Below are 62,091 nucleotides of genomic sequence, written 5' to 3' on the forward strand. Positions count from 1 at the left end.
TTCCCCTAGCTTAGGTTAACCCGATAACCTAACTTGGGTTCTCCAATAATTCTCCAATGAACGCTCTCCCCTTTTTGACACACATCAAAAAGAAAAGGAGGGTATCAAGGTCAAGAGTTTCTTCCTAATGAAAGTCCCATACCTTTCATTGAAACTCTTAATTTCCCCTTGATACTAAACTCAACAACCAACTTAGTGATAATCCCATATCACTAATCCTCAAGGAGTAAAAACTCCCCCTAAAAGTCAACTCCCCCTCGACCATTGCACCAACAATGTCTTGGAGAGTTTCAAACCTTTAGAAATCCACAAAACCCAACTTCCAGCTGAAATTTCAGACCAACAGCTGAAAAATCAGAAATTCGGCACGCCCTGATCGGTCCCCAGACCGATCAGAAGCCCCCTGGATCGGTCCCCAGACCGATCCACGCTTCACCGATCGCACTGGATCGTCACTGATCGGTCACCAGACCGATCAGGATGCCTTTCCCAGAGCGCACCAAGCTCTCTGGAACTCACTGGATCGGTCCGCAGACCGATCCACAATACTCTGGATCGGTCCGCAGACCGATCAGAACTTACCTGGATCGGTCCCCAGACCGATCCAGACTCTGATAGTCAGTTTTCTGAAATTTCCTTCCCGAAATTCAGAAACTCCTAGAAAATTCCAGAAAATTTGAAAAATTGTAAAATTTTGAGGATACATTCCTCATAACATATACTATCATGGAAAAATAATTTTCTATGAAAATAGTTTCCATTTTTCAATCTTGATACAAAGTTCAAAAACTTTGAAATAGTTCAAGTTTAAGTCATCTTTGTATCATCTTGCTCAATGAAGAATGCTATCACTAGGAAAGCTTCATCAAGGTTTTTCAAGTCAATTTTAAAATGTTTTTAAAACCATTTGAATTTAGGACCATAATCTTAGGGCTAGATGTACATGACTTGTACACAAGCTTTCCCTATGATCCTTAATTTCTTGAATTAGGGTCATCTAGGTACAATGACTATGCACCTTGATCCTAACTCATGATCCTAATATCTCACACACATCTAAGGTGCATCAAACCACATTCAAGTCAATTTGATGTGAGATATGGGTTAAGGTCAACTTAGGCTAAGGTCTCATGCATTTTCTAAACACAAATTTGATCTCAATATCAAGATGTGTTCTTCATCCTTAAATCAATTCAATTGATTATTAATGCAAGAGATGATGACATGGCATAAATGATATCATAAATGGAAAACATGTGCCAATGTCATGATGTCATGGCATAAAGTATGAAAACTTAAATAGAGCATGACATATAAACTAGCCTAAGCACTATCATGACATTTCAAATGATGATAAAACTAAACATGATGTCATGACATGTCATATGGCAAACAACCATGGTAAGTTAACACAAATAAAATACCTAGATTACCTATCTAAGTATCCTTAATCACTTAGTTAACTTAAATTCTAATCCTAGATTGCCCAAAGTGCTCCAAGAAAATGTCAAAACCCAAATTGGCATTTCTTGATCTCTTGTTTGATTTATACCATTTTAAAAATTTTACAAGAGTAGCACTTCTAAATTTAGGCCCTGATTGCCTTGATTACCTAAGAGAATATCAAAAATCCCAATTTGATATTTCTCTAGGTTTTTCCACATTGTGTCAATTTAAAGTAAGATTAATATATTCTCACTTTGGCACACTTTACTCTTCCAAGGAGTGAATGATAAAGATTATTCCATTTCATTTTCAAAGGTTCCCAAAAACCTTGAAAATGCTCCTTGAGTGTCAATTTCCTCAAAGTTGGGTTAACTACCCTTCTTATTGGAGTTGACACTCTCTAACCCATCTATGGGGTAGAGAAAATGCTCCTAGGAACCCAATACCTACTTGAGCTCATTGGGTTCACTAAAAATTCACTAGGGATAACTTCCCTAGCAACCTCCTAATGACCCTCTTAGGCTTTAAAGCCTTGGTCATTTGGGTCTCATCAAGGTCAACTATAGGGTGACTCCTTGTGACCTTGGTAATGGTCTTCCTAGCCTTAGGTTTTGTTCCATAATCGAATGGAACATTATGATAGGTGGGCTTGACCATTTGGGACTTAGGTTTGTGACCCAAACCCTTTTTGTCCTTGGACATTGGTTTTTGACCCTTAAACCCTAGAGATGACTTCTCCAAGTTTTTAAGAGCCTTTTCCAAAGTATCAAGTCTTGACCTCAAGACTTGATTCTCCTTCTCTAATACCTCAATTTTTGATTTGTCATTCTTCTTTGAGGCATTCCTAGGCATGTGTCTAGTTGATTTGGGGTTTCTACCTAGGTTTTCCTTAACCTTAGAAGTGTTAATCCTAGGGTTAGCATTCCTAGTAGTATCCCTATCTAGGTTGACATGTTTAGCACCTAAGCACATGTATTGATTTCTAGTGTTAACATGCTTATCATTATTGACTAACGCAATAAAATTACTAGCATGTATCCTACTAGACTTGCACGAATGAGCCTTAAAAGATACCTTAGGGTTTGCCTTAGCTCCCCCTATCGATGTGCCCGGTCTCTTGCCCTTGTGAGGTTGCCTCCCCCTCGGACAATGGCTCCTATAGTGTCCCCGTTGCTTGCATTGAAAGCACACCACGTGCTTCTTGCCTTTGCGTGTTGGGACTCCGGCTACCTTGACCTTTGGCGCCGGTGGAGTCTTCCTAACTCTCTTTGGACATTTGCTCTTGTAATGTCCATACTCCCTACACTCAAAGCATAATATATGTAATTTATTTGAAACTAAAATGCTTGAGTTACCTAGGGTTTGGGATGGATGACTCTCTCCTTCATCCCTTCCGGAGGTAGAATCTTCTTCTTGCTCCGATCTTGAACAAGAGGAACTCTCCTCCTCTTCTTCCTTGGATGTTGAGTAGCCCTCAACTCCTAATTCGCTCCCTCCATGATGTGAGCTACTTGGCTCACTAGGCTCCTCTTCATGGCTTGAAGTGGAGCTCTCCTCATGGTACTTGGCCAAGTTATCCCATAATTCCTTGGCATTGTTGTAACCTATCTTACACAAGATGTTAGTAGGCAATGAAAATTCAATTATTCTCGTTACCTCTTCGTTGATTTCGGATTTGTGAATTTGTTCTCTTGTCCACTCCTCCTTCTCAAGTGGTTTTCCTTCCTTATCCACTGGAGGAGTAAAACCTTCTTGTACACAAAACCAATTCATTATGTTAGTCATAAGAAAGTACTTCATCCTTACCTTCCAATACGCGAAGTCGCCGCATTCGTAGAAGGGTGGAATGGTGATGTCTTCTCCATAGAGATCCATCTCTAGCCCGTGCTCCCCCGGGTGTTGATCCGTCGAAGAGCGGCCTCGCTCTGATACCACTTGTTGGGATCTCTTCGTACTCGGCTAGAGAGGGGGGGTGTGAATAGCCGCCCCAAATCGCTCGTTTCTTCCTACAATTCGTTAGCGCAGCGGAAAAATAAACTAGAAACGAAAGGAAGAATACAAACCTCAAACAAACCGATGTAACGAGGTTCGGAGATTAGGGCTCCTACTCCTCGGCGTGTCCGTAAGGTGGACGAGTCCAGTCAATCCGTCGGTGGATGAGTCCCCGGAGAACCGGCTAATACAAACTCCTTATGGGTGGAGAAACCTCGCCACAACACACTCTTGCAGCAGCAAGTAAGGAGAGTACAGAAATACAAAGAAAGACAGCAAGAAATACAACAGTAAGAAAACTCTTGCTTGCCTTCTCTTCGACTGGAAGAAGCAGCAGCTCCAAGCGCCTACAACAGCAGGTGACCCAGCCAAAAGGAAGCTCACGCAAAGCTTCAACGCTTCAAGAACTCAGCAGAGCTCAGCAGCAGAAAGAAGAGGAAGAAGGAGAGTGACGCACAGCAGATGCCCTCGATCCTTTATACCTGCGAAGAAGAAATGACCCCATGAGACCGAACAGGCATCCTCCCGATCGGTCCACGACCGATCGAAGAATAGCGAGACCCATCCATCTCTTTTTGACTCTCCTACTCAAGCATCGTATGGTTATTTGCTTTTTTTTCGCCTCTGTTTTCTTTCGAGTTTGCTCTTTTGGGGATCTTTTTTTGACCGATCAGAGAAAACAAGGTATCACTGGATCGGTCTGGTGACCGATCCAGAGCTTGGTTTTTGCCCAAACCAAGTCCCAAGACTTCCAAACCAATATCCGGTCAACCTTGACCTATTGGTACTTCATCCCTAGCATCTGGTCACTCCCTTGACCTGCTAGAACTCCCTGCCAAGTGTCCGGTCAATCCCTTTGACCTACTTGGACTTTCCTCAACACCAGATGTCCGATCATCCCTGATCCATCTGGATTTTCCCTTGCCTGGATTCACTCACCAGGACTTTCCATACTGCTTAACATACCAGTTAGGACTTTCTCATTGCCTAACATCCCAGTTAGGACTTTTCCACTGCCTGGCTTCACTCACCAGGACTTTCCAACTGCCTAACATCCCAGTTAGGACTTTCCCACTGCCTGGCTTCACTCACCAGGACTTTCCAACTGCCTAACATCCCAGTTAGGACTTTCTCACTGCCCGGCTTCACTCACCAGGACTTTTCCCGTGCCAAGTCTCCATACTTGGACTTTTCGCGTGCCAAGCTCCCTGCTTGGACTTTTCCAGTGCCAAGTCTCCATACTTGGACTTTTCCAATGTCAAGCTCCCTGCTTGGACTTTTCGCGTGCCAAGCTCCCTGCTTGGACTTTTCCAGTGCCAAGTCTCCATACTTGGACTTTTCCAATGCCAAGCTCCCTGCTTGGACTTTTCGCGTGCCAAGCTCCCTGCTTGGACTTTTCCCGAATCAGGTCAACCAGGTCAACCTTGACCTAAGGTTGCACCTACAATCTCCCGAACACCTATTCTTGTCAAACATCAAGAATACAACTCTCTTCTCGTCAAACATCGTCAAACATCAAAACACAACTCGAGTCAGGTCAACTCGAGTCAGGTCAACCAAGTCAACCTTGACCTAATGTTGCACCAACAACCCTTGCCAAGCACCTTGGCTCTTGCACCATTTGCCATAATCACTTCATGTCCTTCAAGCACTTCATATGTCTTGAATTGATCTTTGTCATTGCACACATGTATAGTTGCACCCGAGTCATACCATCAATTCTTTGATGAGGAAGGTGTTGCCATATGGAGTTCAGTTGACACACCAAGTGTAACCATTGCTATAATTATTTCTGCACTTTCAATAGCATTATTAGCAGTAGGAGCATTACTGATTTTGTTTCTTTTTGGCCCTACATTTAGCTTTATAATGCCCCTTTTTGCCACAATTGTAATAAAATCTACTCTTCTTCTTGTCACAAGAAAAGACATTTTCAGGTTTCTTTCTTTTATTAAATTTATTCTCCTCAACCAAATTCACTCTAGGATCACTTTCCTTTTCTTTCTTATGCAAGATCCTAGCACCTTCTTCAATTCTAAGATGTTTCAAGACACTAGATGTGGTCAAAATTTCAGAAGTATGAAGTACTTTCTTTTGATAATCATTTCATGAAGATGACAACTTAGCAATTATAGCACCTACTTGCATAGATTCTGAAATTTCTACTCTATAGTCTTTAAGTTTTGAAACTATCACTTACAGGTTATGAATTTGATCTATTAGAGGAGAATTATCATCTAGCTTAAACTCCAAATATTTTTTAACAAGAAACTTATCTAATCCTTATTCTTGAGTACCATATTTATGCTCCAAAATTGTCCAAATCTCTCTTGGATTCTTTACCGCCATGAACAGATCATAGAGCGTGTCCAAAAGTGTGTTGAGAATGTGACCGCTACACAGCACTTCATCCTCCTCCTGCTTGGCTCGTTGTTTCCTTAATTCTTCCGAATCATCCTTAGTGGGTGGTGGAATCACAGGAAGATCAAGGTTGAGCATGTAAGCGACCTTCAATGCGGTGAGAAAGAATATTAACTTATCTTTCCACTAGTTGAAATTTGTTCCTGTCCCATCAAGCCTGTCTAGTTTGACAAAGTCTTGATTCATAACCTTGATGGCAGATTCTTGAGTGGACTCCATGGTTATGAAGCAATAAACTCTTTAAGATTGTAGTAAAGAAGTCCTTCCGAGAAGCTTTGGCAAAGATCGAGGCCGAGACCCGAAGTCGAGATGTTGAACCCGAGACAATGTAAGGTGTGTAATTAATTTCCTTAAAGAGTTTATTGCCCCCACTATCTTACTAGACCGGGTTATAATGGCCAATCTCTTCTAGGATACAATAAATTCTCAAACTAACAAATAACACGTTCTTTAGTTATTTGCACAAGAATAAAGAATGATTGTAGTTAGTTTAACATGGCCAAGAACATTTATTTATAGAGTTTTTTTAATTAATCATAAAAAGACACCATCATTCATTAGTCATATTGGTTCATAAAAAGACACAACTATTCACAAATAAAACTATTGATCACAAAAAGATGTAATTATTCACATGTTAAACGTTATTTACAATAAAAAACGAATGTAACTTTTCAAAATGTAAACGAAACCTTAACATCGTTGTCATCTGTGGATGTATGATTCGGCTGTAGATAACTCTTCCATATCATCCTAGCTCCGTTTACGTCTTTGCCACTGCATTACTCTTTGACCAAACTAACTACTCTATTATCCCTTTGACCAAACTAACTTGTTAGCAATTGCCGTGCATCTTCTGCAGTCCCAATTGCTAGATCCGAGGAGAGTGCATATTATTCTGTGTGCGTAAGAGATTCTTTATCCGAGGAGAGTCTGCATAAGCCAGATCAAGCTTAGCCACTGACATGGCTCCAATTAGGAATAAGCATTCGATTAAAATTGCGGTAAAAGAGAATAATTTTCACTCCGGATCAGACCTTCTCATATGATCTGAAAAGAAAGTAAATTATAAAAAAATTTATCCAACATAATGATCTTTTGGATGAGATCAGATCACCCACGTTGCATTTTACACATGTTGATTGATAATTGATCTTATAATATCAACTGTACCAATACCTAGGAATGACATTCAATTAAAATTGAATCAATAGAAGTTTACCATCAAAATCGAATAAAGCTAACTGTTATTTAAATCGACTGTTATAAAATATATTAATTCAATAACTGATCCAATTAATATTTTAAAAAAAATAATAAAAAAACACTCATAATTTATGAAAGCCAAGTTTCTTGAATATCCAATTTACTTATTTATCAAAATACATATTTATTTCTCAACATATCCTTCCTTTATTAATAGTAGTGTGTTCCTACCTCAATAATTTGCTTTCACCAACCGATTGTTATGTAGCTAATTGACTATTGTTGAATTTATTATGCTCGATTTGTGTACAATTGCACTATTTGACTATATGTTCTTTTGACTCGTCACAGTTCTGTCTAATGGGGTAAGTAGAGAGGGGAGGATCAATTTTACCATTTTACTATAGCACACTTTTTTATGACATTATTTATGCGTGGAAAAGGAGAGACGATTTTCTTGCTTCTTTTGTATGGGGGCGGCGTTGTGTTTTTGGGTCGTCGTCATCTTTTCCCCGCTCCACGCTATCGTGACCAGGGTCAGTCATAGATTTTGAAGAGTCCGGTGCAAAAAAAAAAAAAAAATGAACCCTTTAAATTCAAATAAAAAATAATAAAATCAATACTATATAATAATTCATCAACAGAACACCTAAACTAAAATCTATAATAATGAAAATATTATATTCAATGTTGCTAATACTCAGTATTAGAAAATCAAAAAGAATTATTACAATTAACTATGAAAAATTGATCTTCTTATAGTTTTATTTATAAAGTCATCGACCAATTTTTCATAATTGAGTTTTTCTAAAAATCATTCTCAATCGAAATCATAGCTAATGCATTCAATCTTGTTTGGGTCATGGTTGATCTCAAACAAGATTTCAACAACTTCAATTTAGAAAAACTTCTTTCTGCAGATGCGACAATCACCAGAATAGTTAATAATATCCTGTGTGCAATGAATGAATTTGGGAAACAATTCATTCTTTACAAAAAATTAGTATTTCACTTGCTGTTTTTGTTTCCTTTGGTAGAATATATTGTATGATTTTCAGTTCTTGATATAAGTCATCTCTATCCAAATCTGAAACATCTTGTCCTGTACCATTTTTTCTTTGTAGTTTCCTTTCAAGATTCTTGCAACGAGCTTTCAAGTCTTCATCAATCAATGAACTCAACTTTTTAGCTGTGAAAAGAAATCCAAAAAGATCTTCATATTCCTCATATTGCTCAAAGCTTTTCTTCAATGACCCAATTGTTTGATCTACTATGAACAAGAAATAATGAACTCTAAAAGTTTCCTCGGTAAATTCTTCAGGTAGTTTCGAAGACTCACATGTAAGCTCATCAAAATGTCTTTTTCCATATATTTATCTTTTTTTTTTCAGGAAAAACAAGATCAATCTCCATTGTTAAAGCAAGTTCTTTTGCTGTATTGATAGCTTGTCCAAATCAAGATTCTCTATACTCTTCAAAAGAAGCAATTAACCCCTTAATCTTGGTCATAGCAATGTCAATAAGCATATTTTCATATTGTAAGCTTTTGCTAACAATATTAACTTTACCCAATATGTCATACTAAATAATTATACCCACTAAAAACTCAAAATTTCCAAGTTCAAATGTTGCTAAAGACTTAGCTTCACTTCTTATTTTAGAGTTAGTGTATTTTTCTTCTGCAACTTGAATTAAAGCTTCTTTGATTTGTTGAGCTTGAAGTACCACTACTTTTACACTTTCAGTATGACTTTCCCATCGAGTGATTGACAATGGCCTGAGAGTTAAACCTTTTACCGTTATATGATCTATCAAAATCTTCCACCTCTTTGTAGAATGAGAAAATATTGTATTAATCCGTTGTACTACTCCAAAAAAAAAAGTCTTCCGCTTTTCCATAGGAATTTGTAATATCACAAAGTGTTAAATTCAAACAATGACAATCACATGAAGTATATAATGCTCTAAGATTTATATCCAACAATTTTTTTTGTACGCCTTGGTGCCTCCCTTTCATATTTGCCCCATTATCATATCCCTGCCCTCTCACATTATCAATATCAAGATCAAAACTTTTCAATACATTTTGCAGTTCTTCAAACAAGCCTTGTCCTGTTGTATCATACACTTTTAAAAAATCCAAAAAGTATTCTTCTACTTTCATTGGGCTTGTAGAAACATCAACACATCTTATAACCAAAGTCATTTGCTCTTGATTACTAACATCAGTAGTGCAATCAAGTATTACAGAAAAGAACTTAGCTTTTTTTAATGTTTTCAAGAATAGAACTCTTTATTTGAGAAGCTAACAAGCATATCAATTCATTTTGAATTTTGTGGCTAAGATAATGATGATGTGTATTTCTTTCAATATGTTCCCTGATCACTGAGTCCCACTCAGCAATCATCTCAACAACAGCCCCATTATTATCATCATAAAGTTTCTCATTACTACCACGAAATACTATATTTTGTTTAGCCAAAAATTTCACTCGGGAGATCGTGTGCACGCATCAAGGGTATAATCCTATCATGTAATTTAGTATAGATTTTTTTTAGCAATGTTTCTTCCCTTCGCATGGATCTACTGGATAGAGGATCTAGTTAATTTTCGTTGTGCTTTTCGCGTGTTTAGCGCGCTAGATCCCAACAGTGGTATCAGAACCACTTGCGAAGGGATATGCTAAGTTTTAGAATTTTTTATATGTGATATAGAAATGACATGATAGGTTTACTGTGATTTACAAAATTTATGAGTCTCGGCCAGACTATGAGTCTCGGCCATATTGTGAATCTCGGCCAGACTATGAGTCTTGGCCAGATTTTGTGTCTCGGCCAAATCCTAAGCCTTGACTAAAATGAGTGTTTTGTTGAGAACAAAACATAGTTAGTATGTGACCAACAAGGTCTCGACCAAAGGAGTTTTGTTCAGAATGAAACATAGTCAGTTTTGAGGGTAGGAGGGTCTTGGGTATAGCAACAACTCATAAAATGAGTATGCAAAATAAATTTTTCTTCGAGGGCGTTGCCCCCTCACCCCCTCAAGGGGCGCTGCCCCTTAACCCCACCCTCTAACCGGCTAGCGGGATCGCCGTGGCATTGCGGCTCATAATTTATTGTTGAAATCATAGTAAATTTATGTCATAAGTGTTGGTCCCTTTGGAGGTCGGCAAGAGGAGAGGGGTGAATTGCCCTACAAAAAAAAATCGCAAACCTTTCTCGGATATTTAACTAATTTAAAAGAACTTGTAATAAAAAATAGAGAGACTAATAAAATGCAAATTAGACATAGAGGTTTACTTGGTTTGCAATCAGGGGATTGCTAATCCAAGGAAAGTAAGCGCACTATCTGATAATCTCCTTAGGGCGGAGTAGCCTCTTTACAGCGTTGATAGCACAAATAAAAAGAACATAAATGAAAGCACAGAGAAAACTGATTACAAGTGAGTTGCTTAAGCTGTGCAGATCAGTGCTATATTTATAGCACTGGTCGGGGCGCCCCGAAGGGGTTCCGGGCGCCCTGGTGGGGATAAAACTTTATCCCCCAACGTTCAGTCAACGTCCACATCATCGTGGATGAGTTTTGGGTTCCGAGCACCCGGACCCTCAAAAGGTGCCCAGGGCGCCCGGAATGATTTCGGGCGCCCGGACCACTTAAGTCAACCTTGTTGACTTTTTGTGGTCCGGTTCCACTGCTCCGGTTCAGCTCGTCTCGGTCCAGATCTTGTGTTCCGGCTTCGCTAGCTTGGGTGATCTCGGCCATCCGGAATAGGGCTCACCCGAACCCAGGTTCCGGCCTTCTCCTCGAGCAGCCTTCCTTCCCGATTTCTCATCCCTCGACCGCCGCGCACGTTCTTCTCGTCCACCGGTATACTCTTCCGCGGTCACCTCGTCCCTCGGACGCACCGAGCCCGTCGGCTCTCTCCCAGTGTCATCCTTCTCGTTAGCCACGTCTTCCGCTCGACTTCCTGTGTTCCTAAGCTCCTACACACTTAGACACAAGGGTTAGACAAAACATGACCTGACTTAACTTGTTTGATCACATCAAAACACCTTGGGGTTCCAACAATCTCCCCCTTTTTGATGTGAGCAACCCAAGTTAAGTTTGTTGGAGTGTATACTGAAAGCCTAAGTATTTGTAAACATTTGTTTTGAATAAAGAATCACATTTGGTCAAATTATCTACATTTGTTTGTAGTTGTTCAATTAATTTATATTGTAGATAACATAGCATGTGGTGTCACATGCAGAAGATGATGTTATCAGTATCTTATAAATTATAAACAGAAGCTCACGACCAAAATGGAAAGGAACAAATCATTAAAAGGTCGTAGTGTAATTAGGTATCAGTTTATCTTGACTGTATAATTACACTAGTACACTTAGAGTGTATTGAGTAGGACCATTTGAGGTCGTTTCTTTTATATTGACTTTATAAAAGAACAAAGACCTCAGTTATTATGGAAGTGTGTGCTCCTAATCCTAATATAATAACAAGCACATATATTTGATATTTATTTCTTTAATTTATCAATGGGTGAGATTTAGTTCGATGAATCAATAAGCCCGATAAATTGGGAAATGGTATCACTTATAGTGTGTGTTGTTGATTATAGAAGGAAGCTGTGTCCTAGAGATACTAGGTTGATAATGTCCTCAAGAGGAGCTCATAAGGATTGTCATGTTAAACCCTGCAGGTGGACTTAGTCTGACATGATGATAAGGTTGAGTGGTACTACTCTTGGACTAAGATATTAATTAAATGCGTTGTCAGTAACTCACTTAATTAGTGGACATTCGATATCTTAAACACAGGGAGACTAACACACTCATAATAAGAAGAAGCCCAAAAATGTAATTTGGGATTGGTGCGGTAGTTCAATAATAGTTCTCTAGTGAAATGAATTATTATTGATAAAATTAAGTTGTGTGTTCGGGGCGAACACGGGATGTTTAATTTTATCGGGAGACCAAAACCAATTCCTCCTCTCGGTCCCTATCGTAGTCTCTTATTTATAGAGTACTATACCCACCTATACCCGCCTTCTATACCCACCTAAAGGGGGCCGGCCAAGCTAGGGTCGGCCTAAGCATGGGTTTAGGGTTGTCGGCCTTAGCTTGAACCCAAGCTAGAGGGGCCGGCCATATTAAATTAAAAAGAATTTTAATTTTAATTTTTATTATGTGGAAGATATAATTTATTAAAGAGAATTAAAATTAAAATATCTCTCTTGTAAAATATCTACAAAAGATTAAAGAAAGAGATTAGATCTCTTTCCTTATTTTTAGATTGGTGAGATATTTTATTTTCTCTTTAAAAATTATTCACATATTGTAAAATTAAAATTATGGAAATTTCTTTTTATCAACCGTGAAGAGATTTTTTTTGAAGAGAAATTTTATTTTTTAAAAATTTCCGGAAACAAATTAGGAAGTTTTAATTTGTTGATTAAAACTTGTCTAATTTATTTCTCTTAATGTGGCCGGCCAATATTGATCTAATTGGGAAATTTTATTTTATTTTTCTCAATTAAATCATGTCAAAGAAATTAAGGAAATTTTATTGTAATTAAATTTCCTAATTTGTCAAGGCCAAGGAATATAAAAGAAGGGGTGGGGGTGCCTTCATGAGAACAACCTCTATTATTTCTCTCCCTCTTTTGTTCCTTGGTGTGGTCGGCCATCATCATCCTCTCCCTCTCTTCCTCTTGTGGTGGCCGAACCTCTCTCTCCCCTTGAAGCTCTTGTGGTGGACGGATACTACTTGGAGAAGAAGAAGAAGGAGGAGAGAAAGCTAGCATCTCTTGGAGCTTGGTTGGTATTTTGATTTTCTTCCTTGGTGAAGCTTCCTTATTGTGGCCGAACCTAGCTTGGAGGAGAAGAAGGTGGTTGGTGGTTTCTCATCTCGGAAGATCGTTGTCCACACAACGTCCGAGGTTAGAAGAGGAATACGGTAGAAGATCAAGAGGTCTTTCTAGAAGGTATAACTAGTAGTTTTTCCTTTTCCGCATCATACTAGTTATTTATGGAAATAATACCAAATACAAGAGGCTTACGTTCTAGTATTTCGAATATGTTTTTCGAAGTTGTGTTTTTTTTTGTTTTATTTTTCCTTGTGATTTGATTGTTCTTTTCGGTTAACCTAAAGTTATTTTAGGAAATTAAATATTAGATTTCTATAAAAGGTTTTGTCTAGTCGGTGGTGGTTGCTCCCATATCTAAGAAGGCCCAGGCCCGGCCCTGGAGGAGGGCCATCCTGGGCGATGGCCCTGGGCCTAGATTTTTGAGGGGCCCAAATTTTTTTTTAAAATATTATGTTTAAGTTTAATAGGTGAAGTCCAGGAAATCAGTAATTAAAATCAGATTTAGGGCTTTCCGTTTTGCTTCTGCCGCCGCCTGAGCGAAGAAAAGCTTGCTGCGGCCGTGCGGCGCCGCCTGCTGCCTGAGAAAGCCAAGGTCTTCCGCCTCTTCGGCAGGGAGAAGTCCGTTCACCACGTCCTCGGCGGTGGCCAAGGTACCTTACTACTTTTCGATCCAACTCATTTTGGTATCCTCAAGAAGATCTTAGCCGGAATACTCGTTGGTGCCACTGCTATTTGGATTCTGTTCGAGTTCGTCTGCTACCATCTACTTCCTTTAATTTCCCATGGCCTCATCATCTCTTTGCTCACGCTCTTCCTATGGTCGAAGGCCTTGACGTTTATTAACAAGTAGAAGAACTCTTTTGCTGCACTTGGAGCTCTCCTCTGGTCTCAGTTCACCAGCGAACTGTTTGCTTATTTTTTTTTTTTTTTTATTTTCAGATCTCCACCGCACATTCCAGAGGTGGGAACTCTCTAAAATATTACAGAATTTTCTTAGCGACCTGTTTTTTTTTATTTTCAGATCTTAGCGAACTGTGTTTTTTTTTTCTTTAATTTTTTTTTCAAGGTGTAGATTGTTATTCAAATATAGTAATTGTTTATAGAATTTTGTTAATTATGCCTGTTACAGTAGCATCGGTTGAAAGAAATTTCGCCCAGGGTCTCCTGAGTCGAAGGACCGGGGCTGAGAAGGCCATGTGCCTTGCCACGTCAGTACTGGGAACCGATTATGGAAATTAATATTTAATGGAATTAATAACTTAAGGTGACTTGGGTCGAACGTGTTAAGTTCCGCAGGAGATCCAAGTCAAAACCTAAAAGAACAAATAGATTAAGTTTTGGATCAAACGTGTTAAGTTCCGCAGGTGATCCAAAATTTAATTTAAAAGAACACATGGTAGCTAGGAAAAGGTTCAGACCTTTGTACAAATTTTTGTACAATGGAACCTCTAGGCTTTCCGAGTAGCAACCAACAAAGTTAGGGTAAACATATGCAATAAAAATAGTTAATTTATAGATAAGTCCAAAGATTTTTCAATATTTGAAAAATATATACCTCCCCCTAGACTTAACATTCTTCTCCCCCTTTGATCACAAAAAAAAGTGGGGTTCCTTTTAACAAGTCTAAGGTTAATTCTAACTTATAAAAAATTGAAGTTAGAAAAAAAATTTTAAGTTTTGTAAAACTTCTAAGTAATTAAATTAAACACTTTCTTAACATAAATCGAAGTTTTCAAACAAATTTTAAGGGGAAAAAAATTCTTTAGTAAGAAAATTTTCTAACACAAATTTGAATAACTCTTTTTAAAGCATTATTTGCAACAGAAACATTTTCTAAGTTAAACAAAAATTTTCAAAATAAATATTTAAAAAACTTTTAAGTATTATTAAATTCTAGCTTTAATACTTTTTCCAGAAAGTTAATTAAACATTTGATTTCAGTATTTTGGTTTCCAAGTCGTGGCGAGGCACTAGGCCTTCTTGGTTATTGGAGCAACAACCACTTCCTTAGACAAAACCTCATAAAGAAACTATCTGTTTAACTTTCTTACTGAAAAAATGCTAAATTTAATTTAATTTCAAGTTAAACATGTTTTCGGAACCCAATAGAGGTTCCTACCTATAGGGTTAACCAAGTATCTTCTAGGCACATAGGTGTTTGATATTTTCCTGATTTTATTTTGGTGAAACCTATAGTACCAATTTAATTTTCTATAATTTCTAAAAGTAGAAATATTTGAGTAGGTAGAATTTTTCAATTTCTTCTTTTAATTTATCATTTTCAAATTTTAATTTATCAAAATCCTCTATTAAACATGATTTTGCCAAAATTCTTTTTGTTTCTAAAATTTTATTTTTAATTTGGTATTTTTATTTTCTAATTTATACATGGATTTTTCCATAGCCTTGATACCAAAGTAAAGCTGATCAGGGGGTAAAAGGCATACCTCACTTACCATATCAGACTTGAAGCCTGAATCTCCCCCTGCTTCGCTACTTTCATCTGAGGTCGCTCCCCCTTCATCTATGCTGAGTTCTGATGTGTTTTGCTCTTCGTAGCTTGCCATCAGCGCTAGCCCGACATATTCTTGAATCTCGGACTCAGATGATGAAGTGTCGTCCCAAGTAGATTTTAGATTCTTGTGCTTCTTGGGTATCTTGCCTTTGCCCTTCTTTACTTCTGGGCAATCCTCGTTTAGGTGTCCTTCCTTTTGACACTGATAGCAACGCATCCTTCTTCTATTTGTAGGATTTTTTTTATTCTGTATTTCTTTGAATTTATTAGATCTAAAAAACTTTTTAAAGTTTCTTACCATGTATGCTTCCTGATCCTCTTTTGAGGCTGACTCGGGTTCATCCCTTTTGGTTGCATTTAGTGCGATCATCTGGCTTGATTCCTTTGTTATCCCTACACACCTGGTTTCATGCAATTCAAGAGTAGAGAACAATTCTTCTAAAGTACTTACCTCCAGATCTTTTGAAATATAGTAGGCGTCGACGATTGATGCCCATTCTGGAGTTCTGGGAAACGCGTTGAGCGCATAACATATAGTGTCTCGGTTGGTTACCGTTTCACCGAGGTTCTTGAGACTAGTAATTAATTCCTTTACCTTCGCGTGTAAATTGGCTACCTTCTCACCTTTTTCCAGACGGATGTTCATTAGCTTGTTCCGGAGGTTGTCTCTTCTAGCGAGTTTCGCTTCGGACGTGCCTTCGTGGAATTCCAGGAACTTCTCCCAGAGTTCTTTAGCAGATGAATAGCTTCCGATGCGGTTGACCTCTTGAGGCGGTAACACGCTCAACAGGTGATATTTCGTACGACTGTTTGCTACAGACTCATTCTGCTCCTTCTTTGTCCAAAGGCTCTCTTCTTTTTGTTCTCCATCTTGATTCGTCGGAGCTAGAAAACCATACTTAATAATAGACTGAATTTCGAAATCAGTTTTTAGGAATACCTCCATACGACGCTTCCAGTCTGCGAAGTTCCCCTCGAATTTTGGTGGAACGATGCTTGGTCCGCCCATCTCATTGCTTCGATCGGCGGTTAGTCCTCCTGAAGCGCCTTGGTACAAAAATAGAGAGACTAATAAAATGTAAATCAGACACAGAGGTTTACTTGGTTTGCAATCAGGGGATTGTTAATCCAAGGAAAGTAAGCGCACTATCTGATGATCTCCTTAGGGTGGAGTAGCCTCTTTACAGCGTTGACAGCACAAATAAAAAGAACATAAATGAAAGCACAGAGAAAACTGATTACAAGTGAGTTGCTTAAGCTGTGCAGATCAGTGCTATATTTATAGCACTGGTCGAAGTGCCCCGAAGGGGTTCCGGGCGCCCTGGGGGGATAAAACTTTATCCCCCAATATTCAGTCAACGTCCACATCATCGTGGATGAGTTTTGGGTTGCGGACGCCCGGACCCTCAAAAGGTGCCTAGGGCGCCCGGAATGATTTCGGGCGCCCGGACCACTTAAGTCAACCTTGTTGACTTTTTGTAGTCCGGTTCCACTGCTCCGGTTGAGCTCGTCTCGGTCCGGGTCTTGTGTTCCGGCTCCGCTAGCCTGGGTGATCTCGGCCATCTGGAATAGGGCTCACCCGAACCTAGGTTCCGGCCTTCTCCTTGAGCAGCCTTCCTTCCTGGTTTCTCGTCCCTCGAACGTCGTGCACGTTCTTCTCGTCCACCGGTGTACTCTTCCGCGGTCACCTCATCCCTCGGACGCACCGAGCCCGTCGGCTCTCTCCCCGTGTCGTCCTTCTCGTTAGCCACATCTTCCGCTCGACTTCTTGTGTTCCTAAGCTCCTGCACACTTAGACACAAGGGTTAGACAAAACAGGACCTAACGTAACTTGTTTGATCACATCAAAACACCTTGGGGTTCTAACAATAAAGATATTGTGAATATATATGACATGGTACATGGTTATGGCCCTTTAAACCCCAATGTGATTGGATGTGTGTGTATGTTGTAATTCATAATACGGCTTGCGTGTCGTGCCTTCATCCTTTTATTCTTGTTGTAATTTATACTACACTCAAATGTAACTCGAGTTTCTTTAGATTTTGTAATGTACAAATTAGAAAGAAGTTAGTCTACTTGACGACGGGTGAAAAGGAAGGAAGGACAACAACACACGACAACCAAGGAAGCGCTTGGAGAAGCTACTTAGACCTAGGTTGACTTATCGCTCTTCTCATTGGCTTGAGAAGATCGTAGTTTATGGGGGCCATAACCATGTCACATTTTCATTTATGCATATATGTGATGTGTGCCTTGATTGTATGTGATACATGCTTAATTTAAACATAATTAGGTCTTTTAGTATATGCCTACCAAAGTTTAGTACCCACATCTAGCTCGATCAATTGTAATGAGGTTTTGCCAAAGCAAAGTGACTCAATTTATCTTCCGAGAGTGCAACAGGACAATTGTGATATCCGACTATTAAACTTGGGTGCAACTTAACTTAGTTGTCTCATTAGAATGAGAACTTAAAGGCATATCCCATAAGATGAAATTCAAATTGTACTAATCTTAGGCAATTAGCCAAAACTAAATCAAGATGAGCTATAATATGAATTTCATGAGATGGTCAAATGAACAAATAGTCTTGTTCACCAAAAGATACAAGAGTTACATAGAATGTAATTGGTAAACATTGTCTACCTAAGTTGTACTAAGTCTTGGGTGATTAGCCAAAGCTAACTCAAGATAAGGTATAATATGGATCTTGTCTAATTGATATATGTTGCATACCTAATTTATACAAGTCTTGGGTGATTAGCCAAAGCTAACTCAAGATGAGGTATAATGTGGATCTTGTCCCACTTGAATATCTTTGCTTTTTAGACTTTAGAATTCAGTGGGAGAATCATTTAATTAAAAGCCTAATTAAATGATCGATATATGATACTAAGTTCTGTATTATTCTGTTGTAGATTACCATGTCATCAAGTACGTCGAACACACTCTCTCTGCGATCTGTCCTTGATAAGGACAAGCTCAATGGAGCTAATTTCCTGGACTGGTACAGAAACTTGAGAATAGTTCTCAAGCAAGAATGGAAATTGTATGTCCTAGAGTAGCCTATTCCTGAAGCACCCCCCGCTACTGCCACTAGAGCTGATAGGGATGCTTACAAAAAAAATCAAAATGATGCATTAGATGTGTCATGCTTTATGCTCGCCACCATGAACTCTGAGCTTCAAAAGTAACATGAGAACATGAATGCTTATGATATGGTTGAACACCTTAGACAACTATATCAAGGACAAGAAAGACATGAGAAATTTGAGATCTCTAAAGCACTGTTTCAATGCAGAATGTAAGAAGGAAGTCCCGTAGGGCCTTATATGCTCAAAATGATCGGGTATGTGGAGAATCTACAAAGGTTAGGATTTCCACTAGGCCAAGAATTGGCCATTGACCTTATTCTGCAGTCGTTGCCTAATAGTTATAGTCAATTCATCATGAACTATAACATGAATGAAATTGACAAACCACTGCCTGAAATGTTGAGCATGTTGAGAATTGTTGAACTCAACCTTAAGAAGGCAAAGCCTGGTTCCATTTTGATAGTGTCTAAGGGCAAATGCAAGTGGAAGCCTAAAGGTAAGGGTAAGACCCAAGCCAAAGGAAAGGGCAAGACTCATGCACTGAAACCCAAAGGTGGGGTTGCTAAGGAAGGAACCTGCTTCCACTGCGGTGAGACCGGACACTGGAAGAGGAACTGCAAGGTATACCTAGAGGAACTGAAATGGAAGAGAAGTGGGACTTCTGCCTCAGGTATATATATTATAGAAGTCAATCTATCTATTTCTTCTTCATGGGTATTAGATACCGGATGTGCGTCTCACATTTATACTAATGTGCAGGGGCTGAGAAATAGTAGAGCATTGGCAAAGGGTGAAGTGGACCTATGAGTAGGTAATGATGCAAGAGTTGTTGTCGTCTCTGTAGGAACCTATTCCTTATCTTTGCCCACTGGGCTTGTTTTAGAACTAGAAGAGTGCTGTTATGTGCCCACTTTGACAAAGAACATTATCTCTGTTTCTTCTTTGGACAAGAAAGGTTTTTTATTTGTAATAAAGGACAAATGTTGTTCCGTTTATTTCAATGATATGTTATATTGTAGTGCACTTCTTATGAATGACCTCTATGTTCTAGACTTTGAAAACCCAATCTATAACATAAATACCAAACGGTTCAAGTCTAATGATTTGAACCAAACATATCTCTGAATTGTCGCTTGGGTCACATAAATGAGAGTCGCATATCCCAACTCCATAAGGATGGACTTTGAGACTCATTTGATTTTGAATCATATGAGGCATGCGAATCTTGTCTTCAAGGTAATATGACAAAGACTCCATTTAGTGGACAAGGCGAAAGGGCTAATGATCTGCTAGGACTCATACATATTGATGTATGTGGCCCTTTCAGAATAGTAGCTAGAGGAGGCTATTATTACTTCATTACCTTCACTAATGATTTCAGTAGATACGGTTATGTGTATCTGATGAAACACAAGTCAGAATCCTTTGAAAATTTCAAAGAATTCAAGAATGAAGTACAAAACTAACTTGGAAAGAGTATTAAGATGCTTTGATCAGATCGAGGTGGGGAATATCTTAGCCAAGAGTTTCATGACCATCTCGTTGAGTGTGGGATAATATCTCAACTCATTCCACCTGGAACACCACAATGGAATGGTTTATCAGAAAGAAGAAATCGTACTTTATTAGATATGGTATGATCGATGATGAGTCATACAGATCTTCCTACTTCCTCTGAGGACATGTTCTAGAGACAGCCGCTTTCACACTTAACCGAGTTCCATCTAAGGTTGTCATAAAGACACCATATACGATATGGACTGAGAAGAGTCCCAAGATGTCTTTTATGAAGATTTAGGGTTGTGAGACTTATGTTCAACGATAATTCTCAGATAATTTAGGACTCAAATCAGACAAGTATTATTTTGTTGGGTATCCCAAGGAGACAAAGGGATATTACTTCTATAATCCCACACAAGGTAATGTGTTTGTTACTAGAACTAGTGTCTTTCTAGAAAGGGAATTTGTTTCTAGAAAAGCTAGTGGTAGCGAAGTCGATCTTGAAGAAATTCAAGATACACAAACTAGCACCGACGCCTTGATGGAAATTGAATAGGTACCACAAGATATTATGGATCAGGATTTTGTTACACCACAAGAAGTTGTGGAACAACAATCTGTTCAAGTAGCACAAGCTCTACGCAGATCTGATAGGACTCGCCGTCGACCTAAGAGATATTCATTTCTCTTGTTTGACCACGGTGATGTATTACTTATTGGTCTTGATGAGCCTACATCTTATCAGGAAGTTGTACAGAGCCTAGATTCTGAAAAATAGCTAGAGGTCATGAGATCCGAAATGGAATCCATGTACACTAACCAAGTATGGATTTTGGTTGATCCACCTGAAGGGATCAAACCCATTGAGTGTAAGTGGGTCTTCAAAGTGAAGACTGACATAGATGGCCATATGCATACCTATAAAGGTAGATTGGTAGCTAAAGGTTTCAAGCAAATTCATGGTATAGACTATGATAAAACTTTTTCACCAGTTGCGATGCTTAAGTCCATTCGGATCATGCTTACTATTGCTGCTTACTATGATTATGAGATCTGGCAGATGGATGTCAAAACCGTATTTCTTAATGGAAATCTACTTGAGGATGTGTACATGACACAACCTGAGGATTTTGTTGATCCAGAGCATGCTGGAAAGGTATGTAAGTTGTAACGATCCATTTATGGATTAAAGCAAGCTTCTAAAAGCTGGAATTTTCGATTCGATGATGCAATCAAAATGTTTGGTTTCATTAAGAATGAAGATGCACCTTGTGTCTACAAGAAAGTTAGTGGGAGCACAATCATCTTTCTCATATTATATGTAGATGACATACTTCTCATTGGAAATGATATCCCTACTCTTCAGGCAATGAAGACTTGGCTTGGGAATTATTTTTCAATGAAAGACTTAGGTGAAGCAACCTATATTTTAGGCCTTAAGATCTATAGAGATAGATCTAAAAGATTGCTTGGCCTAAGCCAGAGTACGTACATTAACAAGGTGCGTAAACATTTTGCTATGGAAAATTCAAGAAGGGGTTCCTGCCTATGTCACTTGGTGTGAGTCTTTCGAAGACTCAATGTCCTTCTTCTAAGAAAGAAAGGGACCACATGGATCAGATTCCTTATGCATCTGCTATAGGGTCTATCATGTACGTCATGCTTTGTACTCACCCAGATTTCTTGTATGCGTTGAGCATGACGAGCAGATACCAGTTAGATCCAAGTGAAGGTCACTGGACAACAGTCAAGAATATTCTTAAGTACTTGAGAAGGACTCAAGATTATTTCTTGATCTTTAAAGGCGATGAAGAGCTTGTTGTAAAGGGTTACATCGATGCTAGCTTCCAAACTGACAAGGAAGATTACAGATCATAGTCAGGGTATGTGTTTTGCTTAAATGGTGGTGATGTGAGCTGGAAGAGTTCAAAGTAGGACACAGTCGCTGACTCTACAACAAAAGCCGAGTACATTGCTGCTTCAGCTGTAGCAAAGGAGGCTGTTTGGATAAGGAAGTTCATTATAGAACTTGGTGTTGTTCCTAGTGTAGAGAACCCAATAGACCTCTATTATGACAACAATGGGGCTATTGCATAGGCTAAGGAACCTCACTCTCATCAGAGATATAAACACATACTCCGGTGATTCCATCTCATTCGAGAGATCATCAATAGAGGAGATGTGAGGATATGAAGAGTCTTGACCGATGCTAACATTGCGGATCCCTTGACCAAGGCTTTGACACAGGGAAAGCATGATGGTCATACTAGGTCAATGGGTATCCGATACCTCAGTGATTGACACTAGTGTTAATGGGAGATTGTTAGTATTAGCCCTAATACCAATTATGAGATGATTGTAAAGAGTTTATTTTTGTATCATATATTTTACTATTAATAAAAGGCAAAGTTGTTTATTATATTTATTTCAGTTCAGTACTGATTGAATAAGTATAATAATGTTCTTGTGTAGTAGGTTCTTATCTTCATCATATTAATTGGTTGAATTAATAGTGAGATATTGTAGATATACATAGAACACTACTCTTAACTATTCCTAGTCAAGCATTAATATACTAGGACAATATTAATGCGTTGAGACTAGCATGTAGGTCAGCGGATGACTTAATCTCACAAGTCATGGATATGAGATATCAGGTTGACACATGGGTATATATTAGAGAATATATACTGAATAACCCGCCATGAAAATATTTCATGGATCGTTATATGAGTGTCATAAACATTCTCATGTGACTATTGGTATAAATAGTCCTTAGACCTGAAGTCACTACGGTTCCCTACATAAGGAGTTGTATACTTTGGTATCGTCAAACGTCATCTGTAACAAGGTGGACAATAAAGTCGATCGCTGGGTATGCAATGAATTATACGGAGGGATGTGAGTGATGTAGATAGGATATATCCCTTCCATATGACAGAAGTGATATCTGTGGGCCCCTTGATTAGTAGGACACAAGAAAGCATGGTCATACGCAAATGAGTCAATATGAGATATTGAGCTTATTTGATTGAGTGTGTCTACTTAGAGATTAAGAAACACAAAGGTTGATAAGAGGATAACACGGTCTATGCCTCATTGATCAATCTAGATATCAAGGATAGAGGGATCAAGTCATACAAAATAATAACCACGGAAAGGTTAGGTCGAATCTCGACTTTCTCGTCACTTGGGTAGCAATGATGCCTTGCTAGATGTCGCTCATTGCTTATGTATCTAAATGTTGATTTTGGTGCATTGCCAATGTTACGAGAATCTATTAGGTCACACACAAAGAACAAGTAGATATGGAGATGAGTTCATTGGATTAAGTCTAATCTGAATTGGACTTATTGAGTAAGACTCAAATGGATCCAATTGTTGGATTGAGTCCAATTCAAACTAGACTCATTGAGTCAATTCGAATAAATGAAATAATGATTCATTGAATTCGAAATTGCATGAGAATAATGAGTTAGACTTATTGGGTAAACTCAAGTTCACCAAGGATTTAAATGGTCAAAATTGAATCATTGGATTGAATGGTTACTTTTGAGCCATTGGATTGGAAGATGAAAGGACAAAACCCTTGGTATTCATGAGATGGATATATATATCATTTTGGATGATATGTTTCATTAGATGAGAAGGTGAAAGCCTTTGGTCTTCTTCTTCCTCCTCCTTCCTTCTCTTGGCCGAAATCACCATTGCGGTTGCTAGCACAACCTTGACTGATTTCCATCTCCATCTTATGAGTTTATGAGACAAACAAAGGCAAGGCTTGTTCATGTGGATATCGTAGAGGCGCGGACGTGTGATTGTGCTAAGATCCGAGCTGTTGGGAGATCGTGTGCACGCATCAAGGGCATAATCCTATCATGTAACTATTAGTTGGTCCTAGGAAGATCGTACTGATTCCACTGTATAAAAATTTTGTACAAGTGTCGAACCTTTCCTAAACAACCTATTGTGTTCTTTAGAAGTTAAATTAGGAATCGCAAACGGAACTTAACATTATTGATTCCAAATTTAACTTATCTGTTCTTAATGGTTTAGACTTGGATCGCAAGCGGAACTTAGCACTATTGATCCAAATCCACCTATGTTATAAATTCAATTAAATATTAATTTCCAAAATTAGCTTCTAGGTTAAACATGGCGAGACACTAGGCCTTCTTGGATATGGGAGCAACCACCACTTCCTAAACAAAGCCTTTTAAGAAAAGCTAATATTTAATTTCCTTATATAACTCTAGGTTTAACCAAAAAGAATAATCGAATCACAAATTTGAAAAATAAAACAAAAGAAACACAAATTTGAAGCAAATCCAAAAACTCTAGAATCATATGCCTCTTGTATTTGGTATTTCCAAATATAACTATACAAAAAAAACTAGTATGATGCGGAAAATAATTACTAGTTATAACTTTCTTTGTAAGCAAATAACCTCTTGATCTTCTACCGTATTCCTCTTCTAATCTTGGACGTTGTGTCAACAATGATCTTTTGAGATGAGAACCACCTAAGCTCCTTCTTCTCCTTGCAAGGTTTGGCCACCACAAGTACTCCAAGAATAGATGAGGTTCGACCACCACCACCAAGCTCCAAGGGATGCTTCCTTTCTCTCCTTCTTCTCCAAGCTAGAATCTGGCCACCTTCAAGCTCCATGAGATGATAAGGTTCAGCCAATGAAGAAGAAATAAAAGGAAGAGAGAAAAATAATAGGGTCGGCCACCACCAAGGAAGAAAAGAGAGGAAGAAATAGAATAGAGTCGTTTTCCATGAAGGCACCTCTACCCCCTCTTTTATAATCCTTGGTCTTGGCAAATAAGGAAATTTAAATAAAAACTTCCTTAATTCCTTTGCCATGAAAAGGAAATTTTATTTTAATTAAAAACAATTTCCTCTTCTTAATTATAATGGTCGGCCACCTATAAGCTCCAAAAACAAGGAGAGTTTTAATTAACATAAGAATTAAAACTTCCTAATTTGTTTCCGGAAATTTATAAAAATTTCTCCAATAATTTTTTCCTTCATGGTGGATTTATAAAAGGAAATTTTATAAATTAAAATCTTTTTTTTTAAACATGTGGATGATTTCCAAAAAGGAAAGTTATCTCTAAAAATTAAAATCTCCTTTCAATCTACAAATAAGGAAAGATATCAAATCTTTTCTTAATCTTTTGTAGAAACTTATAAAAGGGAATATTTAATTTTTAAACTCTCTTTTAAATCATGAACATGGTTACTAAAAAGGAAAGTTTTCTTAAAATTAAAATCTAACTTTCAATCTATAAATAAGGAAAGATTTCAAATCTTTTCTTAATCTTTTGTAGAAAGCTATAAAAGGAAAGATTATAAATTTTAAACTCTCTTTTAAAACCATGGAATCTACATAAGAAAAATTTTAAATAAAATCCTTTTTATAATATATGTGGCCGGCCACACCTAGCTTGGATTCCAAGCTAGGGTCGGCCACTAATCTTAGCTCAATCCTTGGGTCTTGGTCGGCCCTAGCTTGGGTTCCAAGCTAGTTTGGCCGGCCACCAAAGAGTGGGTAAGAAGGTGGGAATAGGTGGGTATAATTCTCTATATACAAGAGACTACGATAGGGACCGAGAGGAGGAATTAGTTTTGGTCTCCCGATGAAATTAAGCTTCCCGTGTTCGCCCCGAACAGACAACTTAATTTCATCAATAATAATTCATACCACTAAAGAATTATTATTGAACTACCGCACCAATCCCAAATTACATTTTGGGCTCCTTCTTATTATGAGTGTGTTAGTCTCCCTGTATTTAAGATGTCGGATGTCCACTAATTAATTGAGTTACTGACAACTCATTTTAATTAATATCTCAGTCCAAGAGTAGTACCACTCAACCTTATTGTCATATCGGACTAAGTTCACCCGCAGGGTTTAACATGACAATCTTTATGAGCTCCTCTTGGGGGTATTATCAACCTAGATTACTAGGACACAGTTTCCTTTTATAATCAACAAGACACACTATAAGTAACATCATTTCCCAACTTATCAGGCATTTTGATTTATCAAGCTAAATCTCACCCTTTGATAAGTCAAAGAATAAATATTAAATATATGTGTGTGTTATTATATTAGGATTAAGAGCACACACTTCCATAATAACTAAGGACTTGTTATTTTATTAAGTCAGTATAAAAAGAACTTTCCTTAAATGGTTCTGCTCAATACACTTAGAGTGTATTAGTGTAATTTATTAGTTAAGATAAACTAATATCTAATTACACTACGACTATTCCAATGGTTTGTTCCTTTCCATCTTAGTCGTGAGCTACTGTTTATAATTTATAAAGAACCGATAACATGATCTCTTGTGTGTGACAACACACACCGTGTTATCTACAATATAAATTAATTGAACGACTACACTCAGTATATATAAATGTAGATACTTGACCAATGTGATTCTTATCTCTAAATAAATGTTTATACAAAAGCTAGGCTTTTAGTATATATACTCTAACAATCTCCCACTTATACTAAAAGACTATGTTACCATAAATGCTGCCATACATCTTATTCCCAACCCTTCAACATACCCATCAAAAGCTCTTGCCTTAAGGACCTTAGTGAAAGGATCTACAGGTTATCACCTGATGCAATCTAGGCAGCAACAACTTCTCCTCATTATACGATGTCTCGTATTGGGTGGTACTTGCGCTCTATTGTGTTTACTTGCCTTATGGACTCATGATTTCTTCGAGTTTGCTACTGCACTACTATTATTACAATAAATTGTAATAATCTTCGGACAAACTAAAAATCATATCTAAGTCCATCTTAAGGTTACTGAGTTATTAAGCTTCTATGACTGCCTTTGAGGCTGCCACATACTCAACTTCCATAGTGGAGTCTGAAAAGCGCCTATGCTTAACACTCCTCCATAGTTATGGCTTTACCTCCTAAAGTAAACACAAAACCCCGAGGTTGACTTACTATTGTCCCTTATCTGATTGGAAGTCAAAATTCGTGTAACCCACAGAGACCAAATTATCTGCCTTGTAAACTAGCATATGCTTTACGGCAGTCTAGTGTCCCGGTCCTGGGTTACTTTGATATCTGCTAACCATACCTACGGCAAAGCAGAAATCCGGTCTCGTGCACAACATAGCATACATTAGGCTTCCGATAATCGAAGCATAAGGAACTGCCTACATGTCCTCTATCTTCTTTGATGTCTTCGGAGACATCTCTTTAGATAAAGCTACTCCATGCCTGAAAGGTAGAAAGCCTTTCTTGGAGTCTTGCATGCTAAAACGAGCTAGGATAGTATGAAGCTCGGAATAAGTACAACATTCTTTTCTTGTGATCCCTTTGATCCCAAGAATATGTGCGCATTCTCCCAAGTCCTTCATATCGAATTTCTTGGACAACCATACCCTTACTTCCGACAACACTTTGATATTATTTCCAACTATCAAAAATATTATCTACGTATACCACCACGTTCCATCACACTACTTGTATACACAAGACTCATCTGGACACTGAATAAATCCATAGGTCTGGATTACTTCATTAAATCGGATGAACCAAGACCTTGAAGCTTTTCTTCAGTTCATAGACTGATTGAGCTTGCATACAAGTTGCTCTTTGCCCTTTGCGATGAACCCTTCTGGTTGCTTTATATGGATATTTTCTTCAAGACTTCTATTAAGGAAAACTGTCTTGACATCCACTTACCAAATCTCATAGTCCATATAGATAAAAGAATCCGGATAGACTTAAGCATGACTACCAGTGAAAAAGTTTCCTTTTTCAACAAGCATTGCTTTGAAAGTTTCCACCTTCCTGTCTATGCCTCTTTTCCTATTGTAGACCTATTTACACCCAATGGCTTTTACACCATTTGGTGGTTCTACAAGCTTCCAGACTTTATTATAATACATATATTCTAATTCTGTATTCATTGCTCTTTACCAAGATGCTGCATCTTTATCTTGGAGTGCTTCGTCATATGTCCGGGGATTAGGTTCATGTTCACTAGGGATCAAGTCCAATAATTCTCCCAAAACAAGAAGCTTTAGGGTTGCTTAACAATTCTCCCACTACGACGAGGCACTGCATGTAATTGTATATCAGTTGTGATACGTGTTGTAATTTCTTGTGATATTTCATCTTGTACAGTTGGTACTAAATTAGACGTGTCCTTTATTATTTCCTTAAGAACAAATTTACTTATGGGCTTGTGGTTCATTACATATTCCTCTTCTAAAAATTGGGCATTGGTGCTAACCATGACCTTTTGATTTTAAGGACTATAAACCTTCTTTCGTTTCTCTAGGATAACCCACAAACAAGTGAACTCCTGTCCAACTTATGAGTGTCTCCCTTCAGCACATGTGTTGGACTACTCCGAATCCGAATATGCTTCAAATTAGGCTTACGCTTATTCTATAATTCTATGTGAGTAGAGAGTTCTGACTTAGAAGGTACTATGTTCACTTCCGTTTCCAGAGTATATCCTCAAAATGAATTTGGTAATTTTCTGAATAATTCATCATCAATCTAATCATTTCCATAAGAGTCCTATACCTTCTTTCTACTACACCATTCTATTGGGGTGTACCAGGTACAGTTAATTGGGATTGAATCCCGACTTCTGATAAGTGACTCCTAAACTCTCCCAAGATATTCGCCACTACGATCTCATCGTAGTGTCTTGATACTTTTACCTTGACATTACTCCACACCAGCCTAGTACTCTTTGAACTTATCAAACACTTAGACTTGCGGTGCATCAAGTAAATGTACCTGTATCTTGAATAGTTGTCTATAAAATAGACGAAATATTCGAAAACTCCTCTTGCCTGGATAGTCATAGGTCCACACAAATCAGAATGAACCAATTCCAACACGTCTTTGGCTTTATACCCCTTAGACTTAAAAAGTCTCTTGGTCATTTTTTTCTTCTAAGCAAGACTTGCAGGTTGGAAAGTTTCCACCACCAATGAACCCAAAAGTTCATCGGCTATTATCCTTTGAATCCTACTTAAGTTAATATGACCTAGCCTTAGATGTCAAAGATATGATTGGTTCTTTTCTGAAGGTTGCTTTCTCTTATTAGAGTTAGAAAATGTATTATTAATTTTTATTTGTTGCATCGTGGAATTTATTGTCAACCAACGTACCAGAACAGATATCTTACCTCTTTTCCTTGATAACAACTTTGTTATCAAAAGAGACAGAATATCAAGTTCTTTGAATAGTTTAGAAACTGAAAACTAGTTCTTTCTAAACTTAGTACATAAAGACAATTTCTCAAAATCCATGTTTTATTCCTATCGGAGGATAAACATCTCCCACTGCAACAACTGCTACTTTTGCAGCAGTGCCCATATAGGCGATATTTTCCCTTTTAATATAGTTGTCAGGTTTCCTGGAACCCCTGCAATGAATTGTAGACATGATCAGTGGCTCCTGTATCTACACACCAGGTACCGGTAGATAACACCACATGTTTCAACAACTAATGAATAAAATACATTTCTATTGTTCTTATTTCTAAGAGGACAGTCCATCTTTATGTCCAAGTTTTGTTTTCAATCATAACTGGGACTACTAAGTCTATTCTATAGTATAACAGCTAGGGGATTGACAACCTAAGAATCACTAAACATTTGGTCAAGACTTTAGAATTTAAAATAGTATTGATTCCTCAAACAATATCATTTAAATTCACCAACACCTCAAACACCGTGAATTTTGCATGTCACGATAGTGTGAACGTATACAAAATTTAACATTTGTAAGAGGAGGGTTTTACCCATTAATAACTTTGTCAACCTATCTTTATGACAAATAAAATTACCTCAAACACCGTGAATATTGTATGTCACGATAGTGTGGACGTATACAAATCCAAACATTTGTAAGAGTGGTTTTACCCATTAATTTTATTATCTTGTCAACTTGACAAATAAAATTACCTCAAACACCGTGAATTTTGTATGTCACGATAGTGTGAACGTATACAAAATCTCAACATTTGTAAGAGGGGGTTTTAATTTTATTATCTCGTCAATTTATCTTTATGACAAATTAATTAATAGTTGGTTTTCTTCGGTCACACAAATAATAGCAGTGACTTTAGAAGTTAAATTAGAAATCGCAAATGGAACTTAACATTATTTATTTTAAATTTAACTTATCTGTTCTTAATGGTTTAGACTTGGATCATAAGCAGAACTTAACACTATTGATCCAAATCCACCTATGTTATAAATTCAATTAAATATTAATTTCCAAAATTGACTTCCAGGTTAAACATGGCGAGGCACTAGGCCTTCTTGGATATGGGAGCAACCACCACTTCTTAGACAAAGCCTTTTAAGGAAAGCTAATATTTAATTTCCTTATATAACTCTAGGTTTAACCAAAAAGAATAATCGAATCATAAATTCAAAAAAAAAAAAACACAAATTCGAAACAAATTTGAAAACTCTAAAATCATATGCCTCTTGTGTTGGTATTTCCAAAAATAACTATACAAAGAAAATTAGTATGATGCGGAAAATAATTACTAGTTATACCTTTCTTTGTAAGAAAATAACCTCTTGATCTTCTACTGTATTCCTCTTCTAATCTCGGACGTTGTGTGGGCAACGATCTTCCGAGATGAGAACCACCTAAGCTCCTTCTTCTCCTTGCAAGGTTCGGCCACCACCACCAAACTCCAAGGGATGCTTCCTTTCTCTCCTTCTTCTCCAAGCTAGAATCCGGCCACCTTCAAGCTCCATGAGATGATAAGGTTCGGCCAATGAAGAAGAAAGAAAAGGAAGAGATAAAAACAATAGGGTCGGCCACCACCAAGGAAGAAAAGAGAGGAAGAAATAGAATAGAGTCGTTTTCCATGAAGGCACCTCTACTCCCTCTTTTATAATCCTTGGTCTTGGCAAATAAAGAAATTTAAATAAAAACTTCCTTAATTCCTTTGCCATGAAAAGGAAAAATTATTTTAATTAAAAACAATTTCCTCTTCTTAATTATAATGGTCGGCCACCTATAAGCTCCAAAACAAGGAGAGTTTTAATTAACACAAGAATTAAAACTTCCTAATTTGTTTCCGAAAATTTATAAAATTTGCTCCAATAACTTTTCCCTTTATGGTGGATTTATAAAAAGAAATTTTATAAATTAAAATCTTTCTTTTAAACATGTGGATGATTTCCAAAAAGGAAAGTTATCTCTAAAAATTAAAATCTCCTTTCAATATACAAATAAGGAAAGATATCAAATCTTTTCTTAATCTTTTGTAGAAACTTATAAAAGGGAATATTTAATTTTTAAACTCTCTTTTAAATCATGAACATGGTTACAAAAAAGGAAAGTTTTCTTAAAATTAAAATCTACCTTTCAATCTACAAATAAGGAAAGATTTCAAATCTTTTCTTAATCTTTTGTAAAAAGCTATAAAAGGAAAGATTATAAATTTTAAACTCTCTTTTAAAACCATGGAATCCACATAAGAAAAAATTTAAATAAAATCTTTTTTATAATATATATGGCCGGCCACACCTAGCTTCGATTCCAAGCTAGGGCCGGCCACTAATCTTGGCTCAATCCTTGGGTCTTGGCCGGCCCTAGCTTGGGTTTCAAGCTAGCTTGGCCGGCCACCAAAGAGTGGGTAAGAAGGTGGGAATAGGTGGGTATAATTCTCTATATACAAGAGACTACGATAGGGACCGAGAGGAGGAATTGGTTTTGGTCTCCCGATGAAATTAAGCTTCCCGTGTTCGCCCCGAACAGACAACTTAATTTCATCAATAATAATTCATACCATTAAAGAATTATTATTGAACTACCGCACCAATCCCAAATTACATTTTGGGCTCCTTATTATGAGTGTGTTAATCTCCCTGTGGTTAAGATGTCGGATGTCCACTAATTAATTGAGTTACTGATAACTCATTTTAATTAATATCTCAGTCCAAGAGTAGTACCACTCAACCTTATCGTCATATCGGACTAAGTCTACCTGCAAGGTTTAACATTACAATCTTTATGAGCTCCTCTTGGGGACATTATCAACTTAGATTACTATGACACAGTTTCCTTTTATAATCAACAAGACACACTATAAGTAACATCATTTCCCAACTTATCGGGCATTTTGATTTATCAAGCTAAATCTCACCATTTGATAAGTCAAAGACATAAATATTAAATATATGTGCTTGTTATTATATTAGGATTAAGAGTACACACTTCCATAATAACTAAGGACTTGTTCTTTTATTAAGTCAGTATAAAAAGAACTTTTCTTAAATGGTCCTGCTCAATACACTTAGAGTGTACTAGTGTAATTTATTAGTCAAGATAAACTAATACCTAATTACACTACGACTATTCCAATGGTTTGTTCCTTTCCATCTTAGTCGTGAGCTACTGTTTATAATTTATAAAGAATCGATAACACGATCTCCTGTGTGTGACACCACACACCGTGTTATCTACAATATAAATTAATTGAACGACTACACTCAGTATATATAAATGTAGATACTTGACCAATGTGATTCTTATCTCTAAATAAATGTTTATACAAAAGCTAGGCTTTTAGTATATACTCTAACAGTAACTTAGTATAGATTGTTTTTAGCAATGTTTCTTCCCTTCGCATGAATCTACTGGATAGAGGATCTAGTTAATTTTCTCTGCGCTTTTCGCATGTTTAGCGCGCTAGATCCCAACACATGGAATATTTTTAGGTGAATCGACTGGTCATCACCTTATAAACCATTATACTACCAAAGGATGTGGAGAAGTACTCTCTCAAACCACCTCAAGATAATCACCAAGAGATATTTGTTTACAAAATTCATCTTCGCCATCTTCCTTCACGTGGTGTCTGGTCATGTAAAGGATACGCAGCTAACATCATCTTTCCCTCACTAGTACAAATCATATATCCGCACTACAACAAAAACCCTCATAGACATCGGTGGAACAACAACGATTTTAAGCAAAAACCGATGTCTTTGAGTATTTTACACCGGTTTTTTCAAAAACCGGTGTCTATGAGCGCAGATTTTCGCTCATAGACCTCGGTTTTTTAGGCGATGTCTATGAGCGGCTTTTTTTTCGTTAATAGACATCGATTTTAACATCGATTTTTAAAATCCGATGTTAATAAACTAAAATAAAATATTTTAATTTTCCCACTTGTCAAAATTTGCAACACTATGAAGTTTCCTCCAAACCTAAACCTATATCCCGCCCCTTCATCCGACCATCTCTCTCAGTCTAAACCTAAACCTAAACCTCCGACCATCTCTCTCAACCTTATCTCCCTCTTCCCCTTACGCCCCTTCCTCTTCCGATCAGGATCATGCCCTTGCTTCTCCGTCCAATCACACTGCATCTCCTCCAACTCCTCCTTTAGGTGAGAATAGGAAGCCTTCTTCGCATTTTGGTATGTTTTTTTTCCACAACACTTGTTTTTTGTCCCAAATCCGTCGGGTTTCCCTGAAAACAAACCATTTTTGTTCTTGCCTTCCCAAATCCGTCGGGTTTCTCCTTCCCGATCGCCATGTCCTCCTCCCTCCTCCTCCTCCTTTCTCTCTTCTTCCCTTCCTCCCTCTCCGCGGCGGTGACTGCCAAATCGTCGGCCTTGCCGTCCAACAGCTCCACTGTCTACGACATCCTCCAGGAGTACAACCTCCCTCCCGGCATCCTCCCCGACACCGTCAAGTCTTTCTCCGTCGCTTCCAACGGCTACTTCGTCATCGATCTCTACGGAGAGTGCTACGTCGACTTCGAGTACGTCGTCTACTACGCCCCGCGCGTGTCTGGCTTCCTTGGCTCCAGCTCCGGCTCCGTCTCTAACCTCGAGGGTGTCCAGATCCGGAGCTATCTCATCTGGTACGACGTCAGCTACATCAAGGTCGACCTCCCCTACTCCGATTTCGTCTACATCCAGTTCGGCTAGGTCACTCGCAAGTTCGACATTGACTAGTTCCAGCACATACACTCTTGCAGAGGGAATCTCTCTCTGTTTCAGCGCGCCAAGAAGGTTGTCCGTTCAGCGTTCGAGGTAATGCCACTGTGTAGTTTCTGCATTTACAATCGATTTACTTTAGTCCATGAGTCAGAGAGACTTTCCAAGTAGCAAAGGTTGCAGGGAGAATTTAAAAGGGCTTATTTTATCCTTGCTTGATAGAGAAACTAAAAAGAATCCAGCTGGACTTCATTGATTCAATGTTCTTGTGAACAAGTGGAACGATGTCTTTAGTAGTATGAGAATTACAAACTCCGTCGGTCTAACTTTGAACTAAATCTTGCTAACAAAACAAAAAAAAAAGAAGAAGAGAGAAATAGATAACCCTAGTAGTTTTTTCAATGTTCTTTTTGTCATTTATTATAATTCAGGGAAATATTGAAGTATAGTCCTGAAATTGGTCAAAGAGAATCTCTTCCATAGATCTTGTTTCTTACGAAGTGTTTTTCTTTTCATTAGTGTTATTATAGATCTATCAAAACTTTTATAGGGATTTTTATAGGGATTTTCCGAGCTGCTCCACTGAGTCAAGGAATCAACAAGTTTTAGTTCAGAAAGCAACAACAATAGAGCCATAGATACATGAATCACCATATGAATCTAATTCATTCTTGTAATAGACTAATTTCCAAAGCCTCTTATTCTTTGATATTGTACGGGGAAGCAAGCCCCAATGAAGCAAAAGTAGGACCTTGGCAACAACTTCCACCATACAAAGCCATTTGGACAATGAGGAACTAAACTATAGATGTTTGCCCTTTTTGCATTGTTAGTGTAAAATTTCTCATATCTTCATTCTTTTTGGCAGTTCTGAGGAGCTAACCTTCATGTGTGACACAGAGTGAAGGTGAATTTTCCCTTCCTATTGCTTATAAGAAAGGGCTTATATATGTTTCAGCATTGTCAAGGTAAGAGAATATAGATATACTGAACACTATAGCATAATTAGTTGATTTCCAGAAAATTCAGTGATAACCAGTACATCTATCTTTCCTTGCCTTGAAAACTGGTTTCTGAACTATAGATATATAGAGAGAATATTTGCAGAGTCAATATAGGCATGGGTCATGTTCATTTTAGTTAGCATCATGCAGTGACTTTGCAATCCTGGTTAGGATGTTATGGACAAAGGAATCATAATTAAGAGGAATCATATGAAGTTGTTGGGTTGTTGATGCCATCTTTTCCCTGGGTAGTATCGATGTTATTTTCCTCTCACTTATAAGCATTCAAACTTTGGATCATTATTATTGCTTGTACTTTGTAGTCTAGGTTTGGTTTGCAGTCATTGTGTTATTCTTTAAGAGGATTAACAAGGTTATCAAAATTCACATGAAAGATACAAACCAAAAGACGGGATTTGCATGAAGCAAATAGGTGGTGAACTGGCAATTCACTTAGTCTAGATTCTAGAAGAACGTCTTAGCTGCTTACTTAGTTCTGATTGGTTATGAGATAATTCATGATGACGGTGCTTGATGGCGAACACCACTTGCATTGTCAGTCATTAATTGCATTGCAGAGACAGGCTAGTTATATCGTTTACCTCTGTGATATCGAATATGATTCGTGCATGTTAACTAATAGATAAAATAGGAAAAAGTGATGGCAGTCTGCTGTTTGAATTTTCATAGTCATTTAGGTGCATGGGATAAATATTGATTATAAAAGAAATATCATAAAAGATTTTAGAAAGAAAACCTAAAAATTATCTGATGATATGTTTTTATTTATTGTTTTAAGTACTAGGTTTTTGCCCTGACATTAAACCATCACAAATAATCATGTTAGTTATTTCTCATCGTGTTTTGTTCTAAGGCTCAAATTTCTGTTAATTAATATTATAACTTTATCAAATGAGTTTAATATCTTGTTTTACATGGTTATTCCTACTTAGTATGCATGTAGATTTATATGTACATGTCTATATATGTGATTTCTCTGTGGTTGAGTCCTCTCTCGACTTTGTCATTTTGTTTCATTTGACTTTATAGTAGTGTGGACTGTGATAAATAGTTATCTTTTAAATCCTATGATTGTATTTATTGTTCTAACCTTAACATATTTTCTATGATAGAACAAGAAAGAAAGGAAGAAGGTCCATGAGGTTGACATCTTGAAAAAGGATCCTGAGACTATTCGAGAGCAAATTGAGAAGCTGGAAAGAATGAGTAAGTAATTTGGCTAAGATCCCCTTAAAATTTTTTTTTCACTGAATGTGGTCTTTTGATCTCATTGGTCTTCAACGTAATAGTTTTTTTTTTTACTTTTTTTCTAGGCATTCTTATAGTCCTCTTCTTTCTAGATTGAAATTTGATGCTTCTAGAATGATACATCAATAGAGGATCATTATGTTGTTTTCCTTGTTGCCATCTAGTACAATATATATAAATCCAATCAGTACAATATATATAAATCCAATCAAATTTAATAAAAAAACCCAAAATTTGAGCCAAGCTGAACTACACAATAAGAAATATTTGTCCAACTCAAACTTAATAAAAAACATCCAAATCATCAAAAGATAAAAAACCATTCAATCATTCTATAATAATTATAATCAGTGACACCTAGGAGAAACCCTCCATGGGAAAATCATTTGCAAGTAACTACAACCTCTAGTCAGCATAGAAAGAGACAGACTTACCTAAACAGGTCTTGCTATCAGGAGTTAAAAAAAATTGGCATTTGAAGAAACCTCAAAGAAATTCCTCTAGTGTACCAAAAAGGTACATTTAATTAGACAACTAATAAATTACTTTGTTATGTGATTATTCATTTATTTGCAAATTTCCAATCTAGCATCATCCAACAGAAAAAAAAAATTTAAAAACATCAAGAAGCAATAACAAGACATACTAGCAAGAACGAGAGGTTTCAAAGAGAAGGAAGCCTTGGAACATGAGTTACTTTTGTATGTTGGTCATCAACTATATTTTGTGGGACATTTGATTATTTACATCACTGCTAGTATGTCTTCTGAGGTAATGAGATGGTTTTGGAATGGTGATCATCCTTTTGTTATGTTGGTTTGTTACTTTATAAGTATCTTCTGAGTCCAATCTGGTCTGATTTGTGGGAAATTTGATCTTTTACATCACTTCTAGTGGGGCTTCTGAGATAATGGAGTGATTTTTGATTGATCTGCTCATCCTTTTATTGTGTTTAGTATGGTTTTGATCTAGGTTGACTTTGTTGCATCTTTTGTTGCATCTTTTAGTGCCAAGTTGTTCAGTATTCAACTTGTGAAGAACTGGTGTTTAATACTAAGGTTATAAATTGCATATATTTCAACAAATAACCTTTTTTTTATAGTGTTTTAGATATTCAGACTCAGTGAAATTTGTTTTTGTTTGTATCTTTTGCTTGTATATACTGTAAGTCGTAGATAAGTACTGATTAATTAAATTGCAACTATGAGAAAATTTCGTTGCAATAATTTTTGATTTGGATTATATTAAGTTCCCAGAAATGATATATCTATCACTATATGATGTGGTTGAGATAATTGATGAACGTTTCTCTTTTTAAGCATTCCAATTAGTCATCTTGTTATCTGGTGCTCTTACTACTTTTTCAACTATGATTCTTGATCTTGGTTTACTAATATATTATTTATGTGTTTTTACAGTTTACAAATCTCAAGTACTCCAGAGTTGAAATTGATGAAGTGCGGTTCGAGTGGGCTGAATGCATGCTAGATTACATTTGAAGTGCGGTTCTACCTTGATGTGTTAAAAGAATGTTCTACCTTGATTTTGATATCTATTAGCTAGCTTTTGATGTAAAAAGAATGTTTGAGTATTTTATGGATATTGTTGTAAGAAGATTATTTATATAATTTGTGAATATTTGTGTATTTTATGGATATTATTGAATGAAGAATATTTGTATAATTTGTGAATATTTGTGTATTTTTTTTTGTTATTGTCGGTTTTTCATTGTTTCAGAAATCAAATTGGTGCTGTTAAAAATATACATATTACATCGGTTTTCCACCGCTGCAAAACCGGTGTTATTAACTAATATTACATCGGTCATTTACTGCTGCCAAAACTGGTGTTATTAACATACAATATTACATCGGTTTTACACCGTTGATGAAACAGTGTCGTTAAGTGATACTACACCGGTTAATAACCGATTCGAAGACCAGTGTCGTTAAGAGATACTACACCGGTTTTAACCCGATGTCTAAAATGGCAGACTTTTAACATCGGCTTCATAGACATCGGTCGAAAATGAAATAGACACCGGTGGAAAACCGATGTCTATGAAGGTTTTTGTTGTAGTGCCGAATGTACTCTCCAAGTTATACAACCAAGTAATGGTTGTATCTCGTAAGTGTTAAGCAGGTAGCTCTACACTTTCCCACATCAGTGAGGCATCTATCCAAATGTACCTTCTAAATTATCCAACCAAGTACAGATAGTCCATGGTCAAAGTCGCCATGGAGTATGACACATCAATCCTCTATAGACTAGTTGAGTCAACAATGGTATATATCAAATTTAGTCCTTTGTACGTCTGAACAAGTCATGTACTCAAACGTATCTTCCAGGTTATCTAACCAAGCACAAGTAACCCGGTCAGAATCTCTATGAAATAGAGTAAGTCGGTCCCCTACTAATTGCCCAAGATTAGTATAATTTGAATTCCATCTTATGTGATATGCCTCAAAGCTCTCAATCCAAGTGAGACAACTTAGTTAAGTCGCACCCAAAGTTTAATAGTCGGACATCACAATTGTCCTGTCGCACTCTAGCAAGATAAATCGAGTCACTTTGCTTTGGCAAAATCTGACTACAATTGATTGAGCTAGAAGTGAGTACTAAACTTTGGTAGACATATATTAAAAGGACCTAATTATGTTTAAAGTAAACATGTATCGAATACAATCAAAGCACACATCATATATATGCATAAATAAAACGTGACATGGTTATGGCCCCCATAATCTACGATCTTCTCAAGCCAATGAGAAGAGCGATAAGTCAACCTAGGTCAAAGTAGCTTCTCCAAGTGCTTCCTTGGTTGTTGTGTGTCGTTGTCCTTCCTTTCTTTTCACCCGTCGTCCAGTAGACTAACTCCTTTCTAATTTGTATATTACAAAATCTAAAGAAACTCGAATTACATTCAAGTGTAGTCTAAAATTACAATAAGAGTGAGAAAGATGAAGGCACGACACGCAGTCCGTATTATGAATTACAGCATCACACATAATCACATTGGGATTAAAGAGTCATAACCATGCACCATATCATTTATATTCACAATATCCTTATGACATAAATTTACTATGATTTCAACAACAAATTATGAGCCCATGTTATTCACAACATTTTGGCTGAGACCACCTTGTTGCTCACAACTTCTCTTGGGTCGAAACCTTGCAAGTATATATCTATCAACCGAAATAGGTTATAGCACTCGTTCATAACATGTATGAAGATGCTATATCCTCTAGTTTGTCCATATACTCACTGTTTCGTTCCTAACAGAGACAAAAACTCATAATCATGAAACCATAGCAAATCTATCATGCAAATTTCTATATCACACATATAAAATTTCTACAACTTAGTATATCCCTTCACAAGTGGCTCTGATACCACTATAAGGAACTAGGGCGTTAAACACACGAAAGTTCAGCGAAAAACATCTAGTTCCTCTCCCAGAAGATCCATGCGAAGGATAAAACTACATATACTAAGTTTTACATGAGAAGTATACCTTTGTTGCATGCCCTTCGCAATCCCGACAGTAATTTTTCTTTGGATGCAGATCTCAGCACGATTAAGTGACCGCGCCTCTACGATATCCACACAAACATGTTCCGTTTGTCTCACGAACTCTCGATCTGGAGAAGAACCAACTTTGTGGTGCTAGCTACACAAGGTGATTCGACCATGAGAAAGGATCGGCCAAGAGGAAGAAGAGGAGGAAGAAGGAGAAGAAGGCCAATTCTCTTAATTAAAATGATGAGACAAACCTTTTGTACTCATCCAAGGAATATCAAAAGTCCATTTGGCTCTTGATCTCTCTTTCGTCTCTTGATCTTCTTTATGAATTGACTCTTAGTCATCTTTCATGAAGAGTCTTTTGGTCAAGTCAAAATTGACCTTTCCTCTTCCCTTTTGGTCAAGTCAAAATTGATCTTTCCTCTTGGTGAATTCAAGTTCACCCAATAAGTCTAACAGATTGAACCTTATCAATCCCAATTGACTCCATAGACATCAATCCAAATTGACTCCATGAATCTAATTCAAATTAGCCTCAATCTAATAATTGGATCCAATTGAGCCTAACTTAATGAGTTTAATTCAGATTAAACTTCTCTTTGTTTTCCTCTTAATAGATTGGATTAACCATTAACCCAATAACTCAATAAGCTTAATCATCTCATAATTGGATCTTAGAGATATTACTAACAATTATCTCATATTAGCTCATTTAAGAATGGGCATGCATTCTCATATCCTACTAATCAAGGGGCCTATAGATATCACTTCCGTCATATAGAAGAGATAAATCTCATCTACATAACTCACATTCCTCCGCATAACTTATTACATACCCAGTGATCGTCTTTATAATCCACCTTATTACAAGTGATGTTTGTCATACCAAAGTATACAACTGCTTATGTAGGGAATCATGTAGTTACTTCACGTGTAAGGACTATTCATACTAATAGTCACATGAGAATATTTATGGCACTCATATAATGATCCATGAAATATTCTCACGGCGGGTCATTCAGTACATATTGTCTAATATATACTCATATCTCAACCTGATATCTCGTATCCATGACTTGTGAGATTACGTCATCCGTTGATCTATATGCTACTCTCAACGTATTAATATTGTCCTTGTATATTAATGTTTGACTAGGAATAATTAAAAATAGTATCTATATATATATATATATATATATATATATATATATATATATATATATATATATATATATTTACTATCAATTCAATTAATTAACATATTGTAAATTAAAATTTATTATTATAAAATATTATTATAGTTATTGATTCAGTATTAGATTAAAATAAATGTAATAAATAATTTTTATTTTTATTAATTAATAAAATAAAATATAAATCTATCCTATCAATCTCTCGTGTCATGATTGGTACGGCTAATAATAAGTTAACACTGGTCAAATCGAACGAACGATTGACACACGTTATTGAGCATTCATTATAATAAGTCTATTTTGCATTTTCAAAATTAGGGTTCTTTATCCCACGTTTTTTTTTGTTTTTTTTTATAAATGTATGTATATCAATATTGTAACTTGTAAGGTTATTTTAATGAATGTTCACCTACCTACTCAGATTGCAAAATTCTATAAAAGCTAAGCAAGTGCCGATGCATCTTCGTGGCTTATCGAGTAAATTGATCAGCATGGCTCCGGCGACTGCCTTTCTTCTTCCTCTGCTCTCCTCCGTCATTCTCCTCTTGGCGGTGGTGGCTGTGCGCGCGTCTCCGCCAGGGCCGGTGGTCACGTGCCGCTCCGGCAACTCCAACTGCACCGTCACCAACGCCTACGGCGCCTTCCCCGACCGCTCCACCTGCCTCGTCGCCTCCGTGGCCTACCCGGGAACAGAGCAGGAGCTTCTGGCCGCCGTGTCCGCGGCGGCCGCCAAGGGCCAGCACATGAAGGCCCTCAGCGCCTACTCCCACAGCATCCCGAAGCTGTCGTGCCCCGGCGGACCGGCCGGCCGGGGGCTGGTCATAAGCACCGTCCGGCTGAACCGGACAGTAAGTTCCGACCCGGCCCGGTTCAGGATGACGTTCGAAGGCGGGATCAAGCTGCGGGAGCTCCTCGACGCGGCTGCGAGCCGGGGGATGGCGCTGCCGCATTCGCCGTACTGGGAGGGGGTCACGCTGGGGGGCCTGCTCAGCACCGGCTCCCACGGCAGCTCGGCGTTCGGGAAGGGGTCGGCGGTTCACGAGTACGTGGTGGGGATGCGCCTGGTGGTGCCCACCGCCGAGCCGGTGGCGGACACCGGATACTACGCCAAGGTGGTCAGCCTCGGCGAGGATGACCGGGATCTGTTGGCGGCGAAGGTTTCTCTCGGCGTCCTCGGAGTTATTTCTCAGGTGATTAATAATTCTTATTTTTCCAATAAAAGGAAACGATATGTTTGTCCATTTTAATCTTAAAACATCTTTTAATGGGGAAAAAAACAAAAGGCTCCTTTTATTTTCATTATTATTAAAAAGACTACATATTGTATTATTATATCAAAATATTATATATAAACTTAATTAAAATTATTTAAATCCGATTAAATTATTTTATAAAATTGTGTCAAGCAGCTATAAATTATAATAATTATGATTGTAACTGTTATAATATTCGCGTTTTTTTAACCATAACAGAAGATGGATAATACAGATAATTACGTATATATTCATAACATTATAAACTCTGTCAAAACAAATTAATGTAAGCAATTGTCAGGTGGCAAAATGTTCTATTAAAAAAAGCTATCTTGTTTATAGATTATATCGATTATTTAATTTCCATTAATCGATTATATTGCCTCTTTTTCTTTAATCTGAAAATCTTTGATAATTTTTTTTAATTGTTGAACAAGCTACCTAATTTCAAGGAATAGAGATTAGCCATCAAAAACCCAATTAATCCCATGTTATTTTATTTAATCAAAAAGTAAATGTTGTTAGGCGGGTTGTTTTAAGTTAAAAAAAAAACAAATAAAACACGTTGAGTAGAATTAGTGGCTGCATAATAATAGTCTTTGTTTACAATTCATTTTCTTATGAAACACGCTAATTGCTGTCCAAAATCCAAATTATGAACTTAGAAGAGTCAAATTTATATATATATTCAATTAATTAAAATATTTACATATAAAAAAATAAACTAGTCGTGCTTAAGTCTAGTCCGGTTTAAGATGTTCAATTGTATTTCTTTAATAGATATAATTATCTATGTAAATTTTTATTTAGCCTACTAAAATCTATCTCTTTCATACTCAAAATTTAGTCAACTCCAATTCCTGAATCTATCTTAAACAACTCAGCATTCATTTTTTTAATTAATAAATATGAATCTATTGATCGAATAGTAATATTATTAAAAATTAATACACTAAGATAATTCATAGTTTATTATCATCACATTAATTAATAATATTCCTTTTATATTTTTAAAATATTATTTGAATATCAAAATATAATATAAATAATATTTTATACATTTATACTTCAATTATTTTGTATGGGACATATCAAACACAATCCTAAATATAACTAAGAAAGAATAATAATTTTAACATTTTTTAAGATATGAAATCTAAGATTCTAACAAATATAATACGGTTTTTTATACTTAGAGCACGTTTCCTTATTTATCAAAATTCTAATTTTAAAATTATCAAAAATGAACATTAAAAATAGTATTATTTTTTTTTCTACCTTTCCTGTTAACTTCTTAAATTTCACGTTATTTTTTAATATATGAGTCTAATATGAGAAAATATCAAATTTACTTTGGGGTTGATATTAGACAATATCAAATGGCCTAATATTTTTCATATCCAACCCAACATACATGATATGAAAAAATATTAAGTTCAGTATAGACTTGATGTGACTCAAGCTGAGCTTGATATGGAAAATATCAAACTCATAGTAGACTTGTATGGGAACATAGAAAATTTAGGAAGTTGACGGGAGGGATAGAAAAAAAATAATATTATTTTTATTATTATTTTTAATAATTTTAAAATTAGGGTGCTCTTTTAACATGCTGCTGGCGGCTCCTTTTGGTAAACAAACCAAACATAATATTCATAAATAAACTCAAGAATTAATTTGATAAAAGTTTATTTACTTTTATTAAATTTTGTAATAATAATAAAAATAAAATATATCTCTAATATTAATAATAAGCTCCGCTTGTTACTACGAAACAGGTGACGCTCCAATTGGAGCCGATGTTCAAGCGCTCCGTCACGAACAGAGTCGTCCCCGACGTCGCATTTGAGAATTCGATCTCCTCCTTCGCCGCCACCACTCCCTACGGCGACATCATCTGGTACCCTTCCCAAGCCGTCGTCGTCTACCGCGACGACTTCAAGCTCCCCGTCTCCACCCCCGGCACCGGCGTCAACGACTTCATCGGCTTCCGGGCCCAGCCCACTCTCGTCATCACCTCCACCCGCGCCGCCGGTGGGGATATCCGTCCGTTCATCTTACGGAGCGTATATAACTTACCTTTGATGCATTCGTTGTACTAATCCATCGATCGTTCAAAATCGCAGAGAAACTCGCAGAGGAAAACGAGGATACGAACGGCAAGTGCGTCTTGTCCAAACTGAACGTCAACACTCTGCTCTCGCTCGGAATGGGCTTCAAGAACAGCGCCGGCGGGGTGATCGGATTCACAGGCTATCCCGTCATCGGAAACCAAAGCGACATCCAATCTGCCGGTGAGTAATTTACTGTGTAATTCCTCAAAAGCTCCGGCGAAGTGATTTTGGGAAATTTAATTTCACTCTGTTTCCGACCGTCCGTCCGTCCGTTAAGGTTCGTGCTTGCGGAGCCGTGAAGACGGCCTCCTCTCGGCGTGCGCTTGGGATCCTCGCTTCAGGGGGCTGTTCTACCACCAGACAACCGTCAGCGTCCCCTTAGTCAACGCCACCGCCTTCATCGCCGACGTGAAGCGCATCCGCGACGCCAGCCCCACCGGCGCCCTCTGCGGCATCGAGCTCAATCTCGGCTTCTTCATGCGCTTCGTCCGAGCCTCCTCCGCCTACCTAGGAAAAACCGCAGACTCCGTCGACATCGACATCACCTACTACCGCCCCCGGAACGACCCCCGGCGGGGGCGGCTGCACGAGGACGTGCTGGAGGAGATCGAGCAGCTGGCGCTGTTCAAGTACGGCGCGCTCCCGCACTGGGGGAAGAACAGGCACGTAGGGTTCGTGGGGGTCAAGGAGAAGCTCGGAGAGAAAGTGGAGGAGTTCGTGAAGGTGATGGAGAAGTACGACGGCCAGGGGCTGTTCTCGTCGGAGTGGACGGACGCGCTGCTGGGGCTCCGGGGGAGGGAGGTGTTAGTGGAGGCCGACGGCTGCGCGCTGGAGGGGCTCTGCATTTGCTCCGCCGACAAGCACTGCGCGCCGGATCAGGGGTATCGTTGCCGGCCGGGGAGAGTGTACCAAGAATCTCGCGTGTGCAGGAAGATTGAAGACGCAGGGGCAGGTCTGATTCAGAGTGCATGAAGGGTGTTTTAATGCTTTTTAAAAATTTATATGGCGATGTTATCAAAAATAAACTCTAGGTTGTGAAATGTAATTGTTTACTCGTGTGCAATGTATAATTATTTATTTGTATCTGATAATGAAGTTGGATAAGTCTGAACACCTTTCCATCCAAGTAAACACGTCCCCGTCTAAAAGAAGGCCATCTTCCCCTTGGCGGCGGCGTCGTAGCTGCGGCAGCGCGGGCCCAGCGCCGCCAGCTTTATCATCTCCTCCTCTTCTTCCTCGAAGCAGCACGGCCGGTCCTCGTCGATCCGCATCGTCGCCACGCTGCGGCTTTTCGACACCGTCGCCGGCGAGGCCTTCACCGGCATCGACCGCATCTTACTCCTGCAGGCCGCGCGGATGAGCTCGTCGAGGTCCTCGTCTGCTCCTACGCCGGCGCAGCCGAACGCGGGGGCGCCGCCGCGAGGCAGCGAAATGATGGGGCCCAGCCCGCGCCTGGGAGTCTTGCCAACGACCGCGCCGGCCATGGTGCTCTCGTACAAGTTCCGAGCGTGCCGGAGCGCACGGTAAGGAGCCTTCACGTACTGGCTCAGCTTGCTCTCCGGCGAAGTGGCTGCGCCGTTGCTGCTCATGATTTCAATTACTTCTCTCTAATAACAAAACAACAACACCAACAACTCGAAAGATTAATTGAATCACAATTTTGATTTGGGAGGAAGAAATCATCGCAGTGGCCTTTATAAGGACTCTGTGATTTTAACGATGATTAATTACGTATAATTAACGCGAAAACATTGTTTTTATTAACACTACTATTATTATTAACTGGTTGAAAGGGAAATGCTTCTTGTTCTTCACGTGCATAACTTGTTAATTACGTTGTTAATTCTAAAGTGCCTCAAAAAGATTTTGTATATTCCTTCTCTCTCTTTTTTCTTTTGTTACATTTTAATCTCTTTCAAGAATAGTTTTACCGAGACTCCCTTCACATGCATTTCAATCCCTCTAAAGGACAAAATGCTCAAGCTTGGATCGTCCCAATAGTTATATTAACTCCTAAATTCCATAAACACAATAGCAGGGGCTATAATTAAGCTGATAATTCTGGTAAACCCAAGACGCATAAATTTTAGATAATTAAAATAAAAATTTGAATAGAAAAAATAAGAGCATATATACGTCCAGAAATAATCTGAGTAGAAGTAGATGACGATGTCGAAAAACTTTAGGTCAATGAGGAATCAAAAGTTTTGTAAAGATTAAAACTTAAACCTTAAACCCTTGGGACCAACCTTATATATAGTAAACATCTAGTATCAGTCCATAGATGATAATAGATACAGAACTATATGTTCTAAATATACTAGGTCTACATCCAATAACCGAAACTCAATAAACCTAAGTTAATTAGATTATTTTAATGGATTCAATTTATACTCATATATACAATTTACAATTAAATCCACCCATTAGATATAATAGCCAACATAAGCAAGCATCACTAATTCACATTTAGACACGTAGAAATGTTAAATTTCTTCAACATATATTTTAAATTAAGCATATCCTCCCATGTTACTCTTTGCTCTACTTTGCAGTTTGTTGTGGTGCATCATTCAAAGCATCGATGCCGGGTTTTGATCTTCTGGTTGTCGAATTCAGATCACTTTTGTTTCTCCTTGTCAAATTTGCTGGTGACGTTGCCTTGTTCAGGGCAATAAGAAGAGTTTGGTTACCTTTGGGAACGATATCTGAATTGTTCTTTTCAGAAATATCAAGCGATTTTGAAGTGTTTTCTCGGAGCAAATCATGAATCTCTCCATACCTCCTCTCTACAATTCCCGTACCAGAATCTCCACGCTTGGCGGCTACTACCTCACTAGATGCATCGTCCCCTTTGAGGCTGTCCTCTCGAGCCGTCCGAGAAGCATCCTCGAGCTGTTCCTTCTCCACCACCCCGAGCTCTTCAATTCCTCCATTCTTATTATAACCTTCTGTGGACTGATTGAGGTTGAATTCTCGACGGTGGCGAGTCTTGTTCGAGTGAGGCAGATGCTGCTCCTGAAACTCAGGAATGCCCGGTGATGATCTATCAAGTGAGACCTTGGAGTTCTTCTGATGAGAATACTTGAACTGGTACAGAATCCAGGCACAACCAATGATCATTAGGCAAACTTTTAGAGTGTTTGTAACAGTGATTCCTCTCCATCTCAGATTCCGAATGGTTGCCTGCCTCGACATGGTAATCCTCTTACCTAAAAACACCAATTTCTTCTTTTCAGGGATTAACAAAATCTGTCAAGAAAACATAATCTGAAACCTCTTCGGCATGAGAATCAATAGCTCCAGTAGTGCCTGTTCAACAAGCAACAACAAGGTTTCTAGCATTCAACAGATCATTCCACACATGAAGAAAAATAAAGAACTAATCAAAATTATTGCTACCACTTCTTCTAGATCCAAAACAAACAAACAAAGATATAAATAAAGGTTAAATGTAGGCATTCAGAATCTTGTTTGCTCAAATATATTTGGAAGAGAAAGACTTGATGCATTACCTGGGGACTCCTGATAATTAACACAAAGTAATGGAGATTAAATAAAAGTGAGCTGGGAGTTCCTGGAGTGAGAATAAATGTGAGATGTCTTTCTCATTGCTAAGTGCATCATATCTAACTGAGGTTGCCAGTTCTTTGTCAGCTATCTTTTTAATATTCAAATAAATTCACAGGATAAAAAGTGAGGGAAAAGAGCTCACACCTAAATGAACAAGAGAGGGACAGATGTGATAGGGTATCTTTAGATTGGCCCCGGCAGTTCGGCCTTCAGTTCCCTAAACAGTGTGGAGTGGGGTTTGATAGACATTTTTTTACGTGTTACAGTGTGTTTGATCCATAGCACTTTATTCTAAATTGATAGAACAAGTACTCTCTCTAAAAAAAAATAATACAAACATTAATTATCATAAAATTATAATTCATAAATTCTTTCTTTATTTTATTTTAATTCTTAAATAATACTAATCTAATACTAGAAATGGAAACTGTTATGATACTTGTCTGAATTAGAAATATCAAATAATAACAATGCAAAAAAAAAGGTCCCACCGAGATTCGAACTCGGGTTATTGGATTCAAAGTCCAATGTCGTAACCACTGGACCATGGGACCAGTTTTTGATAGTGACTAAAAATATAAACTGACAAATAAGACAAATAGGGGGAAAAAATTCATTCACTGGAAATGAACTGACAAATATACATGTCAAATTCCATTTAAAGATAATTAAATAAAATTCTTCTACATGAAACTTTAAAATACAGATGACACCTAAATAAATACAATTTAGCAGATGCACGAATAAAAGTATTATCTTTTAAGCTTGGAGGAGATGAAGAGGATATTTGATGGCTTCCGAGGATCAACCTTCAAGCCGTTCACGGGGGAAGTGAATGGCCATCGAGCAATCGCCTAATTTGAGCTTGAAGATCTATGGCCGGCCATTCATGCATCACTTTTTTCCTTTCATGTTAGAATGTTGAACAAAACATAAGCTATTCCTAAGAAATTCATAAAACCATAGCAACAAGAGACTAGAGAATTTACCGACATCAAACAAATGAAAGGACTAGATCTTTCAGCTACAGGCTATTATAGAATTGTCAAAAATAAATTAAGACAAAATCAAAAGCATAGTAATCTCAGCCACGGATGAACTTACTTAGACCAACAACCAATTCATAAGAAAGGATGGTAGTGCATGAGTTAACAAATTAGGAATAAATTGTTGGAGAAAATAATCTACTGTAAGATATTTATAAGATATTAGTTGAATTTAAATTATACTGAATTAAATTCATTTATCTATTGAAATGACTTAATATGAAGTGATTTACATGATTTCAATTTTCAAACTTCGTAAGTAGAACAAATTTGAAGTGATGACATGTAATTAAAATAAATGCATCTCATAACCCAATTAGTATGTCTAGAATATCTGATGGATATTGATACGAATATTAATATGAGTTATGATGAGTGGACTCGGAAGATGACGTGACGGTTAGAGTTAAGATGGCGGGGTGGTTGAAGTCAAAATGATATAGTGGTAGTCACACCCGAGAAGGAGTGATATTCATTCATCTGATTTTGATTAATCATCTAGTGCTAAGATTCTTAGATTCAACCGGTCCAAGTTATAATCTGGTCGAGAAGAAATAGTTAGCCCTTAAGTCGAATGAACCAGAGAGTTCTAGTGTCTTAAGGGCAGTTAGATATTATGACCGCCAAGATTAAGGTCAGTTGGTCGGCCTTACGGGCCGGTCAAAAAGATTGACTCACTACAGACCAACCATCAGTGACGGTGCATAGGTGTATCCGTCTAGTCTTAAAGTTGAATGAGTATATATGTCTTGACTGTACAAAAATATGATCGGAAAATGATATGATGTCATTCCGCTTAATATATCAATCGAACTTCCGAGGATGTAAATGTATCTCTCCTGATAACCCCTTATAAACCTAGTTAGGTAGAAGGACCAACAGGCCTACAATGTCCATTCTCACATCGTTACCTGGATGGAATTCCAGCAAAGCATAGATTATTAGAGGGATTCCCAAGAGGCATGAAGCGCTGTATTATATTTCTTAAATGGACCTCCAACATGACCAAGATACTACATCATTCTCTGAACAAATATCTCAAGGTTGTGTAGAATATAATCGGGTGGCTTAATGACCAAAGCAGATATAAAGGCGGCCAACTTTAATGGCCGACCAAGATACATGTAGTATAATACACAACAGAGCATATTAGGTAGAACGCAACCGAGCATTCCAATCAAGCGACAGACTCAAGGACCAACCGAAATATATTCAATAGATAACATTCTGATCAGGTGGCCGACTTAAGGACCGGTCGAGATATATTCAACAGACAACATTCTTACCATGTGTTAGAGAATATTCTTCTGGAGCCTTATTCAAGGACTACCTTGTCCCCCGTTAGCCGACCATTTATAACAGTATATTTCTTTATTAACCTCAGTGATAACAAAAACTATAAAAGACAAAAGGGGTATACATATGAGTAAATGGAAGATTTCTCGAACAATTATGGCACATCACCTAGGTCTACCCTTTTCTTTACCTAACAACCTCTGACACATTTTGTCACCTCATGATTATGAAGTTTATGTGAGGTGGTATATAAAGAAGAGTCCTCTCCATGATGAAGGTATGCTCATCAAATATCTGCAACTTACTTTCGCGTGCACATTCTGACTATTCTTCAGCCACTCGTTTGGATTCGTACTGACTTGAGTATTGGAGGGCCTTCGCCAGGGACTCCCCCTGGTTTCTGGGCGCTGACATTTTGTTGGCTCGTCTCCTTGTGCGTAGGATGTGAGGAAAGGTCTTCTATTGGTCAGTCATCCGTCCATCGTGCCCAACACGTTATCTCTGTAGATCTCAAACAGGATCAAATTTGGCGCTGTCTGTGGAAACTTTCACCTGAATATGAGAATCATAGATGAAGGAAGTTGAAGGACTCACTACTATTACTTTGACATAAGAAGAGCTAGATCTGCTCATCAACGTTCGAGCACAAAGATTGCTGCAACAACAACAACAAGAAGAAGGAGCCACCGGTGGTACCTTGCCACTGCCTAATCCTGTCACATCTACAATGGCTCACCAAAGGGAGAGAGTGGCCAAGGAGGAAGGGCTGGTTCATTTGGCGCGCACGTCTCACTCACCAACTCCTTGTCATCGAGATCTTTTTCGCATGCCTCCTGAACATATAGACCAAGGCAAACCCCGCCAAGAGTCTTCTGGAGAAGCACCTGGCTAGGAAAGACGAAAAGGAAAGGCTCTGGCACGGTATAGCTCTCCTGAAGAAATAAGCACCCTGTTCGCTCAAAAGGTGTTAGAAGATAAACTGCTGAAGCATTATTAGACCCTGGCAATAGAGGAATACTCAGGGTCGACTGACCCTAAGGATCATCTTGTTAAATTTAAGCACGCCACCCTTCTTAACCAATTTACTGATGGGGTGAAATGTCGTGTGTTTCTCACTACCTTCGGCGGTTCTACGCAAAGATGGTTTAAGCGACTACTAGTTGGATATATCCGCAGTATTACAGATTTCAGTAGGATTTTCCTTCACCATGTTGCCAGCAGCAGGCGCTACCAAAAGACTCCTTTAAGCCTTTTTTCAGTCAGACAATGGCTCAAGGAGTCACTGAGAGCCTATATTAAGAAATTCAATCAAGTGGCTATGAATGCCCCTTCAACACTATCGAGATTTTGGTAAGTGCCTTCTTCTAATGGCTTACCAATAATGATTTCTTCAACTCCTTGTTCAGAAGATCCCTAAGAAATTTTGATCATCTACTAGATCGAGTGACCAAATTCATCAATGTGGAAGAGGTGCAGGTCGCTCGTAGGAAAGACACCATTGTGTCGACCCCAGCTTCGACGCCCGAACATCGAGTAGTACCCACTCCTCCTCCTAGAGGACCTCAAGCAGCTCCCCAACCTCATTGTCAAGAACTATGACCACAGATCGTACAGCATGTGGAGGTCGAATAGGTAGATTGAGATGATAATTTTGATATACCCAGTGAGGATTTTTAAGCCTATTATTCCCATTTATGTGTGATGCACTTGTAGTTAATGTTACTCTAGAACTTACTTAATTCTTTCGGGACCACATTATCATAGGATTGCATGATTTTTATGAAGGCTATCTTACTTGCTTTTATTCATTCATTTTGTTATCACATGTTGCTTGAATAATTCTCTTATCTTTGGTCATGTCATTCTTTCTCTCTTCCATTTATTTCACTTTCTTATACATTCGAATGTGGATAATTTGGATGTTGCATGATGGGTGTTTTGTCTGGGATGGACAAAAGTTTAAGTGTGAGAGAGAGGAATAACTTAGTAAAATTTAGGATAAGCATAGGTAAGTCATACTTAATCATCGTAGGTGAACCATGCTCTTTATCATTTTTATATAGCTATTATTGATGTGAAGGTGCATGACATGTTAAAATAAAAAAAATAAAGATGAAAAGAAAAAAATGGAAAAAAAAAAACAAATCAGAAAACGAAAAAAAGTGAAAGAATAGAAACACAAGGAAAAGGAAAAAAAAGCTTTTGACATGTTATGTCATTTTATACTCCTTTGTGATAGAATTTTTAAGAGAGACAATCTTTATTATAGCAATATATAGATTTTATTGTATATCATGAATAGATTGTATTGAAAAGTCATAGTAGAGGTTGTTTACTTATTTATTGAGTTGTTGAAAGCTAGTTTGGAAGTTTGAATGTAATACTTTTGAGATATTATTTTTTTCATGTACTCATCTATGTAGCATTCTATTATGCCCATGTCTTCCACATTACCTTGCTTTATCTTTCTCATTTCTTTTCTTACACTATCATTTGCTTTGATTCATGTTTCTCTTACATAATTAATGTCTTCATTATTTTATTGTACACTCCTATGTATATGATAGTGGTGAAGATTAGAAGTAAAGCAAGCATATGGTAGTGCATAAACCATGAGGAGTTTGAGTGAGCACCAGTATTGCATGATTTTGACAGGAGAGTCGTCATTACTTACCTTGTGAGGTTTATTTTGTTATTATTATTAATTTATTCATTATAGATTGAAGTTATCATGCTAGTTAATCAATGTATGAATTGAATCCATGAATACTTGGGTTATTTAAAATTGACAAGCCTAGGTAATTTTCTTTACTATTTTCTAAGTATAATTGAGAATTGTATGGAAATGCATCTTTATTTATTTTCTTGTTTTGTTTACTTGCTCAGTAAGAATAAGTGTGGGGGATTTAATAATCGGCATTTGGGCACTTTATTTTATTATTATAACTCAGTTTTTTCACCCTTTTATGTATTCAATTATACGTCTTTAGCGTATTTCATGTGTTTGGATCTTTGCTAGTCTTCATTTTAATTCTTGTATATTTTATGAATATTTTAAATATTATTTAATTATATTACGCTTTGCAAGAATTGAGGGAGACAAGAATTAGGAGGACAAACACCGGTTTGATCAGATCATAACTTTATTCAATTGTTGGAATGAAGAAGAAGAAGAAGAAGAGCCTAAATTCAAAGCCTCATCCAAGGCCTAATTTGAAAAGCCCAAATCTAAAGCCAAGAAATTGCAATTGAAGTGGTTCATTTTATGGTCCAATTTGGTGAGGGCTCAAGCAATCGGGGCTCGGGATAGGTTTTCATGTTTTCCCTTCTTTTCGTCAATCTCCGCAACCCCCTTTCCTCCTTCTCCCAATCGAAGATGGAGAAGCCGACGACGGCGACTTTCGACGGATTTGTAGCAACGCCAACCTTCAAGCAGAGCCAGAGAGGTTTCACCCACCTCCCACCCAATCAAGTCCCTGCCGGCACGGTGAAGAAGGCAGTGCTTCCCCATGGGAGGCGATTTCTTGTACTCCTTCGCGGTTCTTCCACAACTCTGCAACTCCATCAGGACTCAGTGACTCTCTGTCGGACATAGTGAAGAAGGAAGCCACTTTGAGGTCTGGTGGTCCTCTTCTTCTTTGCCGGAGTAGTTCTATGAATCTACTTCGAGTCAGCTTAGTCCCATAGATCAGCACGAGAGCTCCGGCAGTCCATCATCTTGGCTGAAGTTCCTGTTCATCCATCCGACTTCCAAGGAATGATATCTTTTGACGAAGTTACACTTCTATCGTCGATGCTTAGAGCATCTTCAATGCAAGATTTGCCAAAGGTTTGTAAAATTTAAAAACCTCATTAAAAAAGCTTTTATGATTATGCAAGTGAGGTTTGGGGTTTTTAATTCAAGAGCATGTTTGAATTTTCAAACCTGCTTTTTCTCTTGAAGGTGGAGCCAATAATTAATGTACATGATTGACCCTTTTTAAATAATTTAAAAATAAATTATTTGATGAGTGATAAGCCGAGATAATTGAGTGTCATGAATGGACTTATCAAATTAACAATTTATATCCATGAACCCCTTAACTACACAATGATGTTGTAATAACGAGCCCAAGATCGATCTCTCGAGAAACTAACGGTAGGATGTAATATAGGATTGTATGTTATTCCTATTTTTGGGGGTTTTAATATGGAATTGGGGTTTGAACTTTGACTCAAAACTTAATAAATGAAAAGCAAGCAATAAGAAACTTATCTAATGCATAAATGAAATCTACCTAGGTGTCAACAATCAAACCATAACGCATTGTCACTCTACGTTGTGATTAAATCATTAACATACTTAAACTAAAAATGAAATAACAAGACACATTTAAAATCTAACCTAAAGCATTGAATAAAATAGAGAATTAAATGGCAAGTCCAATTTAAATATGATCTAAAGAAGAACTTAACCCTAGCTAAAAACTCAACCTCTCAACAATTAACTAAGCACCTAACAAGACTAAATTGCATTAAAAAAATTACTACTAAACATGAATTAAACTTCAACTAGTTTAAGTAATGTTAAACTACTTGCTAAAACATAACAAACATTAAAATAAATCTATGTTAATCTACAAAACAGTAATAAAAGGAAATAAAATGGTAAAACGTTCCATTCTCACAATCATCTAAACAAGCTTCACACTCTTGCCATCACACAAGAGGTCGGAGATAAGAACGCCCAACTCCGATCCTCAATGGAGAATCTCTACGGTGTATCAGTTCCAGGATTGCTCAGCATCATTGACGGAACGCCCCCGGTGAGCTAAAAACAACCCAAAACCTATAACCGGGCTGAAAATCTGGAAATATGCACAATTGGAACTCTGAATCTGGATGTGAACTGCGGATTGCGGATTGTGATCGGATGAAGCTCAGTAACGCCGGAGGAACGCCGCCAAACGTTTCTGATGGAAAGGGAAACCTCAGATCGGAGGAACGCCGCCAAATCTGAGTTGGATAGAGGAACGTCGAAATGCAGAATTTCGTCGGAGGGAACGCCCGCCGATGGCTCAGATGATCGGAATCAGTTGTCGTGAAGCTCTCCACCGAAGTCGAAGCTCGAGAGATTGATTGGAGAAAGGAAAGGGGTCGGAAATCCTGGAGAAGCGCCGTGGGATGAAGCTCAGCGTGCAAAGGAGTCGACGACGGATGAAGCTGTTAGGACCTTCGGATGGCTAGAGAGGGGGGTGTGAATAGCCTCCTTTAAAAATCCAATCAATTTCCTCACAAGAGTTTGTTAGCACAACGAAAATAAGTAAAATGAAAACTGATGCAAGGAAAAGAACAAACCACCACTAACAAAACGATGTACGAGGTTCGGGGATAACTTGCCCCTACTCCTCGGTGTGTCCGTAAGGTGGACGATCCCTTGATCTTTCGGTAGATCACACCCCGGACAAAATCCGGCTAAGTGTTTCTCCTTCTCGGTGGAGTAACCTCTCCACAAAAGTCACAGAATTGATTTGAAAACAAAGCACAATGACTTACAGAGTTTTGGTGGCTGAAGGAATGAACAAATGAAACTTACAGCCACGAAGTGAAAAACGCAAAGACAGAAGGAAGCTTCAGCCAAGAGCTCAACGACATAGCCTCTTGCTTGAGCGACAGAGAGTTTTTTCAGCACCTTAGCAAACCTCTCTTCTTCCTCCTTCTTATTCTGCTTTCTCACTGTCCCGAATCACTGTCACCTGTGTCGAATCGCTGCAACCAACTCAGGCGTCGCCAATCACTCTTCCTTTTCATCTGGTTCTCTGAACTCACACCAATACCATCCATGGTCTTCACTGGTGTCTCTGAGCTCGAACCAATGAGCAAGAGTCCAACTGATCGCGGTCAGTGAACGTTGAAGCTCGAATTGTATCACTTGCAGTGAAATACAGCATAAAGGGCGCTTGTTCTTATTCTTCTGATGGAGCTTCATTTGAAATTAACCAATGGCACGATACCTGCAACCTGCAACTTAAAAATCTCACAGTAGATGATTTGATCAGGTGAATCAGAAGTGAATCAGAAGTGAATTAGAAATATCAGAGAAGCAGCAGACACAAACGACATGTTGTGGATCGGTCAATAGACCGATCCATAGCTCTCTGGACCGATCAGGGCTCATCCTGATCGGTCTGGTAAGTGTCTGATCGGTCTGTGGACCGATCAGCCTATGGGTGGATCGGTCCACAGACCGATCCCCCCTAGCGCTTTGAGTCCCAGCGCTTCTTTCTGATCGGTCTGTAGACCAATCAGATAACCCACAGAATGCTTCTGTGTGGTTACTGATCGGTCCACAGACTGATCAGATAACCCACAGAAACTTTCTGTGTGGTTCCTGATCGATCACGAGACCGATCAGGTGACTCATGTATCACTGGATCGGTCTGCCGACCGATCCAGACAACCAGAGTATCACTGGATCGGTCAACAGACCGATCTAATGTCCTTAGGTTAGTTTTAGAGCCTCCCAGCCCTAAACCCTAACGTCTTCCTGGTCCAGAGAACGAGCTACCAAGACCTCTCTGACCTAGTCCGGAGAACGAGCTGCCGAGCCCTCTCCGACTTTTTCCGGTTCAGAGAACGAGCTACCGAGCCCTCTCCGACTTTTTCCGGTTCAGAGAACGAGCTACCGAGCCCTCTCCGACTTCGTCCGGTCCAGAGAACGAGCTACCGAGCCCTCTCTGACCTAGTCCAGAGAACGAGCTGCCGAGCCCTCTCCGACTTCATCCGGTCCAGAGAACGAGCTACCGAGCCCTCTCTGACCTAGTCCGGAGAACGAGCTGTCGAGCCCTCTCCGACTTCGTCCGGTCCAGAGAATGAGCTACCGAGCCCTCTCTGACTTTGCGTGCCAAGTATCCGTACTTGGACTTTTCCTCTCCTCATGATCAACCTCGATCATCAATCAGTCTGAGTTTAATTAATATCTGATACAGACTTAAATTAGTGTCAACATCAAAACAACAGCCAGGTCAGACTGTATCAACAATCTCCCCCTTTTTGTTGTTTGACAACACGATTTAAGTTTAGATCAGAAATGTTCATATTTCCATATTTCCCTAATTCTTAGGGGAATCAAGATCCTCCCCCTAAGACAGATACAACACCATGTAAGGATAGGGGAATCAAAGTCGTCCCCCTAAAGCCAAACTTTCATTTATCTCTAAACTTAGTTATTTTCTCCCCCTTTGTCAAACACCGAAAAGGTGCGAATTAGGTAAGAAAACTTTTAAAAAACTCCCCCTTAACCCATACTGTCTTTTTATTAATTCACCTAGAGTACCCTCTAAGTGTATTATAAGGCAGTGATAAAGAAATAAGAGACATACAAGACATGACATATGAACAACATATTAAAAACCAATAAGGAGTGAAACATAAAGAAAGAAAATAAACAGCATAAATAGAAGAAATCAGTAAGTATCCAGGACAGACATGCATATCCAACAACCAACATCCAAAACATAGACAGTCAAAATGACATCATGGAACAATGTATATCAATCAGCCTCCTCATCATGAGGAGCATCAGCATCATCAACGGGAGGAGTGGGTCCCTGAGGTGGCATGCCGCTGCTCGAGGATGGATAGCCCGGGAAATCCTGCGGAGGTGGGTATCTGGCCATCCAATCCATAATCGCCTGATGTGTCACTCGCTGCTGACTGCGTAAATCATCGTAGCACTGGTCAATCCGGACGCACAGCCCGTGAAGCTCAACAACCAGTAGCTCATCGTGCTGATCAAAGCGACTCTCCAGCTCGGTGATCTGCCAGCACAGATCAGGATCGGCCTCTCCATCATCAGCAGCAGGAGGAGCAACAACAGGAGCAACCTGTCATGGAGGTCCCCGTGGTAACTCACCTAGAGCTCTCCCATCCTTCCACAAAACATCCCCATTTTGTCCTATGATTCCAGACTTGGAAAATGCCCGCTTCCCAAGTCTGCAATCCTGTCTGACCATCTTGACTATTCTACCCTTAGAGACATCAATCTGAAGGGTCTCGAGCCAATCTGTAATTATAAGCTCATAAGGCATATAAACAGTGTAGCCGCTCGGCTCACTATAGGAGATGATCGAAGAGTAGATGTTAGATATGATGTCAAAGTCGAGACGCCGACGCAATCCATAAAGCATCAAGCAATGATATGGTCGGATCTCAGACAATGGTTTAGATGTGATAGGCAGAAGGCAGTTTGTGACAATTTTAAAAAGAATGTAGTCTTGAGGAGATAATCTCAAGGCTGCAAAAGTAGGAAAGTCAACATCTAGCTCATCAAGGCCACCCGGTCTAGGATGTCTGAAGAAGTACTCATAAATATCGTCAGATGAGATATCAAAGGGTGGAGGTAAAGGATCTGGTAAATCAGGAAATATCGAAAAGACATTACCGGAACACCTCCGACAATCGAGGTAGCCAAAGAAGGATGAGAAACTGAAATCAAGAGTCCGCTTAGCAACTCTTGTTTTATAACCTACATCATTAGGAGTCTGATGAAGGTCGTTATAAAACTCAGAGACCAAGTCATAGTTGATATCCCGTTCTAAGTAGACAAGTGAGTCAAGTTTGTAGTAGGCAATGATTTCAGACACAGTTGGACAAAATTCGTCCATGAATCTACGATCTACAGACCTACAAGGGAGTAATTTAAAGGTTCTTTGTCTAAAAGCTTCCTCAAAATTGTGGTTCGGGAATCTCCCGGAAACAGATGGTTGAGGTCGGGAAGGAGCCTTAGACTTCGACTTCTCAGGTGACTTAGAGGTCCCCTCACCCATTGGTTTCTTTCTAAGAGTTAACAAAGTGATATAATGGGGCAAGTAAGTGAGCACCGGAGCCACCCGAAACAAAAACCACAGATATGGTTAGAAATGAGACCGAAATGCCAAGTTCTAGAGAAGTAAGGAGTTACCTTGGTGTCATTGAAGTTTTGGCTAGAGCTTTGGCTAGGGTTCCGGCGTGCAAAGAGAAGAGAGGAGGTGAGCTGTAGGGGAGAGGCGGCTAGGGCTTCCGCGTGAAGAGGGAGAAGAAAGGATCGGGAAGTTTTAAGGGTTTTCTGATGGGTGTACAGTTGATGAAATGATCGGACGGCTGTCCGATTAGGAGGTATCAGGAGCCTCCTGATCGGTCCATGGACCGATCCAGGAACATCCTGATCAGTACTTGCTGATCGGTCCATGGACCGATCAGGGAACTTCCTGATCGGTCGGTAGACCGATCAGAGAATGATCAGTGGCCTTGCGTACCGGATTGATCTGATCGGTCTGTAGACCGATCAGAAAGTGATCAGTAGCGGCTCTGCGTGCCAGGCTGACCTGATTGGTCCGTAGACCGATCAGTGTCTGATACTTAGATCTCTCCAGTAGTTTCAGTAACTGAAATTAGATAGAGATGTTCGATAGTTCGTGGAAATTTCTCTAGGAAAACTTCCAAGTTCAAAACCTAGAACTTGGAGGATCTACAAGCATAACGATTACCTAAAAATTATGGTCTGAACTTGTTTATAGCCCTAAAGTCGCAGACATTTAGAAAACAAACAACTTAAGGCCTGAAAGCTGAAATTTTTGACCTTTGTTATGTTCAGTTTCAAGTTTGTCAAAATATAACCAACTTGCTATCATTCTTTCAAGGACTTGTCCTAGTATCAATCAAAATCATGAAAAGCATCGTTCAAGTGTATCAAACAGTCCATCAACCAAAGTTTCATAATTTCTAGGTAAAGGTCCAACCAAGTTTCCTTGGTTGGAATATATGAGTAAGATCTAGGAACCAAATACACATGAATTATGTAATGGTCTTCCCCATACTCAATTATGTCTCTTCAACCTAATTATTCAAGGGATGCATGATACATTTTGAATAATTTGGCTGATCCTAGCATCTCACCCCATTTCTAGCAAACAAAAATCATTTGTTAAACCTTATAGTTTGTGTGAGATGTTCCCAAGTTGCCCAAATTAATTTCCCTATTTCTCTTGTTGTTTTAATTGTCCTTATTGATCATGATGAAGTCCTAATGGCCTATTGAGCCAAACACATTCCCAATTCTCTCCTCAAATGACTAAATTCATTTTTCGGAAGAGGTTTGGTGAAAATATCGGCTAGGTTTGACTTTGACTCAACATAGGTGAGTGCAATGTCTCCCCTAGCTACGTGATCTCTAATGAAGTGGTGACGCACTTCAATATGTTTGGTCCTTGAATGATGGACTGGGTTTTTTGTTAGGTTTATTGTGCTGATATTGTCACACAACACTTGCACTCCCTTATATGAAAGTCCATAATCTTCTAGAGTGTGGATCATCCACAACAATTGTGATACACTCTCTCCCATGGCAATGTATTCAACCTCGGTCGTGGAGAGAGCAACACAATGTTGCTTCCGACTTGACCAACTAACTAATGATGAACCTAAAAATTGGCAACCCACACTAGTGCTTTTCCGATCCAATTTGCACCCAGCGTAATCAGAGTCGGTATAACCTATCAAGTCAAAAGACTCCGTGCGAGGATACCATAGACCTACTCTAATTGTGCCCTTAAGGTATCTCAGAATTCTCTTAACTACAATTAAATGAGATTCCTTGGCACAGACTTGATATCTAGCGCACATGCCCACAGCAAAAAGTATGTCCGGCCTACTAGCTGTGAGATATAGAAGACTACCAATCATGCTTCTATATTGCGTTAGATCAACTGGTTTTCCACTCTCATCATTGTCTAGGCGAGTGCTCGTCGCCATAGGAGTGGATACTTCCTTAGAGTCACTCATTTTGAATTTCTTGAGCATCTCTTGAGTATATTTTGTTAGATGGACATAAATGTCATCTCGAGTTTGTTTGATTTCAAGTCCAAGGAAGAATGTCAATTCTCCCACCAGACTCATTTCAAACTCACTTTCCATGTGAGTAATAAATTCATTCAAATAACCCTTGTTATTTGAGCCACAAATTATGTCATCGACATACACCTGGGCTACAAATATGTTTTCACCATCTCTACGCAGAAATAGTATTGGGTCTATTTGACCTCTCACAAAACCCTTTTCTAATAGGTAAGTTGACAACCTTTCGTACCAAGCTTGAGGTGCTTGTTTAAGCCCATAAAGAGCTTTCTTGAGCTTGTACACGTGGTTTGGAGCTTCGGTATTCACAAACCCCGGTGGTTGTTCAACATAGACCTCTTCTTTAATGAAACCATTTAAGAAGGCCGATTTAACGCCCATTTGATAGAGCTTGAAACCTCTATGTGCAGCAAAAGCTAGCATTAAACGAATGGACTCTAATCGAGCCACGGGAGCATAAGTCTCATCATAATCGAGGCCTTCGACTTGACTATAGCCCTTGGCTACAAGTCTTGCCTTGTTTCTCACTACTTCTCCCTTTTGGTTTAACTTATTTTTGAAGACCCATTTGGTTACAATAATGGTGGTCTTCTTAGGTCTAGGAACTAAGTCCCACACTTGGCTCCTTTCAAACTGACCTAACTCATCTTGCACAGCTATGATCCAATCAGGATCGTGCAATGCCTCATCAACTAATTTTGGTTCGATTTCTGAGATCAAGGCGACCTCATTAGACTCATTTCTAAAGAATGACCTAGTCCTAACCCCTTGTTGAATGTCTCCCACAATCTGGTCTTGGGGATGACTAGAGGCTATCCTAGATTGTCTTGGTGTTGACGGTGCCTCATGAGTGATCTCACTAGACACATGCAAGGGCTCAGTATCAGGTAAAGGATCAGACTGAGCTCTCTCTTG

At 38.4% G+C, this 62,091-nt stretch overlaps 3 protein-coding genes and 1 non-coding gene across 6 annotated transcripts; 2 read left to right on the plus strand and 2 right to left on the minus strand.

The window, feature by feature from the left end:
• Positions 1-33,337: 33,337 nt before the first annotated feature.
• Positions 33,338-35,900, plus strand: LOC121987608. The gene is made up of 2 exons (XM_042541356.1): positions 33,338-34,124; positions 34,897-35,900. Exon 1 carries the CDS (start codon positions 33,621-33,623, stop codon positions 34,017-34,019), a length of 399 nt encoding a protein of 132 aa, XP_042397290.1. The 5' UTR covers positions 33,338-33,620; the 3' UTR covers positions 34,020-34,124; positions 34,897-35,900.
• A 5,562-nt stretch (positions 35,901-41,462) lies between these two features.
• On the plus strand, positions 41,463-45,493 carry LOC121984901 (L-gulonolactone oxidase 2-like). Its single transcript, XM_042538072.1, has 4 exons — positions 41,463-42,212; positions 44,054-44,309; positions 44,402-44,569; positions 44,667-45,493. The coding sequence occupies exons 1-4, from the start codon at positions 41,478-41,480 to the stop codon at positions 45,359-45,361; spliced, it is 1,854 nt and encodes a 617-aa protein (XP_042394006.1). The 5' UTR covers positions 41,463-41,477; the 3' UTR covers positions 45,362-45,493.
• A 1,329-nt stretch (positions 45,494-46,822) lies between these two features.
• On the minus strand, positions 46,823-48,033 carry LOC121987609. Of its 3 annotated transcripts, XM_042541358.1 has the most exons (3): positions 47,905-48,014; positions 47,667-47,701; positions 46,823-47,601 (listed from the first exon to the last, which is right to left on the minus strand). In XM_042541358.1, exon 3 carries the CDS (start codon positions 47,585-47,587, stop codon positions 46,934-46,936), a length of 654 nt encoding a protein of 217 aa, XP_042397292.1. In that variant the 5' UTR covers positions 47,588-47,601; positions 47,667-47,701; positions 47,905-48,014; the 3' UTR covers positions 46,823-46,933. The 3 variants fall into 3 exon arrangements, with proteins under 3 accessions (XP_042397292.1, XP_042397291.1, XP_042397293.1); XM_042541357.1 differs by having other exon boundaries at positions 46,823-47,701; positions 47,905-48,033; XM_042541359.1 differs by lacking the exon at positions 47,667-47,701 and having other exon boundaries at positions 47,905-47,973.
• A 411-nt stretch (positions 48,034-48,444) lies between these two features.
• On the minus strand, positions 48,445-48,516 carry TRNAQ-UUG. The gene has a single exon. It is a non-coding gene; the product is annotated as a tRNA-Gln (tRNA).
• Between the last annotated feature and the right edge of the window lie 13,575 nt (positions 48,517-62,091).

The sequence above is a fragment of the Zingiber officinale genome, chromosome 5B, assembly GCF_018446385.1.
Source record: "Zingiber officinale cultivar Zhangliang chromosome 5B, Zo_v1.1, whole genome shotgun sequence".
Lineage (NCBI taxonomy): Eukaryota > Viridiplantae > Streptophyta > Magnoliopsida > Zingiberales > Zingiberaceae > Zingiber > Zingiber officinale.

Excerpts from the sequence above, each read along its gene's own strand:
- LOC121987608 (XM_042541356.1), top strand. The coding sequence starts at position 33,621 with ATGTCCTCCTCCCTCCTCCTCCTCCTTTCTCTCTTCTTCCCTTCCTCC.
- LOC121987609 (XM_042541357.1), bottom strand. The coding sequence starts at position 47,587 with ATGTCGAGGCAGGCAACCATTCGGAATCTGAGATGGAGAGGAATCACT.
- LOC121984901 (XM_042538072.1), top strand. The coding sequence starts at position 41,478 with ATGCATCTTCGTGGCTTATCGAGTAAATTGATCAGCATGGCTCCGGCG. Across the intron at positions 42,213-44,053 it reads TCCTCGGAGTTATTTCTCAG|GTGACGCTCCAATTGGAGCC; the intron begins GTGATTAATAAT and ends ACTACGAAACAG. Across the intron at positions 44,310-44,401 it reads CACCTCCACCCGCGCCGCCG|AGAAACTCGCAGAGGAAAAC; the intron begins GTGGGGATATCC and ends TCAAAATCGCAG.